Source organism: Pristis pectinata, chromosome 11 (genome assembly GCF_009764475.1).
Source record: "Pristis pectinata isolate sPriPec2 chromosome 11, sPriPec2.1.pri, whole genome shotgun sequence".
NCBI lineage: Eukaryota > Metazoa > Chordata > Chondrichthyes > Rhinopristiformes > Pristidae > Pristis > Pristis pectinata.
In genome coordinates this window covers 66,193,469-66,265,557 of record NC_067415.1, presented here as the reverse complement: position 1 = coordinate 66,265,557, position 72,089 = coordinate 66,193,469, and positions in this window count along the sequence as shown.

The following is a 72,089-nucleotide window of genomic DNA, read 5'->3' as shown; positions in this document are numbered from 1 at the left end:
CAAGTACATAGATTGCCTTCTTGAATCAATCCACTGCTTTTCTTATTACCTGCTTACTACTTGTACGTTTATTAGTTCACACACCCACGTACTTCAAGTGAAGCACATGGTTCTGGGGAAGCCATTCATGATATAAAAGGACAAAAGAGAATATGAAAAGATGAAACCTCTGTTAGGTTCAGGATGTTCATTTTCATTTTCTTCTCTCCTATTGTCATGTTTACAACTTTACAAAACATCAGATATAAAACAACATGTTGCAGATCGCCTGAAGGTATGTTTTGATACAACATTTAGATTCTGCTGTTTAATGCTCTGAAAGAAATAAGTGACAGATTCCAAACAGGTCAATATCATGGCAAATTTCAGGATGAAGCATTGAATGTTAGGGAACAAATAGCAGAGGCAACTGAACAATTAGCTTTGCCAAGAATGAAGACATGACCCCTACATCCCCTACCAACTCTTGCCTCCCCTTCCAACTTCTCAACAATCTAATCTCACTGAATGTGTCAGGGAAGAAGACCACCATCTGAGCAAAATTATCCACAGATAACACATAAATCTATGTGAAATATGTTGCAATATTTATTGAGGAATATGTAAAATGGTCAGATGAACCATTTTCTCCATTATGATCTACCCTGGAATATCTGACATGCTTTCTTCTGAAAATGTAGAGATTCAAAATGTAATGCTTTTATCGATCAGGAACACTCTGAATGCTGACATAGAAACAATACATAAATCCAAAAGAAACAATGCCAGCTCTGGGAATCAATGGGAATCGATACCAGCTCAGGCATTGTTCCCCAGAGTTAACATTGGTTCCCAGAACAGAAGTTGATTCTGTGTTGGCATTGTATCTCAGAAATGACACTGTTCATCCACATTAACATAAAAATTAAACAAAAATAAATATCAAAAAACTGGATCTTTGTTCCAATGGTGCAAAAAATGACATGACATGACCGTACTCTTATTTCTCATGCAATGTTAAGACATTATTTGTGCTGACAGTGTTTAATATTTCCTCAGGATATTTCTTTCATAGTAACATATTAATGCAGAAATCATACAGATTTTAGTTTTTTTGGAGTTTATGTTCTCTGTTGCTCTTTGTTTCACTTCATTTATCCATTTTTGCTTCAGGAGGATTGTTTCAAGTCACTTCCATGCAATCTCAAGTGACCTATGAACTACATACCTGTTTCCTCAAAGGACGGACACCAAAAATCAATGAAATGAAAACAAAACTCAAAGCTAAGGAGATCTACACTCTCCAGGTCATCCAGATAACTCTTTCAATAACATTATTCATGTTAGAAATGTTATAGTTGGCTTCAATTAATTATTTCATACTAACTGCCTGCTATATGGACTCTGCATTGGGATGTTGTATGCTGCTGCAGTAGACATATAAACTGCGGTAATAGTGCTGAGTTTTTAATGCTTCTCTCCTGCTCTACCACCACCTCATCCACAATGCTACAAGGATAACACAATTTTTTGAAGTACAAAGATTAAACTTGAGAACATAGCCTGTTTTTTTATATATTAAAGTGCAACTTCAGTAGATGATAGAACTGCAGCTGCTATTATGTTTCAGGACTGCAATATCAATAATCTGTTGATTCAAGGGAGAAGTACTGAGAGTTACTGTGATATATTTTTATTACAGGGATGAGATTAGCACAAAAGTGAATTCACATATCATTTGTCATAACAGCCTGACAAACAAGTAACTGCAGAGGAGAGGGAATAATCTTCACTATTATGTAAAAAAATGACAGATGGGGAAATTGAAGCTAACTTAACTACATGAATGAATACCTAATCACAAAAATGTGAACATTTCAGTCAACATATTTTCCTAAGTCTTTGAAGTAATTCCTGTACCTAATTGGATACAATCAAAACACTTGGATATCTAAGCTCCAACCTCAATGTCAGGAAGTCCATGGACTGCATGTGGGCATTTCCTGAGGATTTAGCAGACATGGGAATTCATAGACCCAGACAGCACCATTACAGTCCTCAGGTCAATCATGAGAAGGGGTGCAATCAGAAGTGAAGCCTAGTGGTGATTAATATTGAAGTGGGGGTGGCAAGTAATGATTAGCGGTAACTTGGAGACAGGTCGACAGATTTTGATAATAATTTACTCTATGGGGTAAAAGCGTAATTGAGTATAGAGGAGAGTTGCTTAGGAGACTGTAGTCAGATAGGAATGGATTTCTGTTTCTCCCAGCAACTCACATTCAAATTTTATTTTTCACTTACTCAGTTTATGGGGCGCTGGAGCCACTTGTTGGAGATGGCCATTTCCTGACACTTTTTGTGGTATGAGTGTTACTTGCCACAATTTAGTCCATGCCTGAATATTGTCTAGGTCTTGTTGCATGTTTCATTTTCTGAGGAGTTTCAAATGGAATAGACATCACTGCATCTGGGAAGATCAACCATCCATTTTTCTTTGTGTGAGCTCTCACTCTAACTACCAGAGTGCCCTTGATGCTGATTGACTATGGCTTTATCACAACTTCTTGTTTCCAAAGAATATGTATCTAATTTCTTTAATTACTCCTGATAGGACAACCCTCTCATTCCATGATTTAGTCCAGTGAATCCTCTGGATTGTCACCAATGCCAGTATATCCTTTCTTAAATAAGGGACTAAAACTGTCCATAGAACTCCAGGTGTGGCTTCATCAATACCCTGTATAATTGTAACAATACTTCTCTATTTTTAAACTCCAAACCTCTTGTAATAAAGGCCAATATGCTGCTATTTGACTTCTAACCATTTGCTATACCTGCTTGCTAACTTCTTTGTGATTTGTGCATAAGAACACCAAAATCAATGTGTACTTTGATCATCTGCAACCTTTCCCCATTTAGATAAAAGTCTGCCTTTGGATTCTCTTACTGAAATGCATGACTTCACACTTACTTTCATTAAACTCTATTTGTCAAATTTTTGCCCACTCACTCAATCTACCAATATCCAGTTGCAAAGCCCTAATGTCCTCATCACAAAATGCCCTCCCAACTCTGTTCATGTCATCAGCAAACTTGGAAACCTTACACTCTGCCTCCTCCTCTAGAGGTTAATATAAATCATGAATTATTGAGGACCAATAACTGATCCTTGGGGCACTCCACCACTTTACTTTATTTACTTTATTTATACAGCATAGTAACAGGCCCTTCTGGCCCAACAAGCCCACGGTGCCCAATTACACCCCATGTTTAACCTACTAATCCATACGTCTTTGGAATGTGGAAGGAAACATGAGCACATGGAGGAAACTCACATAGTCACGGGGAGAACGTACAAACTCCTTACAGACAGCGGCAGGAATTGAACTCCGATCACTGGGGCTGTAATAGTGTTACACTAACCGCTACACTACCGTGCCACTGGTTACATCCTTCCAGCCTGATAAAGACCTGTTCATTCTAACTCACTGTCTTCTGTGCAATGGCTAATCTTCAATCAATGCGAACACACTTCCTCTAATACCTTATTGCACCACCCATTTATGTGGCACCTTGTCAAATGCCTTCTGAAAATCCATGTATACTACATCTACAGGATCTCCTTCATAGACTCTGCTTGTTACAATCCCTTGAAGAACTTTAACAAATTTGTCAAACCTTTCATAAAAACCATGTTGACTTGATTTGATTACATTCAGCTTCTCTAAGTATCTAGTTAGGTGTTTACTCTTAAAATTGGGAATTCTGTCCCCCAGAGGGCTGTAGAGGTTCGGTCATTGTGTTTGAAACAGATGGTGAATTTGATTCGAGTGGCGAACTATGCTCAAAAGGGCTGACTAGCTTACTCCTACTCCTGTTTCTTATGTCTTATGTCTACTCATTGATAATTTCTGAACTGGAATATGCTCCCCCAATGTCATTGTGGCTAATGGTAGCAGCTTTAGAATTAGAAACATTAGGAATGGACTTAACAAGTTTATGTACAATCTTTGAATGGTCCTTTGAATCATCCTGCTTTACAGAATGCCTGAATTCAGCACTATGAAAACATACTGTTCTTGGGAGGAATCAATGATTGGTTGAAGTGCAAAAGATTATGATTCAATTTCTCCTGGCAGAGCTTGAGGATTGACGTCATCCATGTTGTGTTCCATATAACAAGTGGGTGATGTGTGCAAATGCAACTTGCGATCAAAATTGTTCATTCTAATTTTCTATCTCATGTGATTCTCATTGATAAACTGTTTTAGCATGCCTCTCAAAACAAAAAAAGAACTCGTTTTCCATTGTATAGCCTTGAAAAAGCCCTTGCAATTTCAAGGCTGACGTAGAAGGTCAATGAAGTTGGGGATGACGGAAGTTAAAATTAGAAATTTAGGTTCAGTAAAAGGGAGACAAAAAAGTCATTACATGGAGTGCTTCGGGCTGAAGAGCTGAAAAGCAGAGCAGAAGATTTAGTACAATGACTGACGGGATAAGCTAGACTATACTTCAGAGCCACTTATAGATGACAGTGCACAAAGTGACACTATGGGAATTCTGGCTGTAAATAATTCATTGCAGCTCTCCATTTTAAAAGCTGAACTGCCTTGTAGCTCTCCCTTTTCAAGAAGCTTCCATTTCTCTTATTATCTCAGATCTGTTCACAGACTGACAAGGATCAAAACCTTTCTAATGCAGTGGGTGTGAGGTGCTTTTTGATTACTTACACAGCCAAAAAATTGTTTATCGTTCAGTGTTTGAAGAAATAAATTCCATTTAAAGTATTACCCACTTGTAACCTAAAAGTGTTTTATTTAAATTTCTGGGAAAGCATTTTGATCAAATGGTTAAAATCTAATGTTTTATCAATAAAACTGTTTTAGAATGCAAGCTATGAATTATTCTGTTAGAATTTAGGCTAAATTTTAAATAATAAAACAATAATCAAATTAAATATTCAGAATATACACGTGCACAATGTCTAGTGGCAGGCAAAGCTTGGGCATATTGGTCTCCTTATTTAAGGGAGAGTGTAAGTGCATCAGAAACTGCTCAGAGGAGCTTTACTTGATTAATAACTGGAATGAGCCAGTTGTCTTAAGAGGAAAGGTCAGACAGGCTAAGCTTATATCTGCCGAAGTTTAGAATGAGAAGTAATTTGATTAAAACAGATAATATCCTCAGGAATCTTGACAGTGAATGTTGAGAGAGGACATTTCCTCTTAAAGGAGAATATAGAACTAAGGTTCACTGTTTCAAAATGAGGAATCACTCAATTAAGGCAAAAAATATCTTTTTCTATCAGAAGGTCATAAGTCTTTGGAATTCTCTTCTTCAAAGGAGGGCAGAAGCAGATTCTTTGAATATTTTTGAATAGATTTTGATAGATTCTTAATAAGCAGTTTGGAGCAGGAGTGTGCCACTCAGCCTTTCAGCCTCTCCTCCATTCAATACAACCCTGGTTGATCGGACTGTAATTTCAACTGCATAATCCTGTCTACTTCCAGTAACCTTTCAACCCGAGTAAGCTTCAGGGTCCAAGTGGCCTTCTGCTGCTCCTAATTTGCATATATACTTGTTTGTAAAGGGAAAGTTAAGAAACGTTAAGTCAGACACCTTGCATGGTTACAGATTTAAAAACCCACCTTGCTCTTGTGAAATCTTTGTCATTAATCAAACATATTCTTGAGGAAGAGACTAATGCCTAAAAATTGGCCCCATGCAAAAAGCACAACAAAGCAATTTTCCTGATGTTATAATGTAATTGCATATATTTCCATGAAGTTTTGCCCACTGGGAAAATGGACCAAGCACTTCGAGGTGTGATTCACCATGTCATTTGCTTGGTGTCATTCATACATTAGATGGTATCATCAACATGCATGACACTCATTTCCTCAATAATGACTGAATAGTTTTCATTCATGGTCCAGCAGGTTGCCAATCACGCATGAATTAAATTGTTGCCACCAAGACATCATTGTCCTGCCCTCCCAAATGTGTCTGTGAATAATAACTGTATCAGCAGCAAATCAGTTCTGTGTGTCAGTATGATTGCAGCAGCTTCTAATTGCAGATATCAGTACCCGACAGGATGTGGAACACAATTATATGGGGGTTAAGGGGAAGTGGTGATGTGGCCAGACACATTGCATATGCAAGTATTCACCAACCACCATACCTCTGACCTCACTTCCCCATCTGCCTTATTCTGCTGAATAAGAATTGCCATGGAAACGAGTCGGACAGGTTATGATGCACAAGTCCCTAGAGAATGGGGCAACAGTGTATCCAGTATTGCCCTTATCCTGATGGCCATCTTTGTGGGTGGCTGCATTCTTCATGCTGAAATTCTACCTGTCCCTGGTGTTGCAGATGATAGGTCTGGCCCTATTGCCACTCAATGTTCCTGTCAGCTGGATGTTACCGCACCACCTGTCCTTTGTGGAGAAGTTTTTCCAAGCAAACACCTTTGACCACAAGTCCATTAGGCAGCAGTCAGCATGGAACACCCTGCAGCTACTGCAGGACAGGGACTCTCCATGGATACTGTGGAGTGGTTCCCTGAGCAAACTGTTCAACTCAAATGGCAGGATGCCACATCTTCAGAACTCACCAACAAGCACCAAGACCTTGCTTGGCCAGCGGTGAGATGAGCCCTCCCAGTCAGATCTTTCCTGTACCGTTGGAATATCATCCCCAACGCTTGCTGCCCTTGGGACAGTTACGATGAGGAGGAGACAGTCAGCCCCTCTTTGCAGACTGTGTATTTGATAACAGGGTGTGGAGAAAAATGCAAGGGTCCTTGTCTCTGTTCATCCCAAGCAGCTGCATTACAGAGGGCCTGATCTACATGCTGTTCCCAGGAACACACACACAGATAGACATCAAGTACTGCTGGAAGATCATCAACTCAGTGAATGACACTCTATGGTCTGCCCACAGCTTGTGATCTTCCAGCACAGTGAGATGTCCATAAGGGAATGCTGCCAACTGGCACATTCCAGGTTGCAGGAGTATGTCCTGAGGGATGAACCGAAGCTTGGCACAGTCAATGCAAAGGCTCTGTGAGGAAGGACCACAATCCAGGGTCCTTCTGCTACCAGACATGGAGGGGCAGATTTGGGTGGGGAGCCCCTCAAACATTGAAAGGGTGTGGCAATGGTGCTATGGTTCAAAAGAAGCGTTAACAATACTGAATGTATTGACTAAATGACACTAAGAATGTAAAAAAAATGCATTTTTTGTGTAGATATTTTATTATAAATAAAGTTTATCTTTAACATAAAAAATCAATTGCCATGGAAAGAGGTCTTTAAGGCACTGACTCACAGCAGTCAACATGGGAAAGATCTGGCAGCTGCAAGCTCTGGAACAAACTACTTTGACCATTTTTAAAGGTAAATTTCACCAATTTTGTAATTTTTATAGGTCCCATGATTGGGTAATACAACTAGTCACTAAGAGCACCAGAAGAGGGTGAAATCCAATTTCTAGATACAAAGCTCGTAGCTCATTCACCAAATTTTGAAGAAAGTGTGTCTGTCCAGTTAAAAATGGGTTAACCTGGAGGAGAACAATGTTGCAAACATTTCTAGGAGTCTTGGTGACCAGCAGGTAATTCATTTCTTTTATTGGTGGATTTTCATTCTCTCTAGCACTTGTTTTCCAATATAAAACTTCTACAAATGATATCACAGCAGTAGAACATGCAACGTTTGAGATTTTCATTGGTCAGTCCAGGTCTGTATGACTCCCTTAGGGCAATCTCAAGCCTGTTCTCCAATATTACAATATCATTTATTCAGTGCTGCAAGAGTATTGCTTGCATTGTCGTCTGTCCTTTTCGGAGTTGAATGTAAAAGATTTCACTTGTTGGTCTAAATACTGACAACTGCAAGAATTACTCCACCTCAATAGAGAACAGCAAGCTGGTCATTAATATGAATTTCAGAATTGTGCTACACCAGGAAATCCAACAATGCTGTTCTGTGAACTTTGCAATTTAAGTTCTTGCTCTGTTGCAGAAAGAGATTATCAGATGGACAGAAGTAATGATAAAATAGGATCCATTATGTGCATCTTCTAATGTGAATTTGCAGTGCACTCTAACAATTGGAAATAAGAACTGGGAAGCTCCTCAGAAACCGAACACAGCTTTGCCTCCAAGTGAGTCTGATCTGTTGCAATGGTACAACTGACTGATCTTCTAGTGAGAGGCCAGGGCATATCTGTAGCAGACCGACCTGTATACAATGGATATAGTCAGTAGGACAGGGCACAGAAGAAATGTAAATATTTATATATTAAATTGTATCTTAACATAATATACCTGCTCATAATTGATGCAGAAAGTTATGGGACAAAAATATATATTGCCATTCATGTAGAACTATTTACCATACTTCTGGCAATCTAGCTGAAGTATAAAATATTAACCTAAGTATCTGGTGCTTTCATGATCATCACCACTGGGATTGTCTTTATATTCCAGATTCACTTAATTAACTGAATTTAAATTTACCAGTTACAGTCATGGAGTTTGAATCCTTTCATGGGATTATTAGTTCAGTCATAAAGAGTATAATAATGATATCATGGAAAAGGAAAAATTTTCTCCTTGGGGATGGAAAGTAAAGAAAGACACCTTTGCATCACATCAGGTGCAAGCTAAGTGGTAGGAAGAGGAAGGTCCACAGAGAAACCTGATTCTAGTTGTTAAAGTACAATAATATTCACTTGTTTAAATTGGAAATTAATCCACAGCTTTCATATTATATTATGATACATGAGAGAACTATGTCCACCTCTTCCGATCATCCTTTTTTGAGCAATAATATTTTGTCATTGGCCCTACCAAAACTAAGCCACTATCTCATCATAATCATTCTAAGTGAACTTTAAATCATCCAATTGTGCAAGATATGTGGTAGCAAATTATACATTTCTTAATTGAATTATGATTTTTACTGTTAAAATGCATGTTATGAGATCATCCATGAGAAACTTCATTTCCCTTGTCACTTAAAGCAAACTTTAGTTTTTCCATTTAAGTGGTTAAAAAACAATGCAAAATGAGCTGTTCCTGCAAAAGAATATGAGCATACAAATTAGAAGTGAGAGTAAGCCACTCAGCCCTCAAGCCTGCTCTACTATTTAATGAGATCAGGGCTGATCAGGTTGTAAGCTCAATTCTGCATTCCCGTAAACTGTGGTATTCTTTCACCACATTATTAACCTTCTGTTTACCTCTGTCCAAAAAATATATTCAAAGACTATGCTTCCACCTCCCTGTTAGGGAATAAGTGTCACCTCATCTCTGTCTTAAATGAGTAACACCTTATTTTGAAACAGTAACCTGCATTTCTAAGTCTTCCCACAAAAGGAAATATCCTTTTCACCTCTACACAAGACCCTAAGATATACTGTATGTTTCAATCAAGTCCCCTCTCACTCTTCTAAACTCAAGTGGATACAAATGTAGCCTGTCCAGCCTTTCTATTTACAACAACTGCACCAGCAGCAGGGCATTCATTAATAAATCCTATTATGTTGTTGGGCCAGAATAAGACAAAACATTTGCAGATGACACAATGGTTTGTGACATTGTGGATAGGGTAGAAGATTGCCAAAGGATACAGTGGGATTATAGTTCAGTTGCAAACATGGGCGAAGGAATGGGAGATGGAGTTTAATGCAGGCAGGTGTGTGGTGCTGCACTTTGGAAGATCAAAGGTAAAGGAAAAGTACACAGTTAATGGCAGGACCCTTAACAGTGTTAATGTACAGAGGGATCTTGGGGCCCAAGTCCAAGTTGATCGTATGGTAAAGAAGGCATATGGCATGCTTGCCTTTATTAGTCGAGACACTGAGTTCAAGAGTCAAGAAGTTATGTTGCAGCTTTATAAAACTCTTGTTCAGCCGCAGCTGGAGTATTGCATTCAATTCTTGTCATCCCATTACAGGAAGGAAGTGGAGGCTTTGGGGAGGGTGCAGAAGGATGCTGCCTGGATTAGAGGGCATGTTCTATACGGAGAGGCTGGAAAAACTTGGGTTATTTTCTCTGGAGTGGCAGAAACTGAGAGGAGACTTGATAGAATAGACTACTGGTATCTTTTTCCTGGGATCAATATGTTTAATACTGGAGGGAATGCATTTAAGGTGAGGGGGCAAAGTTCAAAGGAGGTGTGTGGGGCAATTTTTTTCACAGAGAATGGTGGGAGCCTGGAATGCGCTGCCAGGGATTGTGGTGGAGGCAGATACAATAGAAACTTTTAAGATGCTTTTAGACAGGCAAATTAATATGCGAGAAATGGAGCGATATGGACCATGTGCAGGCAGAAGGGATTGGTTTAATTGGGTGTCATTAGCTTAATTAGTTCAGCACAACATCGTGGACCAAAGGGCCTGTTCCTGTGCTGTGCTGGTCTATGTTCTATGCCCTGTTACGGACTCAGTGAAAGTCCCTTTAAGATAGAGAGTGTGTGTGTATGTGTGTGTGGGGCGTGCTTACGTCAATAGAAGATAAAGGATGTAATGACGTTGTTGAAGAAGTCAGAAGAAGAAGGAGAGAAGAGAGAGAGAGAGAAGGGAGAGAGACACCAGCCTGCTAGTGTTCTCTATCGATGGATGAGAAACAATAACTGTGTCTGCCACTGAAATCCATGTATGGAAGTTGGAAGTAATCCAGTGGAGTTCACTTTGTTGCTGACCTGTAGAAGGAAACAGGTATTTGTGTGGACGACCACGATTTGGATGCTTTTCGGGGTGAGGAAGTCACTACCGAGTAAACACTGGAGTGTTGTTTGGGTTCCATCGTGGAACATTTGGATTTCGTATGTACTCTCTCTCTGTTTTTCTACATCTACGTCTTATCTTCAGACAACGGTGGTTGTTGAAGAAGCCCTTGCTCATGTTTCACCTTATGACTTGCGGAACTGAACTTTAAGAACCATTCCGGAACTTGGAGTTTGGGACTTTGTCACACACACACACGACGAGTTTAGTTTTGGGGTTAACGTTCGAGGTTTAACATTTTTGAATTCTAACATACTAACATTTTTACTTTTATTTTACGTATTATCATAAGTAGTAATTAATAAAATAGTCTTTAACACTGAATCATGCTCAGTGTGTTTCTTTTGTTGCTGGTTCGTGACAGCCCATTGAATATTTCTTAATGTCTCTTCAAAAGAATGAAGAAGAAAACATTTAAATGAACTTAGATCAAATACGTCAATTACTCAATACTTCTCTCAGTTCCTCACAGTTACTCCCTCCATTAAAATAAATGTTCTTGTACAGTACTAATCTGGCACAGGTTCTTCAAGTGGATTCCCCAGTGTAAGTGCTAGGAAATTGCTGCAACTTTATGGTCTGCAGCAGCAACAGAGTCCAATCAGGAAAAATGCACAGTGGGTTCAGGACTACTGAGTTCATGCAGATATAGAAGGGAATCCCAACAACGATGTGTGGACTTTCCTGCAAAATCTGGGCCACTATAATTCAAAAATCCAAATTATTCCAGGTCATATTTCAATTTACGTGATTTCAGCATTAGTCATATGTATTTTAATTTAAGTTTAACATTGTCTCATAATCTCTTTTTGAATTTAGTATAATAAAATTAATTTTCTTTATTTAACCACACTGAATGAATTCATGAACTTGTACTTCATATGTAGTGATGTCATATATTTAAGAATATAGAAAAGATTAATGTCTCTGTGAATGCTACCAAAACATATAAAACAATCAAAATAATGTTAATTTCCATTATTTTACAGAATATTTTCAAGACATTATTGAACCTTATGGGGATTTATTGCTCATGTAAATATGGGTTCAATTAAGATTAGGGCAATGGTGATCAATTGGATTGTGCCATTATCTTCCGAAAATGATCAAAAATATTATTTTTGGAAGGGAAATTATTTGCAATAAGTTGAATCTTGAACTGAGCTCCATCTACAAATCACACAATGTTGTGAAGTGGTCCCAGCATCAAACTCCTAACCTTATCATTACACAGCTTCAAGCTCTTTCCTTTCACTGTCAATTTCTTTCCTTTCATGTGATCCATTGAATTTAAAATTGATAGTGAAGTCTTCATGCATAGATCTCGTTTTCTTTGATGCTCGCAATGTTGTCAATACCCATGAAGACTTGAAATTACTGCTGGCATGCTTCTGATTGGTGTTGTTATTCTTGTATTATTGCACATGATGCCCTTGAAATAATAGTTAGCAGTTATTGACAGGAAACTCAACAGAACTTGGCATCCTGTGGACTTCATATGATAATGTTCAAGGAAGTCTAATGATAAACTCATGAATTGATTTGATGATATCAGAAAAACTGGCTGCAGACAGCTGAAACATTTATGAAATTGAATTTTGAGAGAACAAGGGTAAAATATTTAATATTTAATTCATTGACATCCAATTGGTACCAATAACAAAATTAATATAATTGCTCAATAATAATCTAACCCTTTTAGGTCTTGGAATACATTCAGACAAATTTACAGGTGATAATTTGTACAGTCATTATATAGGAATTTAAAAATAATCTTTAAATCTAAAGATTATGGTCTGACAATTGCAAAAAATCAGTTGTCATCCAATAAAATAGTATAAACCACAATGACCACTGAATTATACTGAGCAAAAAAGTATGATACTGCCCTACTCATTGGAGGTCAATTATCAAAGGATGCCTGGGAAAAAAAAATTAGATCATTATTTGTCTATTTTGAAATGGTCAATTAGCTTGAAAATATCACTGGATTACCACTGAAGCACTTTGAATACCATAATTGATATCTCAACTTCATAGAGCCAAAGTATATGCTCCAAAGACATGACTGAAATAGGCAGGAAAGAGGGTGAGTGGTGGTGTTCGATACACCCTCAAGTGTCCTCTACCAGACTGATTTCTGTTGAGTACCATGATGGTGGACCTCAAAACTAGGCCTTATTTGTGAGCACTTTGCACATGTAAAACCATGCACAATGTACTCTAATCCCTGCTCCATAACTTTTCCTCACTTGATTTATGACAAAATGGCACAAGAGGAAACATGAAGAGTAACAACCAGTTCAGAGTTGCTTCAGTGCTAATTCCGAAAAAGGTGTTGAATTTTCAGGTTTGTTAATTGTTAAGAATCCTTCACTGTAGATACAGTAAAATTGTAAGCAAGCTGACCATGACTTTTATCAAAAGTGGTTCCCAATGTACTTAGTATATTTTGATATTATACTTAAGTATATAAAATATATATTACTGATATATAGGTCAGATGAATGCATGACTGAAGGGATGGTACAGGAGGATGAGCTATAAGTTCATGGATCTTTGGGACTGTTTCTGGGGAAGGCAGGACCTGTACAAGAGGTACGGGTTGCAGCTGAACTAGAATAGGACCAATATCCTAGCAGGGAGGTTTGCTGGAGATACTGGGGGAGCTTGGAACTGATCTGGCAGGCAAATAGCACTCAGGGTAGATGTTCAGATGGGGCAGCACAGTCACTTAAAGGTGAAAAAGTTGGTAAGTCCAGTGGACAGAGCAGGTTGGTAAATGTGCATGAGGAAGACAAAACAAATTTGTGTCTATTTTAATGCAAGGAGACTAACTTGTAAGATAAATGAACTCAAAGCTTTAATTAACAAGTGGGAATATGATATTATTGCCATCACTGAGACAAGGTTGAAAAACAGACAGGACTGGTAACTTAGTATCCTGGGGAAACAGACTTTTCATGTGAAAAAAAGGGAACGTAAAAGAGGATGTAGCATTGCTCTGTTGGTCAAGGAATGCGTTACTTCAGTGCTGAGGGATGATATCCTAGAAGGCTCCTCAAATGAGCCCATAAGGACAGAGATTCAGAACAAAAAGAGTGTCATTGCTTTGGTAGAAATGTATTACAGTTGACCTAACAGACAATAGGAGATGGAAGAACAGATATGTATTGAAATAGAAGAGACGTGTGATCAATTTCCCAAATACTATCTGGGATTGCCTTAGCGTAAAAGGCTCAAAGGGGACAGAAATGTTGAGGTGTGTCCAGGAGAGCTTCTTGACATTGCATGTGGGCAGACCTATGAGGAAAGGAGGATAACTGGACCTTGTCCTAATAAATGTAGCCAGTCAGACGGAAGGAGTTTCAGTGGAGGAGCATGTTGGAGATAGTGACGAAAACTCCACATATTTCAAGCTGGATAGACCAGGAACAAAGATCTTACATTGAAGGAAAGCCAATTACATTAAAATAAATTTGGTCACCACACTATAGGAAGGAAGTGATATCAATGGAAAGAGTGCAGAGGAGATTCACAGGGATGGTACCTGGGATGGAACATTTCAGTTATGAGGAGAGGCTGAAAAGGTGAGAGTTGTTTTCCCTAGAGTGGAGGTGGTTAAGAAGGGACTTGGTATTGGTACTGGTTTATTATTGTCACTTGTACCGAGGTACAGTGAAAAGCTTGTCTTACAAAACAATCGTACAGGTTAATTCATTACACAGTGTTGTTACATTGAGTTAGTACAGAGTGCATTGATGTAGTACAGGTAAAAACAATAACAGTACAGAGTAAAGTGTCACAGCTACAGAGAAAGTGCAATGGAATAAGGTGCAAAGTCACAACAAGGTAGATCGTGAGGTCATAGTCCATCTCATTGTATAAGGGAACTGTTCAATAGTCTTATCACAGTGGGGTAGAAGCTGTCCTTAAGTCTGGTGGTACGTGCCCTCAGGTTCCTGTATCTTCTACACAATGGAAGAGGAGAGAAGAGAGAATGTCCTGGGTGGGTGAGGTCTTTGATTATGCTGGCTGCTACACCAAGACAATGAGAGGTAAAGACAGAGTCCAAGGAGGGGAGGCTGGTGTCCGTGATGCGCTGAGCTGTGTCCACAACTCTCTGCAGCTCTTTGCGGTCTTGGACAGAGCAGTTTCCGTGCCAAGCCGTGATACAGCCAGATAGGATGCTTTCTATGGTGCATCGTAAAAGTTGGTGAGGGTCAAAGGGGACAAACCAAATTTCTTTAGGCTCCTGAGGAAGTAGAGGCACTGGTGAGCTTTCTTGACTGTGGCATCTGCGTGATTTGACCAGGACAGGCTGTTTCTGATGTTCACTAGCAGGAACTTGAAGCTCTCAACCCTCTCGACCTCAGCATCTTTGATGTAGACAAGTGCATGTACACCACCCCCTTTCCTGAAGTCAATGACCAGCTCTTTAGTTTTGTTGACATTGAGGGAAAGGTTGTTGTCATGACACCATTCCACTAAGCTCTCTATCTCCTTCCTGTACTCTGACTTATTGTTGTTTGAGATACGGCCTACAACGGTGGTATCATCTGCAAACTTGTAGATGGAGTTAGAGCAGAATCTGGCCACACAGTCGTGAGTGTATAGGGAGTAGAGTAGAGGGCTGAGGACGCAGCCTTGTGGGGCACCAGTGTTGAAAGTAATCGTGCCGGAGGTATTGCTGCCTATCCTCACTGATAGCGGTCTGTTTGTTAGAAAGTCAAGGATCCAGTTACAGAGGGAGGTGTTGAGTCCTAGGTCTCAGAGTTTTGTGACAAGCTTGCTTGGAATTATTGTATTGAAGGCAGAGCTGTAGTCAATAAACAATAATCTAACGTAGGTGTTTTTATTGTCCAGATGCTCCAGAGCTGAGTGTAAGGTCAGGGAGATGGCATCCGCTGTAGACCAGTTTCGCCGGTAGGCGAAATGCAATGGGTCCAGGTTGTCTGGGAGGCTGAAGTTGATGCGTGCCATGACCAACCTCTCAAAGCACCTCATGGTGGTGGATGTCAGAGCCACTGGTCGGTAGTCATTGAGGCATGATACCTTGCTTTTCTTTGGTACCGGGATGATAATGGTCTTCTTAAAACAGGAGGGAACCTGAGATTGAAGCAGGGAGAGTTTGAAAATGTCCGCAAATACTTCTGCCAGCTGATCAGCACAAGATCTGAGCATGCGGCCCGGGACACCATCTGGGCCAGGTGTCTTCCTTGTGTTCACTCTCTGGAAGACTGATCTTACGTCCTCCACTGTGATCACAGGTTCAGCTGCATTGGTGGCTGTCAGGGTGGATGGTGACAATCCACTTTCCTTTTGTTCAAAACGCACATAGAATGCGTTAAGTTCATCAGTAAGGGATGCGCTGTTGTTGGTTATGCAGCCCGACTTCGTCTTGTAGCCTGTTATGGCATGTAAGCCCTGCCATAACTGGCAGCTGGTTAAGGATTCTATTTTGAGTTGGTATTGTCTCTTGGCATCCCTGATAGCTTTCTGAAGGTCATACCTTGATGTCACCAGATTTGTGTGCAGCAGACCTCTCCTTTAGTAGGGAGTGGATCTCCTGGTTCATCCATGGTTTCCTGTTTGGGAACACCCATATTGTCTTCCTTGGTACACAGTCCTCCACATACTTGCTGATAAAGTCTGTGATGGTGGTGACATACTCATCAAGGCTGGCAGCTGAGTCTTTGAACATGGACCAGTCCACTGTCTCAAAGCAGTCACGTAGGAGCTCATCTGCTTCCTCAGACCAGCACTGCATGACTCTCCACATCGGATCCTCCTGTTTCAGTTTCTGTTTGTATGCAGGGAGAATGAGCACAGCCTGGTGGTCTGATTTCCCAAAGTGAGGATGAAGGGTGGCTCGGAAGGCATCTTTGATGGTTATATAGCAGTGGTCAAGGGTGTTGGTGTGCCTGGTGAAGCAAGAGATGTGCTGATAGTATTTTGGTAACACACTCTTGAGGTTGGCCTGATTGAAGTCCTCTGCAATGATGAAGAGGGCCTCAGGGTATCCTGTCTCAAGGTTGTTGACCACGGAGTAAAACTCATTGAGTGCAGGCTTCATGTCCGTCTATGGTGGGATGTAGACTGCCATCAGGATAGCTGAAGCGAACTCCCTTGGCAGATAGAATTGTCGACACTTCACTGTTAGATATTCCAGGCTGGGTGAGCAGGAGCTTGCCAGGACTGTCACGTCCAAGAACCACAAGTGCTTGATTGAGGTATATAAAATTATGAGGGGTATGAGTAGAGAAGACTGCAGGTAACCTTTCCCCTTATCTGAGGTGAACAAAACTAGGGGGTGTAGACTTAGGATAAGGGGCAAGAACTTTAGAAGGGATCTTAAGGAGACCTTTTCCACCAAGAGAGGGGTGAGTACCTGGAATGCATGGCCTGAGAGAGTGTGGGAACAGAATCACTGACAGCATTTAAAAAATGACTGGATGAACATTTGAATTGCTTTAATGTAGAAGGCTATGGGCCAAGTGCTGGAAGGTCAGATTAATAAGGATGGAAGCCCACTGGTTAATGTGGATATGGTGGGTTAAATGGTCTGTTCCCATGCTGTGTATACCGATAGATAAGTTGGCTATCTATCTCATTCAATTCCTATTCCTTTAGTCATAGAACTCTTGATTTAATTCCAAATGTCCAAACTTTCTCCCAAGGAATAGGATACTATTTTTTCAAATATATGAACCAGGAGATCTTTGAGAAGCTTACAGTTGAGAGAAACAGTGGTTGATAGTGTAATGAAAATATTATTTGTTCACATCACTAATCAGCCCATGAGAAAATCTACATTCCAAAAAGGATAGCTAATGACATTCAGCTGGTGCTGCAGATTGAACAGGAAAGTTGAAACCGTGATGATGCCTGACATCACCTGGTAAATGCCTGTGCAGCAGTTCTATTATTGGTTAATGTGGAATTAATTACGGCTTTAATTAACATGTTCTTTGTCTATTCATTTCCATTTGCAATAAGAATTCACTTAAAATATTTCAGCTTGTCTGCTTTCCTTACTCATCCCACTGAATAAAACAGTTTTTCTTCTTCTTTGCTGGAAGCCAATTTGGACTTTTCACACACCTAGAGTTTCCTGACCACAGTTATTCAAAGCAGCCAAACATAATCTCATCAATTATGCATCTTTATCTTCATGGTGCCTCTTATTACATTCACAGAGGGATGCTCAAAATATGTAATTGTATATTCCAGAGCACTGACTCAATTCTCACCATTCAAATAATCTAACTTTGTTATATTCCCAAAAGAGATGTAAGCAAGAGGAAAAAATATCAACAAAGCAATTAGTATTTCAAGTTCAGCTTTAGCTATACGCAAGGAGACACAATCAGCATGTAACAAACTATATCGTGAATTATACTGTATTTCCATTTGGTCCACTTTGCATTGCCTTTCTTCAGTCTTTTCTTTCATTTCAAATTCATTTCATTTTATCTCATGTTAATACATTTTAGTCTCACCATAAACATTAAAACTGTAATACAGTTGCATGGATACGTGATTTTCCCATTCTACTGGCAGAAAGGTTAATCTGGGTTTAAAATGGGCGGCGTAGACTCGTTGGGCCAGAAGGGCCTGTTACTACGCTGTAAATAAAATTTTAAAAAAATAACCATAATCTATATGAGCTGCATTAAAGATAGGAACACACTGCACCATTTAGCTCATTGATTCTGTTTCATCATTCAAAGTATTCAAGGCTGATAGACTATCGTCACAGAGTTAGATCATATCCCTTAACAGTTTTGTGAACCAGAAATCTCAGGTTTAAAGTTAACCAGTAATCCAGCATTACCACCACAGCTGAAAGGGAATTCTGAATTTCTACCACTCTTTAACTTCAGTGGAACCAAATTTCAAAACTGGAGTACCATGTCTAGCTTTTATCAAATCACAATCAACCATAAACAAGTTTCTCTACATTGATCCTATCAGTTCTTCCTAATAGTTTGAAGACATTCCACCAATCTAAACTTAATTTACTAAATTCCATGGATCACAATTCTAACTTTCATTGTAATTTAACTTTTGGAGTCCAGCTCAATGTGTACTACCTGAGGATTGATTCCTAGGACTGCTCATTTTACTGCACTTTCTGATGGTTTCTATTTTTATGTTTTCGTAGACTTGTTGATATGTCGATATTGTAGCTTACCTTCAATGGCACTTCTTTCTCCATCATTTTCTCTTCCTTCTTTCTCATGTTCAAATTCCTCAGTGGTTTATCTATTTGGCTTGTTCCTTCTGAATGCTGAGGTTGTGACCATGCAGCAAAACACCACAGATATTAACAGCTGCTCTATCAAATACAGCAGGATCCTCCAGAGCAGCCTAAGCAGAATCATAACTTCAGCACAACAATGGTATGCAATTCATATCAAACACATATGGGTCAGGAAGTTGTGGGCATGCTATGTTGGTGCTGGAAGCGTGGCAACACTTGTGGGCTGCCCCCAGAACACTCTACTCAAAAGATGCATTTCACTGTGTGTTTCGATGTACATGCACAATATGCATGATACTCACAAATAGTTATAAGTCATATCATTAACAATTCTGTTGCTTTATAGCCCCACTCTTGCACTTTAAATGGTAGTTCTAAAGAAGATTGCATAGCAGACCACTCCAGAATAAAGGCATCATGACTGTTTCCAGGATACTGGATAATGTTACCAAAATAAAAAAAAATCTGCAGCTTACTGGAAGCCTAAAATAAAAAATGGAAAATGGTAGAAACATTTAGCAGGTCAGCCAGCACCTGTGGGAGGGGAAACATTGCTAACATTTCAAGTTGAAGACCCTTCATCAGAATGGTCTGACAAAATGCTGACTTTGTTTTGCTTCCCACAAATGTTGCCTGACTTTCAGGTCGCTTTGCTTATGATAACACACTAGGCAAACCTTGAAGATGTGGACATTCTTTTACTTGCAGTAGATCTCAGAGTTTACATATGGCACCCTGAAAGCAATATGCTTTAACAATGGCACTCTGCCACAGGGGAAGTCTGCAGTCCTCACATGACCAAGTGCTTTCTCCATCTTCTGGGTGAGAAAAGGAAATGCATTTGGCTATCCTGCAGTGAAGGGGATTTGTATCCAAGCTGTGAGATGTTAAAGTTTTCCAGCCTGGAAGACACTTGAAACAAAACAGTTCATGGTCACTGTTAACGATTGTTAGACATGAGGCATCATTCAAGAGTTATAGGATAGGGGTAGCAGCCAGTTGATACCAATGGGGAGCAGTCTTCAAAACAAAATCTGTTCACATTGTAACAGGCTGGAGCAGATAGAAGTTTTTGGTGAGGACTTCTTAATAAAGCATAGACATCATAGACACATTCCTCAGAATGGTCCAGGGAGAAATGACATGGCTGGAGAAATGCAGCTCCCTGCTTCTTCTATCACTTCTCATCCTCCTCACTCTTCCAGCAGATTCTTCTGTTTTCTTGAGCATCAACTACTGTTGCTGGGATATGGGAATCACCAGCAAGGCCAGCATTTGTTGCACATCTCTAAATATCCTTCAGAAGGTAGTGGTGAGCCATTACTTTGAACCACTATGATGCTGGTGAAATACTCTGGCAATGACGTTCAATGAGAGTTCCAGGATTGGGAGCCAGCAATGACGAAGCTTTGATATATTTTCCAGTCGGGATGGTGCAGGGCCTGGAGGAGAGCTTATATGCGGAGATGTTCTTGTCCTGTTTCCCTTGTCATTTTCTTTGGTAGAGGTTAAAGATTTAGGAGCTGCTGAAAGAGTAGCTAAGGATGGTGGATGACATGCCAATCAAGTAAGTAATTTCTTCCTGGCTGATACCAAGCTTCTTGCATGTTGTTGAACTGTGGAGAGTATTCCATTATGCTTCTGACTTGTTCCTTATAAATGGAAAGGCTTTGTGATGTCAGGACCTGTGTCACTCACAACAGGATACCAAGACACTGACTTTTTCTTTTCGTCACATTGTTTATGTTTTGGTCCAGATGAGTTTCTGACTAATGGTGACCTTCAGGATATTAATGGTGGGGAACACAGTGATGGCAAAACCATTTGATATGAAGAGAAGTTGATTAGACTTTTATCTGCTGCAGACAGACACTAACTTTCACAGTGGTGGCATAAATGACTGTATGTTGTCCAGGTCTTGCCCTTGCAGACATGAGCTGCTTCATTCGCTGAACAGTGAATGTCAAATTATTTTCCTCATCGTGTCCTAATGATCCAGCATCTGCCACACCAATCCCTGTGAGTTTAGAAGCTTTAAAGAATCCTGAAAGCACCAAACAATTATAGAATCTAAGTGACAATTACTAGAAATCAATCAGCAACAATCCAAAGTTGTTATTCATTCCTGCTGATGATAGTGCGGTAAATTGTGCAAGAACAGGAGAGGAAGTTTGATGGGAGTCTTGAGCTCCAAAAGAACAATACTTCCATGTGGTTTCAGTTATTTTCTTCACCCATGATATTCAGTGCTACTCAAGTCACAAGTCTGAGCATGTACAACAGACCCAAAATACTGGAGCAACTCAGCAAGTCAGGCAGTGTCTATGGTGGGAAATAAACAGTGGATATTTCGAGTCATGAGGTCCTGATGAAGGGTCTCAACCCGAAACATTGACTGTTTATTGCCCACCATAGATGCTGCCTGATCTGCTAAGTTCTTCCAGCATTTTGTGTGTGTTGCTCCAGATTTCAGCATCTGCAAAATCTCTAGAATCTGAGCACATGGTGTGGATGCTGTTTGGAACAAAATTGGTACCCCTGATATCCAAATTTGCACAAAATGAAATTAAGTTTGCAGCCAATTATTATGTTTACAAATAAAGCATCAACTATATGTCATTTCTGATTGATGATCCATTGAGCCAAGTCTTGGTGATCCCAGCCATGGTAGCTGCACAGCTCCCAAAGCATTGGCAGCATTAGTGCCATCGTCTTTCCACAGTGTGCAATAGATTGTGTAAATAAATAACCTACAACCAGCTGGTGTGAACTAAGTCCCTGCCTGCAAACCACCTTGATGGCCTACTGACAGCTTGTGCTCAATGTTGAGTCCTGCAACAGAACAGGAGGCCAGATATACACACATCTAAATCTCAGCATATTCCCAATTTCTGCTCTGCAGTATATAGGCACAGAAGTTTGGATCATCTGCCAAATAACTGGACCTATCCAGAAGTTCTGTGCAGAATTAATATCTAGTCATCAGTCATTCCAGCCTATTATCTTGCTGAAAAAAAAGTGTAAAGCGTGATATTTGCATCCTCACATTAGTGCTACACCATCCAGTTCTGCTGCAATTTATTACTATGGAATACTTGAATTTAAAGACAGTTTTAAAAATATACAAACTACAATTTGACTTCAGTGTAGAATTTTCAGTAATGACTTAGTAATACATAACTGAGGTAAAATCAAGAATTACATAGAAGAATGATATATTGAGTAACATCTACTTATCATTCGTGCAAAACTAACTTGTCACCAATGCTACAAATGTTTGCTGCAATTTGTTTCATCATTGAAAAACCCAATGTCTGAATCTTCACAAAATCTGAATACAAATCCATGTAACTACACACAATATTAACTTTTCAGTTTCCATTATGCTGCCAGGAATTATATTTTCTTCCATTTTCTACCTACAGAAACAAAAGAAAATCATGCCCCTTTTTAGTTGCCTATGATCCATAAATTCTAGTGCCAAGTGCAAAACATTTTAGCAGAATATGTCAGTTTTTCATAGGAAAATCAATGACTGAAGGTGATCTGATGCTCTGAGCACATATAGCATGCTTTGAGAAATTACATTACGACCCATAACATGAATGAGGTTTTACACACAGAGACCATTAGGTGTGCAGTAGTGAGGTCAATTGGAATGCAATGCATGATTAATGATACTGTTGCAATTGTGTATATGTTGTGAATATGTTCTTAAGAAATGACATGCAAGAGCAGGTTTACACTTGAAGTACAAGTGGAATGGTCCCAATGTCTTCCATCCATCAGCTGTCCATCTTTCTTCTATGTAACAGGGTAATCACCATGATCTTCAACCAGGCACTGCCTCCTACAGCATCAGAGACACATGCTTCCTCCTTCCATCTTCCATAGGAATGCAAATCTATCCCAGTGTGACACTATTACTTGAAGTGGCAGTTCCCATTTAGACAACTGTGTTGCTTCAGGACTGCTTCCTATGCATTACAGTCTGTGGTTATCATGCAATCTATAGGAGCACACAGATTCTTTGTGGACCCAAAATTGTTCCACACAACCCGCTATGTAATGACAAGGGGTCCCCTACTCAATTGCTTTTCATCTGCAATTTAAAGCACGAAAGAATTTCTAGGCCTATATTTTTGATAAAATCTGTATTTGATGTATTTTTCACTGGAAAATACAGATCTATTTATACTTCAGCTAAAATTTTATCACCACAGCTACAGTAAACCAGGTACAAAAGTATTAAAATTGAAAACAGGAAGGTTGGTTGACCACCTTGCCAACTACATCTACATAGCTGGTAAAAGGCTTCTTGTTTTGAGGGTTTTGTATCTCAGAAAATTTAGTCAAAGGCATTAAGTTATATTTTTTAACTATGGTGTTTGAACCAAAAGAAGGAAAAATATTAAATGATATTTATCAATCTTCATAACTCTTCATTCATTACATAAACACATTATTTGCTTCTAGTTTTAATTTTAATTCAATTAGTGTTTCTTGAACGTGTTAGATTTGTATTTATCATTTTGGTTGTTTAGTAAATTAGTCATTTCTGAGCTACTGATTTACATTAATTTTGTAGATTAATGATTTTTTAATTTGATTTGTAAATCCTAAGATTATACTTTTTGACACAAAGTGTCATGGATGTTCCTAGACTCACCAGGATTTTTTTTACTTTGAATAAATAATGCCTTTATCTGCCAAAGCATTGTATGAATATGTAACAAAGTTGATTTACATATCTTTGAAAGGAATGCATTGTTTCTGTGGAAATGAAGTGTGAGACTTTCTATTAGCTGCAGAATTTATGCAAAGCCTTTCACTAAATGATGTAGATGTAAAGAAAAGACATGGAAAAGAAATCAGCAAAAGGAGCTTCAATTTATCACAGCCAATTTCTCTCAATGCTGGCAATAGCACCCAACAATATTTTTGGAGATATCATATGCTGATAAATTATTCTGACCATGAAACTACTTTGGGGTAAAGAATCCCTTCATACTGTCAATGGACCAAATTGAGCTATTGTGCGGCTGGCAATTCCTTAGGAAACATGCCACTGTTTGTGATTCAACTCATCTCAGACTTCAGCACCGACTTGGCAAAAAATAAATTGGCAAAACATTCTGGAGGTTGGAAGCTGCTACATCTGTCCTCCTGCTCAGATCCAGCCCAGATTTATTGGCATTCATATTATCCAATATACAAAGGCTAATAAAATTGCAATCCAGCTTTGCAGCTAACAACTTCAAGGTAACGACCCTCTAACAACCTGTCCCTACTTTGCAACACTGCCTCCTGGCAATAATAGTCCACACAAAACTCTGGAAAACATGGACTGCTTCCCATATCTTGAGAGACATATCACTGAATGTAGACACAGATGACTTTTAGTGCACCAGCATAACTTTTGTCCATCTGATGAAAAAATTGAATAGTACAGCCTAAAACTTGGCAAAAAGTGCATGATTTATTGGTCAGCAGTTGTCCCTTTCATCTTGAATGTTTCTGAGACATGAATTACCCACAGGAAGCACTTCGAAGCAATGAAACACCAAATATCCTGAGGGGTCATGAGAGGGTAGTTGTGGAGATATTTCCTCTTGTGGCCCAATCTTGTACAAGAGATCACTGTTTAAAAGTAAGGGGCTACCCACTTATGATACAGTTAAGTCAATTATTTTTTCCACAACCAATGTTATCTCTGCTAAATCCTCCAAATCCAGTGGCAGCATAAGTGAAACAACTCCCTTGTCCCGTCCCAGAACAACCTACCCAGCATCAAGATGCTTCTCATAGTCTCTTAGTTTTGAAGACGAAGCCACATCACAGGCCCAACATCAGAGTCCAGAAACAAACACTCTACTCCAAGCTCTTGTCATGGACAGAGATTGCCAGATACAGGAAAAAATTCAATGGCATTCTCAAAATCTCCTTGAAAAACAGTACAAACCTCACTGACTCATGGGAATCTCTAGCCCATGACCATTCAACATTTACAATAGCTTTGAGAACCTTGAGTGCATTTAGTGCAAGCACACAGAACCCAGCATAAGTGGTGGAAGGAGTGTACCGTCTACCAAACAACCCACCTGCCTGTCCTTTCAAGCAGCTCCTGCAGAGGTATCAATCACCTCCTGTGGCAGAGTCGGTAAATACCATGTTAGCCTCATAAGCTGCCTTAACACCTACAAACCTAGAGTGGAAGCACATCATCCTCAATTCTGAAGGACTGCCCAAGAAGAAGAAGAATCAAGTTCTATTATCTAATTTACAATATATAGAAATATCTACTCTAACTTGTAATAAAATCATGTCCATATTGGACAAATAACTGAACAAATTGACAGCAAATACTAAAAAGAGTGATGATCCTCAAGGAAGTTCAAAGGAAGCTCTGTATGGTTTGCATGTTCAATGTTTGAAAGGAGTTGTCTGCCCTGTCTTGGCTTGCTGTTTAATATACTATGAAACAAACCCAATATTTTAACCCAACATGTTACTAGTCCAATGCCACGCAGACCATCAGATGTGCTCAAACTGCCTACTTGTTCCATTATTCAAAGCAAATGCTTTGATCGTCAGAACTTTCATGATCCATTGCAGCAGGCAATGAATTTTTTTCTGAATCCAGAACATCCACAGAGATGCCTTACAAATGATTTCTCCTATCTATGGACCGATCCCACAGATATCACGATCACTAGAACTCAGGGACTTGTTCAGACAAAGTTACAAAATCAGGGTTATTCCAGCATACTGTATATACTTAACTACAGTAAGGATGATTTATATTCCTCCATTTCACAACCTGCCGTATTGACAGGTGATGCCCAGAAAAAGTCATCCTTTGTTAATCCCTCCTGCTGTTGTGCATTTAATAGATGTTTAATAAGGCAGGTTCCCTTGATAGCTCAGTCATTCAGGCATTTGACTGTTTGAGTTATAAAGATTAAGATTTTCTAAGGTTCAGATATTTGCCATAAAATAGCTGATCTTAACAGCAGAAATCTTAACAAGTGCAGTTGACAAGAGCCTTCTGGGATTACAACCATAAGCCTGTGTTCTTACAAACATATGAATTAGAAGCAGGAATAGGCCCCTCAAGCCAGCTCCATCATTTAATAAGATCATTGCTGATCTGATTACAATGTCAACTTTGCCTTCCTGTCTTCTTGCCTAACTTTGCTCTATTACTATTTAAAAAAACACTCAAGAGCTCTGCCGCCCTTTGAGCAAGAAATATCCAAAGACTCACTACCCTCTGAGAAGAAAAAAAATTGACTTAACTCTGTCATAAGTGGGTAACCCCTTATTTTTAAACAGTGACCCCTTGTACTTGATTGTCCCACAAGAGGAAATATCTCCACAACTACCCTCTCATGACCCCTCAGGATCTTTGATATTTCAGTCAAGTCCCCTTTCACTCTTCTAAACTCAGAAAATATAAGCTAGCCTGTTCAACTTTGCCAACCTGTCCTCATAAGACAATCCACCCATCTAAGTATTAGATGAGCAAACCTTCTCTGCATTGCATTCAATGCATTAATATCCTCCCGTAAATAAGGAGACCAATACTGACAGAGTCGTGAAATCATAGCGTCATACAGCACAGAAACAAGCTCTTTGGTCGACCAAGCCATCCATCAGGTGCACATTTATACAAATCTCTTTTACCAGCACTTGGTCCTGTTATCCCTTAGATAATCAAATGCTTATCTTGATCCTTCTCTACTGTTGTGAGAATACCCACTTTCACCACGCTACTCCGAATGTGGTCTTACCAACGCATTGTCTTTTGAATACTTTTGTATTCAATTCCCTTGGCAATACTGATAACAATCTGTTAGCTTTCATAATTACTTGCTGATTCTGCATTCACCTTTTGTGAATTATGTTCTTGGACACCTATATCCCTCTGCACCTTGGAAATCTGCATTCACCACCATATATGCATATATTATATAGTATATACATGTATAAATGGTTTTTTTTCCTGCAATTTCAAAAAACACATGACAATACAACAGGTTGTGAAATGGAGGAATATAGATCAGTTTTAATCCAGAGAGGTAGAATTAAGGCTCCAAGAATGTGGAAGCATCACCAGGAAGGACGATGTGAAACAGGTGATTGGTTCATAAGTCTGACAGCAGTGGGAAAGAAGGTGTTCTTAAGTCTGGACATCTGGGCTTTCAAGCTCCTGTATCTTCTCCCAGAGGGTAGAAGAGAGAAAAGGGAATGGACAGGTTGGCAGATTTCCTTGCCGATACCATTAGCCTTCCTGAAGCAACGCACCATGAAGGTCAACTGGATGGAAGGAAGAGATGAGCCTGTGATGGACTGGGCAGTGTTTTCTACTCTCTGCAGGTTCCGTTGGTCCAGAGCAGAGCAGTTGCTATACCAGGCTGAGATGTAACCCATCAGGATTCTTTCTATAGCGCATGTGTAGAAAGTCCAGGGAATCCTCATGGACAAACCGAATCTTCTCAGACATCTGTAATCAATTTAGTTAGCTCTCCCTGGATCCCATGCAATCTAACTTTCCATAGCAGCCTACCATGCATATATTTTCATAGCCACCTACAATGCATAAAATCCATACACTATGTGCTTTCTTGATTCAAACTCATTAGCAAAAATTCCAGAAGAGAGATGAGGTGTGACTTTTTCACAGAGTTGATTTGTTGGGAGTCTGAGCACTCAACTCAAATAAGGTGATGGAAGCTAATTCCATGAATAATTATTAAAGGGAGTTAGTAAAGCAATTGATGAGAAAATGTTCAAACAGGGATGTGGGACGAAGCACAGTTGCTGTGTCTATGAGCTAGCTCAGGCTTTAACAGTGTTGTAAATTTCTTCAATTATATTATTCTAAGAATAAATAGTTTCCTAGCAAAATTAGTCTGTGAATATCTGATAGGTCTAATCTTCTTTCAGTATAAATTCAACTAGTTGGAGTTTTCCAACTAGTTAAATTTATACTGAAAGGAGATTAGGCTAGCTAAATTGGGCTTATTTTCCAGATCTTATTTCGTCAGAAACATACCATCTCAATCAGTGCTCCCAGTTCAAGGAACATTACAAGTAAAACGGATTGGAAGAGGCTGCAAAGGAGTAAAAGGAAAAGCCAAATCAGAAGATTCCTATGAAGTCTTGGGGCAGCCTTGTTTGACATTGATCTTCCACTGACAATGGTTCTGTTGTACATCCGTTGGTTAATATCATGGTGAATACATAGCATCATAGATTTATACAGCACAGAAATGGCCCTTTGGCCCAATTTGTCCATGTCAACCAAATTATGCATTTGAACTGGTTCTATTTCCCCTTGTTTGGCACATATCTTTCTAAAACTTGCCTGTGATGAAATTATGATGAAAAGACATCAACCTTCTGTTGAAGGTAGACAAATCTCCAGGACCCGATCAGGTGTATCCTGGAACACTGTGGGAGGCTAGAGAAGAAATTGCGGGAGCCCTGGCTGAGATACTTGCATCATCCTGGGAGAGCTAGTTAATTGGATACAGAATTGGCATGCTGGTAGGAAGCAGAGGTTGATGGTAGCAGGTTGTTTTTCAGACTGAAGGCCCATGACTGGTGTTCCCCAGGGCTTATTGCTAGGCTCATTGCTATTTGTCATCTATATCAATGATTTGGATGAGAATGTACAAAGCATGGTTAGTACATTTGCAGATGACACTAAAATAGGTGGTGTCATTGACAGTGAAGATGGTTATCAGGATTTACAGAGGGATCTTGATCAGTTGGTCAGTGGCCCGAGGAATGGCAAATGGAGTTTAATTCAGATAAGTACCAGATGTTGCATTTTTGGAAGAATAATGACGGTAGGAGTATCACAGTGAACGGTAGGGCCCCAGGGAGTGGTATAGAGCAGAGAAACCTAGGAGTACAAGTACATGATTTCCTGAAGGTGGCATCACAGGTAGACAGGGTGGTGAAGAGGGTTTTTGGCATGCTGGCCTTCATCAATCAGGGCACTGAGTATAGAAGTTGGGATGTTATGTTGCTGTTGTGCAAGACATTACTGAGACTGCATTTGGAATATTGTGTTCAGTTTCATTCATCCTGCTATAGGAAAAATGCCTTTAAACTGGAAAGAGTGTACAGAAGATTTATGAGGATGTTGCCGGGGCTCAGTCCAGGGACTGAATTATGGAGAGAGGGTGAGCAGGTTGGGACTTTATTCATTGGAGCAGAGGAGAATGAGGGGTGATCTTATAAAGATGTATAAAATTATGAGGGGCATAGATAGGGTGAATGCATACAGTCTTTTTCTCAGGTTTGGAGAATCAAGAACTAGAGGGCATAGGTTTAATGTGAGAGATTTAGTAGGAAACTGAGGAGCAACATTTTCACCCAGAGGGTGTTCAGTATATGGAATGAGCTGCCAGAGGAAATAGTTGAGGCAGGTACATTAATAACACTTAAAACGAACTTGGACAGAAACATGGGTAGCAAAGGTTTAGAAGGATATGGGCCAAACACAGGTACATGGGACTAGTTTAGATAAGAATTTTGGTCGGCATAGACTAGTTGGGCTGAAGGGCCTGTTTCCGTGCTGTATGACTCTATGACTCTATGAATTTAATTGAGTGTTTTGAAGTAACCAAAAAGGTCAATGAGGGCAGGGCAGCAAACATACCCATATGGGCTTCAGTAAGGCCTTTGATAAGGTTCCTGATTGGTCGGCTCCTCTGGAAAGTTAGATCACATGGGATCCAGGGAGAACTTGCTAATTGGATACACAATTGGCTTGATGATAGAAAGTAGAAGGTAATGGTGGAAGGTTGTTTTTTAGGCTCCAGGCACGTGACTAGTTGTGTGCCTCAGGGTTGGTGCTAGGTCTTTTGTTATTTGTCATCTATATCGATAATTTGAATGAAAATGTAAAAGGCATGGTTCGTAAATTTGCAGATGACACTAAATAGGTGGTATTGTAAACAGTGAAGATGGTTATCAGGATTTACAGGGGCATCTTGATCAGCTGTGCAAGTGGGCCGAGGAATGGCAAATGCAGTTTAATTCAGATTGTGCCAGGTATTGCATTTTGGGAAGATGAATGAGGGTAGAAGTTTTACAGTGAACGGAAGGGCCCTAGTGAGTGTTGTAAAACAGAGGGACCTAGGAGTACAAGTACATGGTTCCCTGCAAGTGGCATCACATGCAGACAGGATGGTGAATAAGGCTTTTGGCACACTGGCCTTCATTAGTCAGGGTACTGAGTACAGAAGTTGGGATGTTATGTTGCAATTGTACAAGACATTGGTGAGGCCATATTTGAAATATTGTGTTCAATCTTGGTCACCCCTCTTTAGGAAGGATGCCATTAAGCCGTAAAGAGTGCAGAGGAGATTTACAAAGATGTTAGCAGAACTCGAGGGACTCATGAGAGGCATATATAGGGTGAATCTTTTTCCCAAGATTGTGGAATCAAGAACTAGAGGATAAGGGTTTAGAGTGAGAGAACCTGCTCACCCTCTCAGGTTTACCAGGAACCTGAGGGGCAACTTTTTCATCCAGAGGGTGTTCAGTATACGGAATGAGCTGCCAGAGGAATTGGTTGAGGCAGGTACATTAACAACACGTAAAACGAACTTGGACAGGTACATGGATAGGAAAAGTTCAGAGGGATATGGGCCACATGCAGGCAAATGGGACTAGCTTAAATGGGAATCTTGGTCAGCATGGACTAGTTGGGCTGAAGGAGGCTGTGTCCATGCTGTATGACTCTATGACTCTATGACTCTTCTCATTCTTCCTACCAAAATGTAGCACTTCATATTCCTCAGCATTAAATTTAACCTGCCACCTATCTGCCCATTTCATCAGCCTGCCTATCTCTCCTTGAATTTTATTGATATATTCTTCACAGTTCACCACACCTCCAACTATGAGAATCATAGATTCATAGAACAATACAGCAGGGAAACAGGCCCTTTGGCCCAACTCATCCATGCCAACCAAGATGCCCATCTAAACTAGTCCCATTTACTTGCATTTGTCCCATATCCCTTCAAACCTTTCCTATCCTTGACCTGCCCAACTGTCTTTTAAGCATTGTCATTGTACCTGCCTCAACCACTTCCTCGGGAAGCTCGTTCAATATATGCAGCACCCTCTGTGTGAAGACGTTGCTTCTCAGGCCCTTTTAAATCTTTCCCCTCTCACCTTAAAGCCGTGCCCTTTAGTTTCTGATTCCCTTTCGTAGAATCATAGAACAGTACAGCACAATGCAGGCCCTTCGGCCCACAATGTTGTGCCAACCTTTAAACCTCACCTAAGACTACCTAAACTCTACCTCCCCCATATCCCTCTATTTTAAATTCCAACATCTGCTTATCTAGCAATCTCTTGAATTTGACCAATGTACCTGCCTCCACCATCGCCCCAGGCAGCGCATTCCATGCCCCAACCGTTGTCTGGGTAAAAAAATTCCCTCTGATATCTCCCTTGAACTTCCCACCCATTACTTTAAAGCCATGCCCTCTTGTATTGAGCATTGGTGCCCTGGGAAAGAGGGGCTGGCTGTCTACTCTAAAATATTAAGAGGAATAGATAGGGTAGACCTGGAAAAAAGACTGTGTGCATTCACCCTATCACTGCTCCTCAGGTTTTTATACACCTCTATGTTGCCTTCCCCCCCCCCCCTCCCCAGTCTCCTACATCCCAAGAAATAAAGTCCTAGCCTACCCAACCTCTCTCTTTAACCCAAGCCCTTGATTCCCGGTGACATTCTCGTAAATCTTCCAGCTTCCCCATAAGAGGGTGACCAAAACTGTACACAATACTCCAAGTGCAGCCTCATCAACGGCTTGTACAACTGCAATATAACGTCCCAATTCCTGTGCTCAATGCCCTGGCTGATGAAGGCCAGCGCGCCAAATGCCTTCTGTCTACCTGTGACCTGGACTTGTGTCATCTGAAAATTCGGAAATTGTGCCTCATACAGCTAAGTCCAAATCATTAATTAAAATGTGACGTTATCAGAAAGGGAGTGTTAATGAAATTAACACTAACATGAGTTACTGTTGCATTATATAGAGAGAGATGTGTTACTGATAGTGCTGCTGTAATGGAACCTGGTACGAATCCAGCAATGAATCATCCCATGGACTCCAAGTTCCTAGCACCCATGTTCCTGGCACAGCAGTGCACAGGGTCTGTGAAAAATGGGAAAGGTACATACCTGTGTGTGTGTTTGGACTAGAACACTATAACAAATCAGTGCTCTGTGAGGTATTGCTATGTGGGATACCAGTGTGTAATATTATGAAGGGGATATATAAAGTAAATAGGAAGAACGCATTTCCTGTAACAGAGGGGTCAAAAACTAGGGGAGTGGATTTAAAGTTATTGGTAGAGGGATTAAAGGGGGCATGAGCAAAAATATTTTCATACAGTCACAGAATCATAGAGAGGCACCACCCAGAAAAAGGCCCTTTGGTCTATCGAGTACCGCTAACTATCAACCACCCATTTACACTAATCCCACATTAATCCCATTCTTCCCACATTCTATCAACTGTCCCAAGATGCTACCATTCATCTACACATTGGAGTCAATTTACAGTGGCCTAATTACCTACTGACCTGCATGTTTTTTGCAATGTAGGTGGAAACTGGAACATTCAGAGGAAACTCTTGCAGTTACAGGAAGAACATGCAAACTGCACACAGACAACATTAGAGGTCAGGGTTGAACCCTGATCTCTGGCACTGTGGGACAGTGGTTCTACTAGCTGTGCCACTGTGCCGCTAGACTAGTTGAGGTCTGGATCTCACTGTGTCAGACATTAGTAGAGGGAGAAACACTCATCACATTTAAGCTTGGATGTGTACTTGAAGAGTTGTGACTGGCAGTACTATAGACCTAGTGCTGGAAGGTAAAATCTTTAACTGATGTAGACACAGTGGAGTGGCACTGTGGATTCTTCGCTTAAATTTGAGGAAGTTTGGAGTCCATTCATTCAATATTTTCATATGATATGGATCCCTTTTCAATAATCTTTGAATTTAAAGAAGCAGAGTTGACGACATAATAATGCTCTTTGTTTATTGAGAAATGTCAGTCCATTTTTTTTCTTCTGAACTTTATTTCTAGTTTGTTTTGTTTTATTACTTAAAACATTTTTTAATTTGGGTTTTTTTAATATAATAAATCTTTTTCTTTCTCGTTTTGATTTTTTTTGTAATATATTTGTTTACTAAGAAACCGTGGGGCTTAGAATATATCTTTTTTTATTCTTTATGACTATATATGTCATGATTGTCCTCCCAATCTCTTTGTATTACGTGTATAATCACCAATATTATATGTATTATTCTGTATTAATTTGAAAATTAATAAAAAGATTGAAAAAGAAAGAAAGACAGTGAGCTGAATGTTCTTCCATGTAAAAGCTATTCTGTGACTCTAACAGAAGACTGCTGAGTACAAAATGTGACCATCACTGAGTGAGCATATACATTAGGAGACTGCGAGGTGTGTGTACAAATGGGGAGCTCACAAGAGTCAGAAAACATGGAAAGTGGAATAAGCTATGAGTATAAAGAGGAGATATCTGAGTATAAAGAGTAGAAGATGTGGAGTGAGTGTGGAAAAAGGGGAGATCACTGAGTACAGAGCGGGAGATTGCTGCATAACTATAAAATATAGGAGAATGCTGATCAAGTCTAAAGAGCAGGGAGTTCCTGAGTAAGTATAAAAATAAATAAGAGATGCTGATATAAAGAGCAAGGGATCACTGAGTGCCCATATACAGAAGGGCATTGATCTCTTAATAAACAGGGCAGTGATTACAGAGTGAGTATACAGAACATGAGATCAATGTGTGAGTATAAATAATAGGACACACTTGACTATAAGCAACGAGAGATCACTGAATCTGTACATAGGTCAGAAGATCACTAAGTGAGAATGTGAGACTGCTGAGGAGTATAAAGAACAAGAAATCACTGAGGAAAAGGTGCGGAAGAATACTGAAGGTACAAAAATGTGGCATCATTAAGTGAATACGAAGAATGATAATACTTGATTGACTATGATTGGTCATTGTTCAGTACAAAGAAATAGAGATCACAGTGAGTGTGCAAAGTGAGAGATTGCTGAATGAATTTAAAGAATGGGAGAATATTGATTTTGTATACAGACTGGAGATCACAGAGTGGATCAGAAATATGAGACAGGAGTGTAAAGAGCAGAATATTGCCAAGTGAATATAAACAAGAGGAAGTCATAAAAAGGAACAGGAGATCACTGAGAGAGCATGACGAATGTGTGATTGCTCATTGACGATGAAAAATAGGAGATTATTAGGTATAAGAATGAGACATCGCTGATTGAGTATAAAATAAATGGGAGGTTACTGACTAAATAGAAAGAATAGGTACTTGGTGATTATAAAAAATGAAAGAATATTGGGCAAGTATGAAGAACAGGAGAATGTTGAGTGAGTATAAGAAAAGATTCCTGAGAATAAAGTCCAGCAGGTCACTACGTGGGTATTCTGATAAACTGATTGCTGTGTTTACAACTAAGAGAATGCAAATTATGTATAAAGAGTGGGAAAATCTTATGTGGTTATAATGAAAGCCAGAAAACCGAGTGAGTATGAAGAACAAGGGATCACCAAGGACAAAGACCCGGTGACAATAATTGAAAACTCTGAGCGGAAGATCAGAGACAAAGAATAAAGACATGGAGTTCATTGAGTGAATAAATAAAACAAGAGAGCGCTGAACTTGGAGAATAAATTGCGTACAAAGAGCTGAAGATCACTTGGTGAGTATAGAAAGCATGAGATGTGTGAGCATAAGTAACAGTATTTTCCTGACTATTAAATGCAAGAAATTGCTGAGTGCATGTAAAGATTGGGAAATACTTTAAGGACAGGAATGTGTAAAAAAAACTGGATGCTCACTGACTGAGTCTAAATGTGCAGAATTGCTGGATATAAAGAGCTGGAAATTGCTGACTGAGTGTATGGACCAGGAGATTGCTTTGTGTTTGTACAGCAGGAGATCAAAGAATGAGTATAAAGAAGGACTGAGTAATGTGTGAGTATAACTAACAGGACATTCCTACATATCAACAGTGGGTGATGGTTGAGTTTGTATAAAATATAAGGATCACTGAGTTTATAGAACAGAGTGTTGTTGTGTGAATATAAAGATCAGGAGGTCCCTGACTATAAAGAATGGAAGTTTGCTGAATGAGTATACAGAGCAGGAGATCACTGAGTGAGTGTAAAAAACATGACTTTACTGAATAAATATACAGAACAAAGCATCCTTGACTACAATGAAAGGAACATAGATAAGGGAATATAAAGAAAATGAAATTGTCGCATATAAAGAGCAGAGCATTGCTGAATGGATACAAGGAGACCACTGAGAGAATATCAAAATTGTGAGATTGCTGGGAGAACATTAAGAACATGACACTGCTGAATGACTATAAAATACACCGAGTACAAAAGATGTGGAGATTGCTGAAAGTGTTTTGAAAGTAGGAGAGCACTAAGTACAAAGAGTGAGAGATTGGTAAGCAAAAAGAGCTGAAGATCATTGTATGGGCATATGGGACAATAATCACTGGGTGACTTTAAAGAATATGCGATCGCTGAGTACAAATTGATGGGAATCTCCGAGTGAGCACAGAGATGGGAGATTGCTGAGCGAGTACAGGAACCTAGAGATTATAAAGAATGGGAGATGGATAAGTAGTAGGTCACACAATTTAATGTGAGGGAGATAAGATAAGTGATTGAGAGTTTTGGTGAGTGATTATAGAAGAATAGAAATCCATGAGTACAAGAGTGGGAGGTCACAATGAGTGTAACAAGGATGAGTGAGTATACAGAGTTGGAAATCATTTCCTCAGTATGCAAAGCAGTGATTACTGAGAATCAGAGGTCAATGTCTGAGTATAAATAACTGGACATACCTGACAATAAAAAGATGGAATGTTCATTATATGAGGATAATAAACAGGAGATAATTGATGGTAAGGTGAGGACAAATGCTGACTGATAATAAAGAACATGAGATTACTGAGCATAAAGAGTGGGGGATCACTTAGTGAACACAAAAAATGGGAGATCTGTGACATATTGATCCTATTACCTCTAATGGCATCAACTGACTTGTCAAACAAAGACACTCTAAACCTAGGTTTAGTACAACTTAATCTTTATTGGAACTAGAAGGTGGATGCTTAAGCATGGATGTGTATCACTGACTTCTAATAACTTCATATTTGATTTACTGTTCCAACTTATCACTTCTTAAACTAAATCACAAGACTCATGGCTTGGACTGAAATCCTACCTGTGTGAGATGAACTGACCAGACCCACTCCAGGGGTGGTAGTTTTCTATGAGTTTCGAACTCAGAGCCGTCCTTCCTGTGATGGTTGTCCCCGGGTTATCGCTACCGATGTCTCAGACAGTCCTTTTTTTGTACGATTTTTCCTCCAATCTTCTAAAGGCTTTCTTTGTTCTTACCCCAGCCATGAATCACATGACTCTGAAGTCAATCATTTCAAGTTGTCACTCGTCAAAGGACTGGGTAAGCAAAACACATCTACTTCCCTTATCAGGCTCGAGAGTTCTTTAATTATAAGGGTGGCTGTTCATAATTTACAATAAATCAGACTGTCTCTTTACAGAATGGCCTTTCTCAGACACTCTTATCTTGTTCATAGTGTTTTGCAGGGTCAGATCACAGAGCTGTACAGCTACAGCTCAGCTATATTGTCAAGCTGATACTGACCAGATGTTGATCATGTGACCTTCCTTCACTGTGCTTCTTTGATCTGTATCCCAGCATCTCTCTCTCTCTCCCTCCCTAGCTAGCAGAACATCCTCCTGGTGCCTTGACATCTTGTCTCTGGCCACAGACATAAAGGGTCAGAGATTATGCACAAGCTGGGAATATACACAAAGCATTTATAATCGAATATAAGGAACAGGGTTTTGCTCGATATAAACCACCTCAGAACCCACAAAATCAGAGTGGAAGTAAATCTTCCTCGATTCCAACAGACTGCTTAAGAAGAGAAGACAACGACTTTCATGTTCTTATAACACAGAAGGCCATTTGTCCCATCAAATCTATACTGGCTCAAAGAGCAATCCAATTTCCTACTAATTTTCCCTGTAACCAATTCTCCCCAAATTCAACCAATACCCTATACATTTGGGATAATTTAAAGTGACCAATTAATTATCAATCTGCATGCCTTTGACATGTGGCAGGAAACCAGAGTATCCAGAGATGGTCACGTGAAAAATGTGCAAACTCCATACAGCCAGCATTGGAGGTCAGAATTGAACCCAGGTCCCTGGAGCTGTGAGGCAGTACCTCTACCAGCTGTGCCATTGTGCGTAGTTGTAGATCTCAGGGATGCTGAGGAATGGGAGGTTGCTGTGTAAGTATAAAGAATGGCAGAACACTGTGAGATTGTTGAAAGTGTATCAAGCACCAGAAATAGATCAGCAAAAGAATGGGAGCACGCTGAGTGAATATGATGATTGGGAGATTGTTGAGAACAAAAAGCTGGAGATCATTGAGTGTATGTACTCAATCAACAAGCTATCAGTTTTACAATTAGCTGGAGATTGTTGGGTGAGCATGCAGAGAAGCTGTTTATATGTTCCATGTGGGAGATCACAGAATAAATATAAACTGGGATGTCCTTCAAAATCTTATAATTTTCAATAAGATCATACCTCTTTCCTCTATTGTCCAATGAGTATAGACCCAATCTGCTCAATCTCCTAACATGTTTACTCCTTCATCCCAGGAATCAACTTGGTGAACTTGTTTGGCACAATGACATGCATTACAATAGGCATGAGGTTTAAAAATAAAGAAGTCTTGCTGTAACTGGGTGTTTGTGTAACCACACCTAGAGTCCTGTGTACAGTTTTAGTTTTGGTTTTGATATTGGTATTGGTTTATTATTGTCACCTGTGCCAAGTGAAAAACACGTCTGACATACCGTTCATACAGATCAATTCATTACACAGTGCTCTGAGGTAGTACAGGGTAAAAACAATAACAGAACATAGAGTAAAATGTCACAGCTACAGGGAAGTGCATTGCAGGTAGACAATAAGGTGCAAGGTCAAACAAGGTAGATTGTCCATCTCACCGTATAAGGGACCGTTTAATAGTCTTATCACCATGGGATAGAAGTTGTCCATGAGCCTAGTGATATGTGCCCTCAGGCTCCTGTATTTTCTGCCTGATAGGAGAGGAGAAAAGACAGAATGACCCAGGTGGGTGGGGTCTTTGATTATACTGGCTGCTTCACCAAGGCAACGAGAGGTATAGACAGAGTCCATGCAGGGGAGGCTGGTTTCCATGATGCACTGGGCTGTGTCCACAACTCTCTGCAGTTTCTTGCAGTCCTGGTCAGAGCAGTTACCATACCAAGCCGAGATGCATCCAGATAGGATGCTTTCTATGGTGCATCAATAAAAGTTGGTGAGTGTCAAAGGCAACATGGCAAATTTCTTTAGCCTCCTGAGGAAGTAGAGGCACTGGTGAGATTTTTTGGCTGTGGCATCTACGTGGTTGGACCAGGACAGGCTTTCTCCTATAAACGAGGAATATGCATGTACTGGAGGTGCTTCAGAACATGTTTGTTATATTGATTCTTTGGACAATAGATTTGTCTGATGAGATAATGTTGACATGGCAGGTTCTGCATTCATTGGAGTTTAGAAAAATAAGAGGTGAACATTGAAACACATGAGATTCTGAGAAGACTTGACAGGGCAGTTGCTAAGAGGAAATGTCTCCTTGTGGGATAAATTATAACTAGGAAACAAAGTTTCAGAATAAGTTGCCCTGTAAGACAGAAATGAGAAGGGATTTCTTTGCTGTCAGTCTTCAGAATTCTCTGCCCCAGAGAACTGTAGGCACCCGAATCACAAGAACAGAAGAAAATAGGAGCAGGGATAGGCCACTCGGTCCCTCAAGCCTGTCCCGCCATTCAATGTGATCATGGTAATTTGCCCCAGGCCTCATCTCCTCTTCTGTGCCAGTTCCCCATCGTCTGGAATTCCCCAACTTTTCAAAGATTTATTTCCTTCCTCTTTGAATACCTCCAATGACAAGCCTCTGAGTTTTCCTGAGATTCACTGTTGTCTGCCAGAAAAATATTCCCAGGCATCTCAGTCCTAAATGACCAACCCCCTTGTCTTGTAGTTTGAATCACTGAATCTATTGAAGGTTTATTTTTGGATACTAGGTGAGTCAAATTTTGTGGGAACAGGAGCGTGGAATTAAAACCAAGATCTGACCAACCATGATCTTATTAGAACATAGAACAGTACATCACAGGAACAGGCCCTTCGGCCCACGATGTCTGTGCCAAAACTCTGCCAAATTAAACTAAATCTCTTCTGATAGCATATGATCCATATCCCTTCATTTTCTGCATATCATGTGTCCACCTAAATATCCCTTAATTGCCACCACTATTGAATGACAGACTAAGCTCAAGGTGCCTCATAGCCTACTGGAGCTCCAGTTTCCTATCTCTTTGTGTGCCCACTCCATCAATAAGGCCACAGTGCACAACATATGCCCATGGGAAATGGTTATACGGCCCACCAGCACTTGCTTCCTGGAGCCACAAAAATGTGTTTCTGTATCATCCCGTGATGCATTGGGTTTGACCCCATTCTTCAAAGCAATTGCATACTTGTAGTCATGATGTAATCTTCTACAGTCTCCCATGAGGTTTCCTCCTGTCCCAAGAGATTGCATGGGGCCTGTGCTCCACATGGTCCCAATGGCATGGTATTCCAGTTGTGACTGGTTAAAGAATGAGCTTCATTCACATGGTCCAATCTGGAATTGGCTCCTGTACAGTGAAATTGTGGTGCATAGCACATAGCTTGCCTTGGGACTTCACAGGTTCCAAGCGGCCAGAGAGTTTTGGTTGGACAATTCAATTAAAACCCCTTTCTTCTTCACCAATCACAGAGAGGCTAAAGTGCCAGTAAAAGGAGTATGAGAAGTTTTGATGCTTTGCCAAAGAAATGAGTGCAGGAGATGCAGTGAGTGAAGCAGGGAGGAGGAAGGAGAACATCAGGGAATACAGCATGGAAGAAGTGATATGAGAGCTGTAATAAAGTAGGGAATGGAGGACCAAAGAGATTGTGAGAGAGCAACAAGGAGATGGCAATTGGAGCAACAAAAGACAGCAAGAAAGCATTAAGGAGGCAGTTAAGTGGAACAATGAAGATTTATCAAGAGTGTAGCAAGAAGATGGCAAGGGAGCATTGAGGCAGGGAATGGTGGGGTGAAGAAATGACAAAGAAGCAACAAGGTGGTGAGGACGTGCAATTGGAGCAGCAAAGACACAGCAAGGAAACAGAAAGGAGGTGGTGAATGGAACAATGAAGATAACAGAGCTGGAAAATGTCAGAGCGTTAGTAGCAGGGAGGCACCGAGTAGAATGGAGAGGAGGCGGTAGATCATTAATATGTGGAGCAGTGGGGAGGAGGAAGAGAAAAAACAAAGGGCTGAAAGGAGATTGAGATCAGAAAACAACAAGGCTAAAGAAACATTGACAATGAGCATCAAAAGCTTCAAGAAGTTTAGATACAAAAATATGAACACAGAGGCTTGAATTTATGTTTAATTTGAAAGAAGAAAATTGCAGCACAAATGAATTGAAACTTCAAAAAGGCATTACTGTACCAAACATTCAAGATTTAAATTGTTTACACGACAATTACACAAACACAAAAAAAAGCAGATCTTACACCGGAGTGTTCCCAGCTAAACATCTTTGATAAGGCAAAAAGAATTTAGAAGTATCATGTAGAAAGCTACAAAATTCCCTCATTAGTTGGCATGACATTTTGAGCTTTCACAATGGAGATTTTATGAAAGACTGTGTCATGTTGAAACTCCAAACTAAAAAAAATAATCTGAATCACATTCAACTCCATGTCAGATCTGGGTCATGGCATTTCATACCAGCTGAAAGATGCAACAAAAATCTCTATGCATTTCTCACTGGCAGCAGATTGTAACTAATGCAGATGGTGTGGTGTGCTCGATTAATTGGCGCCTGCAATTTGAACCAAGGGGAAAGCTACAGAGTCACAGGGAGAACAAGTTTGAAGTTTAAAAATAACTTGTAGGACTGGTATCACTTCAAGAGTGAACAACTTCACATATAAAATTGATACTTTGGATTTGAAATTCAGTAACCTGGTTGGTATTTTAACAGATGGAGCACCTTCAGTGAGTGGTGAACATAGCTGAATACCTGATCATCCTGAGCAGTATCTGGGTGATCAAAAGGGTCAGCTCATACAGGATCACTGTATTATCTGCCAGTAAAATCTGTGTGGCAAAGATTTTTGTTCTGTACATGTCAATTGTCAATTTCACAAAATCACATGGACTCAACCACTGTCAATTAGAAGAAATTGATGTTTACCGGGTATGGTAACTCAGCAGGGATATTGAAGAGGTGTGTGTTTCTTTTGCAAGAGATCAAAGCTTGTTTGATGGTGAAAGAAAGCTTGTCACACACTTGAGGTGCTAACCAGCTTTACAATCATGCTTTCCTTACTGACCTTATGGTCCATCTTAATGATCTGAATGTTCAGGGAAATGAACATATTGTGACTAACAGCTCCAGGCAAATTGCAATTTTCAGTGAACTGGAAGTATTCCATACACAAGTCAACAAGATGATCTCCCTCACTTTCCTACCTGCCAGCAGGTGTTTTCCGAACACCTGACTCGAACCCTTGTTTTGAAGTTGTGAGGAAGTTTTAATGTTTATTTGAGAAGTAGTTCTCAGACTTCTATGAAGATGAAGACAATCTGAGATTACTTGCTGAGCCATTTTCAGCTGAGCCAGAAGCATTCAGCTTGAATTCATTGATGTACAATGCTTTGACTCGTTTCACAGCAAATATTGGGAAGGAAATTTATTCCGTTTCTATAGTTGTCTTCACCTGAAACAGAGTCCAAAGTTATGGAAGAAAGCCTTGAAATATACTTATCAATTTAGCACTGCATTCATTCTCTGCTAAATCTCAATAAATTCAAAATGTGTAATCGGATTACATGTAATAACCTTGAAGCAGTAATGTGTCTGCAAACATCAAAACCAAAGTCTCTCATTCCCAGATTTGTCTCCCAGAAACAGTGTATTATGTTTTATGTTAAACCTAAGAAAGCATCTTTCGGCATATTTGTATTGTGTTAAGAATTGAAATTCAGATTCATTTGCAAAGCTGTGAATATTTTTACATTATGAGATTGACAAACTCAGTCTGTGAGGGCAGCACTGTGGCAGAGCTAGTAGGGCTGCTACTTCATATCTGTAACAACTGGGTTTCAATCCTGACCTCCTGCATGCTTGTGTGGTGTTAACATGTTCTCCCTGTGACTCTGTGGCTTTCCCCTACATTCAAATTACAGCCCCCAGTTAATCCACCAACACAGAGTATGCTGGCTGGCAGATTAATGGGCAACCGTAATGAGTGAGTATGAGTGAACTTGGGAGGAGTTGATGGAAATGTGGTGAGAATCAGTTACAGGGAAAATTATGGGAGGAAAGGGATTGTTCTGTGAGCCAGCACAGGCTTGACAGGCTGAAATGGTCTCCTCTGTGTTCTATCAAAATAGGAAATTATGTGTGACTGAAAGTATCAGTATCTGGTTATGTAGGGATAAAATAAAACATGTTTCCAATAATTGGCCCTCAGAAATGCCTTGAACTGTAGATTTGCCTCTCCCCATAGAACAGTTGTGCACTAATGGTACAAAAGACTTTCAAAGAAGTCCTGATCATTAAAGAGCAACATACAAAAAGCTGGAAGAACTTAGCGGGTCAGGCAGCATCTATGGAGGGAAATGGACAGTCATCCAGAATGCCATCCTTAAGCAGATTGCTCTTGTCCATGGACAATGAGATGCCACCCATGTGCAGCTGGTGTTTCTCCAGAAACTGACAAATGTTACTCATGAGCACATCACTCTCTTGCAGGGCTGAGGGGATGGTACTTGTGATCTCATCTCCCTTCTCCAGAAGCAGAGAGATGCCCCTGGCTTCAGACTCGTTTCCATTATGAGCACAATCTTCTCAGATTGAGTAGAGAGATGACTCAAGGCAGAAAACTGAAGAGACCAGGGACCAGGCTGCAGTGCTTTAAGCTGCCTTTGCTATGTATCCGGAGGTTGAAGCAGTAATTAACATCTTTCATGGACAGAGACATGTCATTTAATATACAGACATGGACTGAATTTGTTGCACTACTATGATTTGGACGTTGATCATGTATTAGCAGAACACCATTTGCAAATGATCGGCTGTTTCAATTGTGACGTATGGGAAGATAAACATCGTGGTAAACACTGCCTCGTTGAATCCATGCAGAATCAAACATAATCAACACATAATTTAAACCTGGAATCTGAGTCTGCAGTGCTATTTATTTTCATGAAAACATCATTTAGTTTCTAATGTCAAATTAAGCTTTTAACTTTCAGCTCTTAGTTCACTATCTAATGTGATGCCATTGTTCAATATATTTTGTATCTTTCAGAGACTAACATCACATCTGCCAGTAGTAGACAAGGAATTATGCTGAACTTTGGAAGTGCTTTTAAAAATGCAGGAAATGTGCTACACAGAAGTTTCCTTAAGTTAACAGTTTCCATACCTAAAATGGAATTGTGTCAATGCAAAAGAAAGACTGGAGATTTCCTGTTGCTTCATCTGCTGCCCTTCATGTTGTGTTCCACATAACCTTGATACAGCAATGTCTAACTGAAGTCCTCCTTTGAGGCTGAAGATTGTGTAAAAGGCTCCAGCAGTTGGTGTTGAATCACCCTCACTGCTGTGATGTATGTGCTCAGCTTCATCTTTATGTGGTCTTCAATGCTAAATGAGTTGATCTGTTTCTGAATGTCAACAGTGATTCCCTCTCTCGGGGATGACTACTTAGTGTCAGGATTTGATTTGTGCGAGGAGAGTGAGAACTGATAATCCTGGTTCAGAGCTTAGATCATTAGTACTGCGTTTCTGAGAGAGTTCAATTGGGTCAAAGAGTTCAATTTAACCTCATGACTGAATATGAGCTCAGACCATAAATGACCTCTTTAAAATACTGTGGTGAGCAACAAGCTACAATAAGTGACATTGATCAGTAGCAGGCAGCTAGCATTCTTCCTGAGTCTACAATATTTAAAGCAATTAGGACCTTGGCCTCTCCTGTCAGAACAGAACAGGCCGATGTACATAGTTAGGGATCATCTCACAGAAAGTGACATATCTCAATAAAGACTGCCTGCAGCAGTATTACAACCCAAAAAACCACAGGTAGGATTTTGTGTCACCAAAAGCTCTCTGGAGATAGAGTCTCCATATGTGTGCATTTCTGTACCTCTTCATTGGGAATCCTGACCTTATATTTCGTCACCTGTTACACCTACTCTGAAGCATTCACTCAAAAAACAGTATGACTATGGAAGCACATATTATATTAGTTCATCAAGAGGTTAGTTAGCAAAAGAAGATGTGAGATGATACCTGGAACAAGCCCTTTAGGAGGTATGCAGCCAGTCTCAATGAGCTACTCTCTGAAGTCTCCCAATCTTTTTGTAGTGGATCTCTGGGTATTTTCAACCTGAATGAATTTCTGTAAATGCCTCTACTCCAGCACAGTGGGAAATGAATTAGGGCACCCTACTTGTACAAAAGTAAAAATGAAAAGGCAAAGTTTTACACAAAAAATGCATTTTAAAATATAAAGGAAAGAAATATAGGCAGAGAAATGTTAAAAATAGGCTCAGGAAAGATCAGAATCTTCCCCAAGTGATTCCAAATAGCTGAAGACGTGTAGATCAACCCTTGAAATTTTAATCAAGGAAGCCACCATCAGTTTCCACATTTTATTAGATAGAAAGTAAGTCATGGAAGAATTACTTCATATTCACCATTTTACAATTTATCCAGGCATGTACATCATATGCAATGCTTCAACTATTCATGCAATCGCAAACACACCAAGGTGCATTACACAGACAAAATTACCCTTACTTTAAATAAGTTATTGAGCAGTGCATTCAAGACTAACCTATTGAAGGTGTAGTGACTGGAGAGGCTAATAAAACTGCACCACTAATATCATCTGACAAATCAAAAACAAATATCGAGGAGAATAGAGGATTATGTTCATCACCAAAGCAATTTTGTTTTCCTTGTAGCACTCCCTTGCTGCTGCAAAGGAGGGAAAGACAAATTATTAGTCAATTTATTTTTGTGACTGGCTGTGTTCTTCCATTTTCATTACTCTGAATATCTCTACTTATTATTGTCTCCAAAATCAGTTATTGAATTGGATGGCTGTCTGTAAGGAATTTGTACGTTCTCCCGTGTCTGCGTGGGTTTCCTCCGGGTGCTCCGGTTTCCTCCCACATTCTGAAGATGTGCAGGTAGGTTAATATGGGGGTTTAAAATGAGCGGTGCGGACTCGTTGGGCCGGAAGGGCCTGTTACCACACTGTAAATAAAATTTAAATTTAAATTTAACTTAATTTAAATTCAGACAATTGGGCTAAAAAGAAATCATTGAGTCCTACAGTATGGAAACAGATACTTCAGACCACTGTGTCTGTGCTGACCATCAAGCACCCACTAATCCCATTTTATTCTCCTCTCATTCCCTTCAACTCCTGCCAGATCTACCATTTACCTACAACTACCATGGCTAATTAACCTACCAACCCACACATATTGGGGATGTAGGAGGAAACCAAAGCACCTGGAGGAAACTCATGAAGTCACAGGGAGAATGTGGAAACTTGCAGGTCAAGGTTAAACCTGATCACTGGAGCTATGAGCAGCAGTCCTGCTATGCCACTATACTGCCCGACGTGGTTAAAAGGCAAATAGCCATCTTTCAGAGGCTCCATTGATTGAAAATCCCACTCCATAATCTGATCCTGACTGCTGTACTCAGAAAAATATCCTGGGAGTAATCATTAAATAATAAAATGGTAGACATGCAACTGTGCATAACATATTATTGCCGTTCCCCATAGTCTACTAATGCACATTGTCATGAAGATCATCTAGTTCATATTTTTAGTGACAAGGTCACAGTTTGCAATTGATGATTACCTTTCTGCTTTGTCTGCAACAGCTGCAATTCTTTAATGTTTATCCTGCACTGTAGGTAAATTTTATCTTGATGCACCATAGAAAGCATCCTATCTGGATGTATCACGGCTTGGTATGGCAACTGCTCTGCCCAGGACCACAAGAAACTGCAGAGAGTTTTGGTCACAGCCCAGCCGTCATGGAAACCAGCCTCCCCTCCCTGGACTCTGCCTTTACCTCTTGCTGCCTTGGCGAAGCAGCCAGCATAATCAAAGATCCCACCCACCCAGGTCATTCTCTCTCCTCTCCTCTCCCATCAGGTAGAAGATATAGGAGCCTGAGGGCACGTACCACCAGGCTTAAGGATAGCTTCTACCCCACTGTGATAAGACTATTGAATGGTTCCCTTACACAATGAGATGGACTCTGACCTCACGATCTACCTTGTTGTGAACTTGCACCTTATTGCACTGCACTTTCTCTGTAGCTGTGACACTTTACTCTGTACTGTTATTGTTTTTACCTGTACTACCTCAATGCACTCTGTACTAACTCAATGTAACTGCACTGTGTAATGAATTGACCTGTATGATCGGTATGCAAGACAAGTTTTTCACTCTACCTCGGTACAAGTGACAATAATAAACTAACACCAGGTAAGAGCTTACTTTCTACTTTCTAGGGAAAGTTCTATGGAGAACAACCAATTTGCAACCAACTTATAATGAGGAAAGTACAAAAGTCGGGACTTCATAAAAGAGATTTTGAAGTTGTTGCTGCAGGAAACAAAGTAAAAGATCTTGCTAAAGACTGGTCACCTATAAAGGCTGTGAAGAGTGCTGAAAGTATTTCGTCATTGACTGAGTGAATGCTGTCTCCTTGGTACCACAACTGGGAACAAACCAGGAAAACATCCAGTGGTATTGGAGAATAGCTAACATAAAAGTAAACATCATTGTTCAAAATTTCAATTGTTCATCATTTCCTTCAAAAAGACTGGAAGCAAGCTAATGCAAAGGCCTTAACCAATCACACATTCTGTGGTTACCTGATTCTGCAAAATGCCTCTATTCCACAGAAATTGTATGGTATACCTGCAAAGTGAGTGCGGTCATTTGCAATATTCACATTTGTAAAACATCAGCAGCAGGAAGACAATAACCAGGGACACAGAACTTTCTGCTGTACAGGGTGTTCATATATTTGCCAAATATTCATAAATATGCAATGGATTTGCAAAGAAGATTACTGTGGTTAAAAACCTTATGATCTTACGTATCTTGAATTCATTCTATTAACATTAAAACAGAATAAGATACTCGCTAGGACAGTTGCAATGTCGTTGTAAAGTTAATGACATTTGAACACCTATTTGAGACATAATGTATTAATTTTCAACTCAGGAAGGCTCACTGAAAAACATTTCGCTGTTAAGTTCCCTATTCATTCAGAAATTTAAATTTCATGTTAGTGTTAAGTGACTTTTGTATGTTTAATATTCTGAATTTAGTGACTAGTGATTGTCCTTTAAGAATTCCAACTGTTCATTCCTAGATTCCTCAATATCTTTGGAAGTATTTTCTCTGCCACTGTTACTAGGAATGTCACACAGTAGATAAAGCATGATTAAGTCTTACTTTTCAACTGGATTGTATCAAACAAGATGTTAATTCTTAGATAGAATCCTAGAGCTAACTTGTGTACACCATCCTCTGAAGCAATGGAGTTGAAAACTGTAACTTAAACAGCATCTGGACTTATTTATTTCATTGCCAAGGTTTTTGACTTTGGGTTCAGTCAGTGATCCAGAACTAAACTGTGCCCAAAACTGAGCTAGTTTTGCAAAGGGAATCTTTTGCTTGAATGACGGCTCAAACTTATTTGTATATTGATAAAATCCATGAATAGTTGTAATTAGTTTGAATTTTAGAAAATAATTTGAATAAAAATACATTAAAATGCCTTTCTTTCGATGTTTAAGAGTAGTAATCTGGAGTCATTTTATCTGGGTGGCACACAGCTCCATCAACCCAGGTTCATTTCCGACCTTTGGTGTTACCTGTGTGGATTCGCCTGTTCTCCCTGTGATCATCTTGGTTTCTCCCAGGTACTCCGGTGTCCTCCCACAAACTGAAGACATGCGGGTTGGTAGTTTACTGGGTTATCATAACTTGTCCTTAGTGTGCAGGTGAGTGGTAGAACCTGCAGGAAGTTAATGGGAATGTGAGGAAAAAAAGGTTAAAGAATAAATTAGTGGGTTGGGGGGAAGGAATGGGATTGCACTGTGAGCCGGCATAGACTCGATGGGGCAAAATGGCCTCCTTTTGTATAATTTGGAAATAAAACAAATTATTACGGTTGAAAATAAATTTATTATGAAAACATAAGAATCTTCATCAAAGGTCCTGTTCATCAACTGTGAATTACCCAATTTTAATTAACTGAAAATTAGTAATGCATTATACAAAACCATTCACTAATTTTATTTGCCTGATTCAGAAAATTCTAGTATTTCCTGAAAGATTTTAAAGGTGCCTATTAGAGCCCTTGCAAAGCCAACTTGACAGTCATCAAGTTTTTACTGAGAAGTGCAATTAACAGAAAAACGCAATCTGATCTAAGGAATAGTATGACCAGTTTTGTGGGTATGACTACCTTCTAATTGAATGTTATTTAAACTATGCCATTATTGCGATTTGTATTGTGATTATCCCTAATGCAAAGCCATGTCATATTAAACTATGTAATTGCCCTCCAATTAAAATTCATGTTCCAGTGTTAATGTTGACTCTGAATAATTTGCTCATTGGTATTCAACTCAGGCAGAAGAAGTTTGATTTTGGAGCAGAGGTCATTTTCTGGCCCAATCAACTTCACTGCAATTATATTTTACTTTAATTAGGTACTCCTCGGCCATAAAATAGGACAGTCAGTCATTATTTTTGGTGCTACAGTTGCTAATTTGCTTTCAATCTCAATAACAGATTGCAAGAACTAAATTTTAGTGGAAACTCCTGGTCTTGACAATTTGGATTGCTTGCAATGCTATTTTGCAGATCACGCTGGAAGCAATTAGTACGAATGACCCCCGTATCATGGGGGGGGGGGGGGGGTTGCAGTCCAAGAAAATGTTCTGTATTGCGATTATCCCTAACGCAAAGTCATGTCTTCTGTGCAGACATCAGGTAACGCAAGATGAAAAATAAATTGTTTATTTCTTTACTTTTTGCACATAAATTTCATAAGAGCAAATTTGTATTCCATATTCCAGATTTTTTGGTAGTGATTTGTGAATTCCATTAGGGTGAATTTCATTTACCCAAACTGCTGTAACCACAGGGGGTCACCCGTACTTGTACGATACTGATCTCACAGCAGCCCGACCAAACTGAGCCCCAACAACCTAGTTAACACTATGTGCTAACCAGGCATGCAAAACAGCTATTTAGCAGCAGGAAGACCATCCACCTGCAGCATTTAAGGGGATGAGCTGCGGGTTTGTTAGTGATTGAGCCAGGAAAGTGTGCTGAATAAGTGTTTTACAGAGAGAAGGTACCTTTGCCAAATGATGGAGTGTAAGGGAAAACATTTGGTGAAATTGATGGATGCTTTGGTGGAAATCTCAATGGGAGTCAAACATGACAAGAGTCATGGACCAAGGAAAAGAAAGATAATGAGAAGAGACCTGGCCAAGAGGACCTATTCTCTAAGAACACTCAGAGAGCTTTAGAGTGATGTGCATCTTCCAGAGGAGCAATAAAACATTTGCATTTATATTGACTTTCATGTTTCTGACAGAGCACACCTGAAGTTGCTTCCAATAAGCATTCTCCTTCTCAGAGCACCTATCCTTTAATCCGAGGAAATGCAAAACCTGTCTTTTCCACTTTCTCCCTTCTCACCTTCCAAACATTCTTTCCAGGTAAAACAATGAATTTGATTGTATTTCTTTCAATTTAGTGTAAAGTATTTGCTGTTTATGATGTGGTTTCCTGTATTGGGAAACTACCTTGTGGAACTTCAGTCGGACTGCTAGTTCACCCTAATATTCCAGCCACGTGAGATGTTAATTTTCAATCGCACTCCCTCTCTGACCTCTCTGTCCTTGGTCTTCTGCACTCACCCTTCGAAGCTTAATGTGAGCTCAAGGAACAGACTCTCATCTTTCACCCAAGCATATTATAACCTTTTGCATTTAACAAGGAATTCAACAATATTAGATATTCAGCACTTGCCACATTTTCATTTCAGATTTCAACCAATCATAGTATTTTCTTTGAAAATATCTGATAAAGGTTCTACTTCACCCATTTGTTCCACTCCAGACTGACCTTTCTTTTATTTACTTGTTTTATTCCCACCTTCTTACCTTCATTTGCATTGCAATGTCAAATCTTTTTGTCATTTAATTTCTCCTTATTTCCACCCATCTTGGATGTTGTGTCTCCCCCAACTCTGCCCCCCCCCCCCCCACACACACACCCCACCATCATTTCCTTACAGGTAGGAGGTAAGTGCAAGGGATGGACATGATCCAGTTTGTTAACTTGGGTTTCCTTTCCACTGATACTGCCTGAACTATTGACTATTTTCTGCATTTTCTGATTTTTCCCCTAGATTTCCATCACTTACAGTGCTTTTGTAATGTCAGATAACAATGTTATTTCTTTCACATGAATACAGAAATGTTTAGATCTGTCTGTGATTATGTAACTCCTTTAACAATAGCTATTGTAATGTCATAATAAAACTCCGGCCAAGATCAGGTTCTATTCAAGGGGGATTTGAAACTCTGAGACAATGTTCTCTTCAATTTGAAATTTGCTTTGAATAACCTTGGCTCTTCAGTTTTTATTTGCTAATCATTTCAATTAATATTTTTCAGTAATAGCCCTGAACTTATGTTTAGTTCTGATGATGAATGAAACAAGCCAGCTATTACATCAAAATTATTAAACACAAACTCTGCTCATAGATGTGATATTACTTGCTGTGCCCATTGCAAGCTCTTTTTCACAGATATTAGCACTTCAACCCACAGATTAGTTTGTCTGCTAATAGTAAGAAATAAACAACTTTCCCCTCAAGACTGGAGCTTGTCAGTTTTCACTATTCAGATTGCTTGAAAAGAAAAAAAAAGTCTGTTGGAATCAATTAGATTGATTCAAGCAGAGAATTTCAACTTGTCAGAATCAATCAGATGAGTCAGAAAGTGAAGGAATTTGATTCAATTTATCAATCAATTTTTCTTCCCATTCTTAGTTGTTTGAGCCAAAATATGGTTTAGACAAACTGATGGTTTCTGAGAATTGCATTGAAATATCTGTTTCTTTTTCATTCCCCGATAGTGGAATGAACTTTCAAATGCAACTCACCTAAATGTTTTAATTAGTCTCAAAGCAATTTCTTGAGGTCTACCATGCTATATGTGTGAAGATTTATTTTTTCAATATTATCTACAGTGCTTTTTTATAATATGGAAGTTATTCTTTATGCTAATGTATTTATTTGAGTCTGAACACCGTTATCTTTACACTTGTAGAATTATCAGTACTTGGAAATTTAAATTTAGGAAAGTGTTTGCACTTTGACTCAGCTTAAATAAATTTAATTTATGTTTTTGTATTGAAGACTGCAAAATGTTGTTTCCATGATGTGATGCAGGTAGTTGTTGATGGGAACATTGCAACATTTGGTTTTATTCTCATAGTTGAAAAGTATTTTCAATATACTTACATCCTGTTTAGACTACACCTATCTAAAAGAAGGCCTACATTTATCCATGTTGAAACAGTTAACATCCATGGAATAATGTGAAGACTTACAATAAGAGTGAATAAAATTATAGTTTCAAACCCTAGACAGAAGGCAATTTGTCAAATCCATTTTTATGGAAATTCAGCTTCCCGTTCCTGCACATTACTTCTTTGTGTGCTTGATTTTTTTGTTAATGTCATTCCAATATGTACAATATTTAAAGAATGTAGAAGCTAGAAACAACAAATACTGGAAGTATTCTGATTGCATGTCTCTGTCTCGACTTTTCATGGAAGTGTCAGTTAATTGACCCTAAATAGGTGAATGTCAATGGTAAAATATCATGAATGTATTAACTGTTCATCTATTATTATCACTAACAGTAATTCATTCTTTAATATTTTAGAATCAGAAAATGTTTGAAATGCAAAGCAGGCTGATCTGCATTTAAATGAGGAAAAAGTAGATTAATCTCTCACTGTGACCCTTTGTCAGAACTTCATACTGAAGTTTTGTTTCAATAAATTCATTCACCCGAATTCTTCCTGAAGCCACATAAAATTACAAGTTGTTTATTTAAAATAGTTAAGTTGGGTGACCTGAATCCAAATTAGTTCCACTTATTTCTGGGCTCTCATGGTCCCACGGAAAGAGAGGACAGGTTTTGTATTATGAATTTACAATGGTTGGTGGGGATGCAAGTTGTAAAATGTTTCAGTTCACACCTTAATATGACTCACTGCTGTAAACAACTCATCTTTCCCTATAATGATAGCAAACGAGAGTTAATTGTTGGGTACTCACTGGATGTTTCCCCAGCTCCAGTGAGCTTTCCAATGACTGGACGCTACTTTGCATTTCAAAGACTACAAACTTTCCAGTATTATTTGCCTAGAAGTTAAATTGCCTCCAAATGGGAGTGCAAATCCTGCAGAGCAAGATTAACCAATGTCTATTCATGCCAGTGCAATTTGTACACAAGATTCGTCTGCAATCCCTGTCCAAACAGAGCGTCTAATGCTGATTTAAATGGCCCTGGTCTTGGCAAGTAGCACTGTGGTTCAATGCAGCTGCCAACCTATTTCTGCATCAATTGATGTCAGAGCTTCAGACTCAAAGTGCAATCTCCACTCACCCAGAACATAACTGGAAATCTGTGTGCTGTAGTTGTCGGCTGAGATGGTTGATAAAGAGACACTGGATGGAAGGGAGCATCCCCCCACCCCAGCCCCATTTCAATGACAGCAACTTCTGTATCTTTGTGGCTGAGTTGGAGTGCAGGGACTTTATCTCTGCTTCCTTGGTTCCAAAAAGCCACTCTGGTCTGAACTGAAGAGGTAGTGGCAGGAGACAGCAGCTGAATTGTCCAATCTGAATTAACTATCCTGCAGTTGGGAGCAATGCTGCAAGTAAAGTCCATGAGCCAACAAAATATGTCAAGGCAGTATTCTGACATTTTGAACCTCACTTATGCTGCCTTCAAACACAACTCAGACCTCAACACTCGCCTGTCTCACAAATACAGCTATTGCTCCACTTGTCCTCTAACACCCATGCATAGCCTTTCACTAGCTCACATTTCTCTCTTTCATGCACACACATGCATGAATGTTTACACATGCACACGCATGCACATGCACATGCACATGCACAAATGAATTAGGACAAATATGTCATTACAACACTTTGAAAATAATTTTATCCTTCTGTCTTTCCAGTCAAACTTGTTTGTAACAAACATTTTGTGCAATAAACAACCGGCTCTCCAGGCTTATCTTCCTCCTAGTAGGCATTGGTGTCACTCGACCTCAGGATGAATAGAGACAACCATGAGCTGAATATCTCATGTATGCAAGTGTCTATTGGACCTTCACCATGCATCTTTCCTCATTGATCTATCCATCCATCCAGATGCACCACTTATGTGCCTGCCACCCACCAACTAGTACATGCAGTTATTGTGACCACAATCATATTTTGTTTTTATCATTGCAATCTCTTTGAGGAGATACCACCACAATAGTCCTAATGTGCTACCTACTCCCTCCCTCTACCATTGATAAAAACCTTAACTAGAACAGTCACATGAATGTGGCAAGTGACTCACCTGATTACCCAAAGTCTTTCCAGCATTTATACGGCAGAAATGAGATGAAATATTTTTCATTTGCCTGGCTAAGTGCAACCTCAACAATATTTAAAAACCTCAGTTCATATTAACATTGGTTGTGAATGTTAATAGTTGCATTGAGACAGTTATTTCTTTAAGGATTATGTCAATGAGCTGCTAGAGTATTTATAGACAGTAACAAAGAGGGAGTCCCTAAGGATCCCTTGAATAAAAAGGGTATTTGTCGACACACTCTGCAAATGGACTTTATTACATGTTTAGAATCCACAGAAAACATATATCACACAATCATCATTGAAAACAAAGCAACCTGTTTGACTGGCAAACAACATTTCTCTCCCTCCACCACTGATGCATTGTTGCTCCAGCATGATCATCCACAAAATGTTCTGTAGCATCTCATCAAGGCTTCTTTGACACCAACTGTCAATCCTATGAGCTGACAGCCTTGAACTTCAAGAATAGCAGGCACATATGAACACTACCATCATGTCACGTGCCATCTTGACTTGGAAATATATCATTGTTCTTTCAATACTACTGTGTAAAATCCTGGAAATCCCTACCTAACTGCTCAGTGGGATTAACTTTTCCACAAAGACTACAGGTGAATATTCACCTGTAAAAAATTGTTCTTCTGCAGTCTTGAAGATTAAAATGTTCTCTTTGTAAAATAACACAGCAGCCTGCTTAATCACACACTAGATGTTCATTTATGGAAACCAAAGAAAAATGTCTCCTCTAGCATTTGCAGAATTACAAAGGGTAATAAATGCAGAATTACAAAGGGTGATAAATGTCAATGAGCACATTTCATGAGAGAATTAAAAAGAACATGGGGGGAAAATGGTAACACATACTATTAGGACTAAAGTTAGTGTCTTAACTTAAACATATTGCATTGTGAATAGTTCATTAAAAGGGTGAACTATATATTCATTTTCAGAATCTGGGCATCACTGACAAGGCTGGCAGTTATTGTACACCCCTACATGCTCTTGGGGAGATGGTGGTGAGAGACATCCTTGAATCACTGCATGTCTTCTCGTAAATATGCTCCCACACTGCTGCTGGGTAGGGTGTTCCAGGATTCCACAACATGTGTTTGGTGCGCTGAGGCTTTCCAAGATAGGCTCTTTAGTTACTTCCATTGTTTCTATTTTCCTTTTAGACTTGTAGATTATTTGGATGAGATGCATGGAATTTATTGAAACATTTGCACCGTATTCTATAACTCTATTACATTTGTTGGTCTGAGGCTCACCACACTGAAGAATGGTTATTGCAGAATGGTTATTGCATTTGATTGCCTCAATCTAAAGAAATAATAAAAAACCTATAATAATTTCAATATACATTTTTAAAGAAAAGAAGAAATGCATCATAGCATCACTGGACACAGGAAAAAAATAATGCAATTTTATGTTGGCAGATTTTGTAATTGTGACTAAGTAATTGAAAACTTTGACACATAATTTCTCACGAGATCAATACCGTTAAGTATTCATAATCTGAATTAAGTAATATCACAAGATACTTAGCACTATTTTTAGTTGTTGCACATTCTAAAGCTGCTGCATAATTCTGTACTTAAATTATTTGCTGTATCAAGCATTGAAATTAGTTTCTTCCCATCATCTTACATTTAAAATTGAGATAAATTTGGAGTTCATATTTCCAGAGAAATTCCAAGGATGCATGCAACAGAAATATCAGATCCTAAATCACAACCTGTGAAGTTGCCAAGTGATGTTTAAGATGGCTGCAAGTTTATGTGAATTATTTTATGCGATAATCATAAAAATAAAATTATCCCACACACAAGATGTTTCCATAACCTCTATGCAATTAAACCATTATATTATTTGCTTAATTTAGTAAGTAAATTTTGATGGAAATTGGTTGGAAGTTGATCTATGGGATAGAAATGGCTGAACAGCCTATCTTGTTAGCCTCAGCATACCAAACACATGTTGTGGAATCTGGGAATGCCCCACCCTACAGTAGTGGAGGGACAACTTTTCCAGAAGGACTACAGTGATTCAAGAAGCTGTCTCACCACCTCCTCCACAAGAACAACATGAACTTCAGCCTTTCAGTGATAACCAGATCCTGAATAAATAATATATCTGGAGACACAGGAGAATGCAGATGTTGGAAAGCAGGTGGGGGAAAGTGATGGAGCAAGAGGTGGTGGGTGATAGGTGGATCCAGGTGAGGGAGTGATAAGCAGCTGAGGGAGGGAGGAGAGTCGAAATGATATAAGAAGCTGGGAGGTGATTGGTGGAAGTGACAAAGGGCTGAAGAAGAAGGAATCTGATAAGAGAGGACAGTGGACCATGGAATAAAGGGAAGGAGGTGGGGAGGGGAACCACTGGGAGGAATGTGCAGGTGATGGGCAGACGGAGAGGGTGGGGGAGGGGAAAGAGATTGGGTGATGGCTGCCAGTCAGATCAGGGAAATAAAGGGACAGAAGGAAGTGGTTACCAGAAGTTAGAGAAATTGATGTTAATACCATTAGGTTGAAGACTACTATGGTGGAATATGAGGTGCTGTTCCTCCAGTCTGCATCTAGCCTCAACTCAGCAGTGAAGGAGGCTGTGGACAGACATGTCAATGTGGGAATGGGAAGTGGAATTAAAATGGCTGTTACAACGGACAGAGCAAAGGTGCTCGATGAAGTAGTCCCCCAATCTGCGTCAGGTCTCACTGATGTAGAGGAGGCCACACTGGGAGCACTGGATGCGATAAGTAACACCGATGGATTCACATGTGAAGGACTACCTCACCTGGAAGGACTGTTTACGGTCCTGGATGGTGATGAGGAAAGAGGTGTAGGGGCAGGTGTAACACTTAGCATGGTTGCAGGGATAAGCACCTGGAGGAGTTCGGTGGGGAATAATGTTAACAAGACAAATGTAGATACAAGATTAGTTGTGCGGCACTCATAGTCCATCTAGGCATTTGGTATTCCTGATTCATTCATTCAAGGACATTCAGTTATCTGTCAGTACAAAAATTGTAATACAATTCAGATATAGAATTTGGAGTGGCAGTGTATTTAATTAAAAATTAATAGTTAAACAGGTGATTATTTTTTATCAGGTCAAGTTCAGTACCTGGAAGAATATAAATGTTTATTTATTATATTGACAGAAATAAGACTTACACCATTTAAAGGCCATTATATGCACAGTGTTTTTCTAGCTATTGGAATTGAGAGCATGTTGCTAGGATGTTGATTCCATGCATTTTTTTTCCATTAAATTACCTTCAAGTTACTTAGGCCAAGTAGAGAGATTTGGTAGTTTTTAACACAATGGAATTTTATTCCCAACAATCTCCTTGATCTTGATTTTATTCACAACAAACTCCTATACATACCTTTAAAATTCATTTAAATATTCAACTCATACCCTGCTTCTTGCATATGGCCAAATTGCAATTTTGTATCATTTCTCAGGAAACTATTTTCTGATGATTATTTCTGTTTTATTTGTTACACACGATCTTTCATAACAAAATATCACATTGATCTGTATTCTTAAAGTTATTCTTAAGATAATACAATTCACTAGTTCTGGAGAAAGACAAAATGCTAATGTTTGCATATGATTTTAGCTCCATGTAACTTATTTAAAAACATTATTAGACAATTTTCAACCAAGTTTAATCTGGAACAAGATTAACGGGGTCAAAATATCTTGGTGCAGAATGATAGACTTAGGGGAAATGAAACATTACATTTGCTCTTATGTATTGATATATGAATGATTCACAGTCTCACATAGATGTTGAGACAGGCGAGGGAGAATGGAAGTTTAATGATAAAGAAATGACAGTACTCACCACTTGCTCAATTGAAAGTTCCCATGGTAAGATGATCACAACTCCAAGACATTTAAGTCATTTGGGAAACTGCCTGTCTGTTTGGTTTCTGCTCAGCAATTAAGATTATATTCACTTTTCCCATGTTTATACTATTTTTAACCATAATGTGTACTGAGTCCCAGTGGCATAAACTAATAGCAAGGTTCAAATGTATTGCTGCAAGCTTATTGAGTTAACATGATTCTAAAACTGGAACAATGAAAATCATTCTCTTTTATTATAATTTACTATGAAATCTCTCCTAATTTACAGTTTCAAATATTATGGTGATCTATTAAAAGAAGACCCATTTACTATTAAACTCCTATTCTCACTCAACCAAAGGAAGTAGGGTCTTTTTTTATCCAAGCATATTGGGCCCCATAGGCAATTATAATGACAATGATGTGCCAAATGCCAAGGATATCCAGCTTTGTTCTTTCCTTATAGTCATTGACTTTGTTATAAATCATGGGGAGAGATCCAATGTTTCAATTGCTAGAGAATGATTATCAAGGTTGTAAATACTTCCAACATCAGCAAATTTCTGAATTTAATGTTTTCATTTCATAATCTTATTACTTCCGTAATCCTTGCCAGTTCTTGGATTTGATGACACAATTCCCATTCTAAGCAAAATGAAATCCATCTCTGAATGAGATCTGTAGGAATTGCGGCAAACATGGCATTCCATTTAAGATTAATCATGCAATTATATGTATTTATGCAGTAGTTATGAAAAATAAGACGTTTTTTAATGCATTTTTGGAAATGAACTCAATCATTCACTCACTCCAGCATTTGAAACATTAATTTCTTGTGCTCTTAATATTTACAATTAGATCCAATTTGGCAAAGGTTATGCAGGTGTGAAGAGCTCAGAATTTCTCTAAATATTCAACTTGGTTACATGTCCGCAGTCAAAGGATTTCTCATTGTCCACAGCATTGAGTGTATAATTTTACTTGCCCTAGTTTCCTGGTACATGTTAGAAGAGGCAAAAAGTTGAACAGGAAACTCTTTGCACTGTTCAAAAATGTATTGGAACATATTGCATACCATGTTACTACTGTTCAAAACATTGGTGAGACCACATATGGACCATTTGGCCTGGAAGGTTAGGCCCCATGGAATCCAGGAAGACCTAGTTAGGTGGATTCAAAATTGGCTCGGAGGTAGGAAGCAGAGGGTGGTGGTTGAAGGTTATTTCTCAGAGTGGAGGCTGGTGACTAGTGGTGTGCCGCAGGGGTCGGTGTTGGGACCCTTGTTACTCGGTTTTATATAAATGACTTGGATGCGAATGCACAAGGCTTGATCAGTAAGTTTGTGGATGACATGAAATTAGGAGGTGTTGCAGACAGTGAAGAAGGTTATCGTAGCCTACAGGGGGATCTTGATCAGTTCAGGAATTTGGCCAAGGAATGGCAAATGGATTTCAATACAGTTAAGTGTGAGGTGATGTATTTTGGAAAGTCAAACCAGTGTAGGACATATACTATGAATGGTAGGGCAGTAGGGAGTGTAATGGAACAGAGGGACCTAGGAGTACAAGTGCATTGTTCGTTGAAAGCGACGTCACAGGTAAAGAGGATGGTGAAAAAGGCATTTATTGCACTGGTCTTCATCAGTCAGGGCATTGAGTATAGGAGTTGGGACATTATGTTGCATTTGTATAAGTTGTTGGTGAGGCCGCACTTGGTGTACTGTGTAAAGTTTTGGTCACCTGTTATCGGAAAGACATGGTTAAACTGGAAAAAGTGCAGATAAGATATACAAGGATGTTGTCAGAACTAAAGGGACTGAGTTACAGGGAAAGGTTGGCCAGGCTGGGTCTTTATTCCTTGGAACATAGGAGAATGAGGGGTGACCTTATAGAAATTTAGATTATAGACCTTATAGATTTAAAAGGGACTCAAGGGGAAACTTTTTCACACTGAGGGTGATGAGTATATGGAACAAGCTGCCAGAGGAATTGATTGAGGCAGGTACAATAGTATCATTTAAGAAGCACATGGATAGGTATATGGAGAGGCGGGGCTTCGAGGGATATGGGCTGAACACAGGAAATTTGGACTAGCTGGATGGGCATCTGGTTAGCATGGACTCGATGGACTGAAGGGCCTGTACTGGTGCTGTACTGCTCTATGATTTTATTGTGTGCAGTTCTGGTCACCTAGCTAAAGGAAGGATGTCATTCAGCTGGAAATAGTGCCAAAAAGATTCAAAAGGACTGGAGGGCTTGAGTTAAAAGGAGAGGTGATGTAGGCAGGGGCTGTTTTCCTTCAAGCAGAGGAGGTTGAGTGGTGACCTGATAGAGGTTTATAAAATCACGCGGAACATAGATAAAGTGAATGGTCACAGTCTTTCTCCAAGGACAGGTAAGTCTAAAACTAGAGGGCATAGACTTAAGGTGCTAAGGGAGAAATTTATAGGTGCCCTGAGGGGCACATAAAGGGTGATGGTTATGTGGAACAAGCTGCCAAAAGAAGTAATACAATGACGTATAAAGACATTTAGACAGGTACTTGGATAGGAAAAGTTTAGAGGGTTATGGGTCAAACACAGGCTAATGGGACTTGTTCAGGTAAGCAACTTCATTGGCATGGATGAGTTGGGCCGAAGGGCCTGTTTCCATGCTGTGTGACTCCATGACCCTCGGTTCCGATAAACAGATTGAATATACAAACTGTTAGACCAAGATTTAGGGACGAATGAAGTTTCCAGATCTTTTTCGATTGGTCTTTGCAGGATCAGTAGATGAAAGAATTGAAATATTAAAATATGGAGTCCACCTCGCCTAAATAGTAGTTTAATCTGCCCTCGTGCAACAATTGTTAAAAGCTACAGCATATTGGATTGGAAGTTGCTGAAGAAAGTAATAGCCAGTAAAGAAGATTTTCTGTATATGGCTAGGATGCAAGAGAAAAAGTTCATGGAAGTGTTCTGATGGGGTAACATATATATCACAGAGTCAGATAATACAAAGTTGGAAGCAGGAATTACTAATCTCCGTTGTTCTTGGATATAGAGATCTATGTTCTATGTCTTCCTGCAATGATCCAAAATGAGCTTTGGAAAGGGAATAACATTATACTGTGCACATCTGATGTGCAGATTGTATCAACATCACAAGAGTAAGTGATGCTGGGATTAGCCAGCTGAATAGTTCGAGTGACATCTGGACATGGTCATTCTCTTTTTTTTTCTGAAAAGATAATCTGTTTTCAGTTGAGTTGAGTTGAGTTTGAATTAAGTTCAGTTGAGATGAAACATTATGCAATTGAATATCCAGTGACTCAATCTGTATTCTAAACAAAACAAAGTAGAGTAAGTCTTCAATAAACAGCTATCCAACTATTCAGATCTTTCTGCATCTGCCTCACCAGGTAATGTTTGCAATGCTCCCTTTGAACTCATTGCAGCTCTAGCTCCTGCACTCCCTTCCAACCTACCAGGGCTCCACTTCCTGTACTCCCTTTCACATATGGAGGCTCTGGTTCCCATGCTCACTTTCCACTCACCAGGATCCCAGGTCCCTTACGCACACCAAGGCCCTGGTTCACACACTCCCTCCCTCACACCAGGGTCCTGGGCAGAGCACTCACTTCTGATCCATCGTGCCGAGGTTCCCATGATTCCTTCCCATTCTCCAGGCCTTGTTCCCTGCACTTTTTTTAATCATATCAGGTCACCGCAACACTTATTATTCTATTACATAACATTAGAAAAAGTAAATGAAAAGTTTGTTTTTTGAATAGCCTCGAATAGACTAGAAAATCTGCAAATTCGCATCACCAAAATTCAAACCATTTCTCATTAATAGAGTTTCATTGTAGTAAACGAGAAAGATGTATCTGAAGAACTCTTAAGAAAATATTTCTATCTTGGGGTTAATCATTTTGTACTTACTGACATGAGAAACACTGCTCCACATGTTTTATAGTGGATCTCTTCTAACAGGCTTAAATTGAAAAGTTTTCTTCCGAATTGATTCAAAGAAACATCAAGGAATGAACCTTAGAGCATTTTTCTCTTATAATCAACCATATGAGGTCAAAGGCCATGAACTTGTCTAATTAGTTCTGGATGACTGTTATATTGCTCTCACTGAAATTCTTTGCTTAATTTTATTCTCAATTGAGAAAACAATTTTCTTTAACAAAGAAAATATTTTGTGAAGGATTTCATACTACTCACATAAAAAGCAGATTTATTGACAACTTCCCAAGATATGAAGAGTACATTTTAGTTTATCTTTTATCTTTTATCAAAGTTCATTTATTCTAATGCAATTGTGGACTCCCATGCATCATTTTTCCAATTAAATGCAGGTGGGAATAAACCTTTTAATGGACAGATGACTTACAACCCATCCAAACAGATAGTGTGATTTAGAGTCATAGCATAATAAAGCAATACAGCACAGATACAGGCCCTTCGGTCCAACGAGTCCATGCTGACCATAGTGCCCACCCACCTAGTCTCAATTTCCTGCATTTGGCTCATATCCCTCTGTCCCCCACCTCTGTGCTTCTTAGTGCTTCTTAACTGATATCATTGTACCTGTCTTAACCACTTCCTCTGGCAGCTCATTCCATATATTCATCACCCTCTGCATAGAAAAGTTGCCCATCACGTCACTTTTAAATCTCAGCCTCCTTTAAATTTCCCCTCTCAGCCTAAATCTATGCCCCCTAGCTTTGGACTCCCCTACCCTGGGGAAGAGACTGTTACCACCCACCTTATCTATGTCCCTTATGATTTTATAAACCTCTATAAGGTCACCTCTCATTCTTCTATGCTCCAAGGAATAAAGACCTAGCCTGGCCAACCTCTCCCTGTAACTCAGGCCCTCTAATCCTGGCAATGTGCTCGTAAATCTTTTCTGCACCTTTTCCAGTTTAACCATGTCTTTCCGATAACAGAGTGACCAAAACTGCACACAGTACTCCAAGTGTGGCCTCACTAATGACTTATATAACTGCAACATAATGTCCCAACTCCTCTACTCAATGCTCTGACTGATGAAGGCCAGCGTGCTAAATGCCTTTTCACCACCCTGTCTACCTGTGACGCCGCTTTGAACAAACTATGCATTTGTACTCCTAGGTCCCTCTGTTCCATTACACTCCCTTCTTGTGCATTTGCATCCAAGTCATTTATATAAATAATGAATAACAAGGGCCCCAACACTGACCCCAGCAGCACACCACTAGTCACCGGCCTCCATTCTGAGAAACAACCTTAAACCACCACCCCCTGCTTCCTACCTCCGAGCCAATTTTGAATCTACCTAACTAGCTCTCCCTGGATTCCATGGGACCTAACCTTCCAGACCAGCCTACCATGTGGGACCTTGTCGAAGGCCTTGCTAAAATCCATATAGACAATACCCTACCCTCACCTACCTTTTTGGTTACCTCTTCAAAAAACTCTAAAAGGTTCATCAAGCACGACTTTCCATGCACAAAGCTATGCTGACTCCTCCTAATCAGACTCTGTCTATCGAAATGCTGATAGATCCTATCACTCAGAATTCCCTCCAGTATCTTCCCCACTACTGATGTCAGGGCCTATAGTTCCCTGGCTTGTCCTTGTTACCTTTTTTAAACAACAGAACAACATTAGCCGCTTTCCAGTCTTCGGGAACTTCACCAGTGGCTAATGATGAAGCAAGTATCTCCACAAGGACTTCCTCAATTTCTCCTCCAGCCTCCCACAAAGTCCGAGGATGTGCTTGGTTAGGCCCTGGGGATTTATCCACGTTAATATGCTGTAAGGCTGAAAATACCTGCTCCCTGGCAATATGTGTTCTCCAAAACATCACCAGTTGTTTCCCTTATCTCTTGAGCAACAATGATTTTCTCCTCAGTAAACACCGAGGAGAAATACTCATTAAAAATCACACCCATCTCCAGATGCTCAAGACACAGGTGGCCCTGCTGATCTCTAAGGGAACCTACTCTCTCCCTAGTCACCCCTTTACTCTTAATATAGCTATAGAACCTCTTGGGATTTTCCTTAACCTTATCTGCCAGATCCATCTCATATCCTCTCTTTGACCTTCTGATTTCCCTCTTAAGTGTATCCTTAATCTTTTTATTGTCATCAAGGGATTCACTTGTCCCTGACTTACTAAACCCGATGTATCCTTCCTTCTTCTTCTTGGCCAGAGCCTCAATATCTCTCATCAGCCAAAGTTCCCTGAACTTGCCAGGTTTACCCTTCACCCTAACAGGAACATGCTGCTCCTAGAATCTTGATATCACACTCTTAAAAGCCTCTTACTTGCTATTTGTTCCTTTCTCTTCAAACAGGCTCACCCAATTGACCTCTGCTAGATCCTGCCTAATTCCTCCAGTTTAGTACCCTAACCTGTCGGCTTGTCCTATGTTCTCTTAAAATTAATAGAATTATGGTCACTAGAGCCAAAGTGCTCCCTGACTGCCACTTCAATCACCTGCCCTGCCTTGTTCCCTAAGAGGAGGTCCAGCATTGCACCCTCCCAAGTAGGGGCCTCAAAATATTGACTCAGGAAACTTTCTTGGAGATATTTCACTAATTCCACCCTATTCAGGCCCTTAACACTGAGAAGTCCAGTCAATACCAGAGAAATTAATATCTCCCACTAATACAACCCTATTATTCTTACAATTATGAGCAATTTCTCTACACACCTGCTCCTCAAGTTCCCGCTGACTATTGAGGGTCTATAATACAGCCCCACTAGAATGACCCCCCCCCCCCTTCTTGTTTCTAAATTCTACTCATATAGCCTCACTAAACAATCCCCCAAGAATGTCATCCCTAAGTACTGCTGTTAGGTCCTCCCTTATCAAAATGGCAACACTCCCTCCTCGATACCTGTACCTCTGTCACGCCTGTAGCATCTGTATCCTGGAACATTGAGCTGCTAGTCCTGCCCTTGTCTCAGCCATGTTAGATTTGTTTGCTTAGATTATATTTGCTTGTTCAAAAAATATGAAAGATGTGTTGCTGTTCATAGATGCAATTTGTGGTTGAAATCTATTTTCTATGTAGCTTCTGAGGACCAGGTCTGCTTGTCAGTCCTTTGTGGTGTAATCTGTACCTTGCATTTCATTAAGACACATTTATCACTGTGACAGAAATCATGTTTTCTGCTGTCAAATGAGCAAATATTTTTGTCACGGTTATTTTTATGGTGACAGATGTGGCTAGTGAATAAGTAAATAGGTAATGAGTGTGTTAACATTTGTGGATCTAGCTTTTATTAAAAGCTGCGTTTCTGTAGTTGTTATATTTGCACTCAGGTCTTCCAAGAGAGAAGTCTGTGTAAGTATTTATAATAACACATGATTGATTCTTCTTTTTCTTCAGAGTTGATAATCCTTCCATATAAATGAGAATTTTAAAATCATTGGCTTTAAAGCTTGTAATTTTGTGAATAGGTTTTTATTTGAAAAGCAAACTGGGATTTTATATTTCATTTCTCGAAAGAGAAACTTCACCCCTGACATATCAGCAACATCTTTCAGCCTGCAGGCACTGTTACATGGCACAGGTCACAGAGTAAGCAGAAAGTTCCGCAAGGATAGTAGGAATCCCCCTGGTCCAGGGTTTCAAGTTTAAGCTGACTGCACAGATGTCGTTTTACATATGACTTATATAAATGCTGTATCTGAACCATGCACCTGAATCACTCCCTGAACATACAGCTAGTGTGTGACCCCTTCTTTGTGGCAGACCTCATTCTATATCAGTGCAGCTCTCTTTGAACCACAATGTCAAACTAAAACCTGGTTGTGAATGGCAAAGGCTAGACAGTGATGACTGGGCTCTGTAGGTAGTTTCTCCTTTTCCTCTCCTCTGAATTGAGACTGAGCTCATCCAGAGGAGAAAACTAGTCAAGATTTACAAAGCAGCAGAAACCAGAAATCATTATAGAAGTTGATTAACAACAAAGCAGATGCCAGAAATAAAATAATATAAATACAAACACCAGAAATAATATGACATAAGAGAGCAGCACAGTGGCACAGCTGGTAGAGCTGCTGCCTCACTGCTCCAGAGACCTGGGTTTAATCCCAACCTCTAGTGCTGTCTGAGTTTGTACGTTTCTCCCAGTGACTGTGCGGGTTTCCCTTGAGTGCTCCAGTTTTTTCTCAACATCCCAAAAATCAACAGGTTGGTAGATTAATTGGCCACTGTAAAATTGCCCCTAGTGTGGAGATGAGTGGGATAAGGGGAGCAGGGTCCCCAAGATTTGATGAGAATGTGGGAACAATAAAAAGGATTTGGGTAGAATTAGTGTAAAATGGGTACAATGGTCAGTGTGGACTTGGTGGGCTAAAGGGCCTCCTTCCATACTATACATCTCTTTGACTCTATAACTAAGATGTGGCATGAAATTATGAAACAGTAAGATGTAAAATATTGCAAGTCATAATATGCAAATATAACATCCATATACTGATCCATCCACAACTTAAACCCTTAAGTGTAATATCTAGCATCACTTTCTCTTTTCTCGGGGTTCAAATCTGTTTACAGTTCCCTTGCAAACAATTCGCAAACTTTAAAATTACGTGTAACTTATGGATAATTTTAGGCATATCTAACTCTGCTGGCCGCTCAAAACACACACACATTCACGTACGTATAAAGTACTTCATGCTTTCCTTTTCACATTACAGGCTGTTTGAAAACTTCACCACGAACACCAGATTCCCCACAACACATTGGGATCAGATTTTCAGTCAGTTTTTTGTTGATTTCGGTTCTCCATGAGCAATGCGCTCTTGCTGAATGTACAATGATAGCTCATCATCCCAACAGAAAAGACCACTTGAATCTTACAAAAATGGATTCTGCTTCCTTCATCACTCTTTATGAACTGCACATCTGAAGTGGTTGTCTTAGTGGGTCTTACATGTGCAACACAGTTTGATGACAATCCGTTGACTGTGTGGACACTAGTGGGGTGGAAGGTGAGGGCAAGGGGAATTCTATTCTTGCGCTGAATGGGACCAGAGGGGTGGATTTAGATCTGTGGGAAACAGGGAGACTGCAGAGCTGGGTATGTTCTCCTTGGAACAAAGGTTACAAGCAGACCTAATGGAGGAATTTAAAATCATAAAGACACAGTAGATGGAGATAAATGTTTCCTTTTGACAAAGAAGTCAAGGAATAGGGTACAAAAATAAAGGCAAATGGCATTATAAGCAAAATAAGGAAGAAAAAATTTACAGGGGACTGGTTTTGGTCTGGAATGCACAGCTGCAGGTAGTATTGGATATAGATTCAATTGTTGTATTCAAAAGGGAGCCGGATATGTTTCTGAAAGGAAAGCGTTTTTAGTGCCGTTGGGATGGGGGATGAACTGAATTGTTTGTAGCTGCAGCTAGTATAGACTCAAGAGGCCAAATGGCTTCTTTCAATGCCATAACCATTCTGTGATATTGCAAATTCTGCAGAAAGATGATAAAGTAACTAAAAAGAAAAACACAGGATGAACAAAAGAAAACTGAAAATATTTGAATGTATGCAATGCCAATCATACTGAGTTGTGAGTATAATAGAGTTTTTAGACATTGTATTAATCAAAGTTGATTGAATAATCTGCTGTATCTGTGCCACCAAAAAGTAAAGGGGTTAAGTGAGAACCAGTATGGTTAAACTATTGGACAGACCTAAAGAAGATGAAAGAAAAACCTCATTATTCATACATGCTGCTGACACAGTACACTGAACTACATTGCAGACATTCTTTCAAACACTCTGTCAACAGGGTACTTTAAAGTAAACTATGCATAATGCTATTAAACTGTGCTGATGTGTCAAGGCTGAATGAAATATTCAGAGAGTCATTCAATATATATTTGTCTTCTCAGATAAAAGTGCACATTCAAATAAGGAAACAACTGCATGGATGAACTCATTAGGCGAAGCTACTCCAATCCTTTGAAGGTGACAACATTGCCTGTGAAAGAGTGCAAGATGGAAGAAAGGACAGAAATTCTGCAAATACTCAGCAAATACTCAGCATATTCCCCAGGCTGCTCTGTGAAGTGAGGGAGGAGATTGCTGAGCCATTGGATAGGATCTTTTGAGTCCTCGTTGTCCACAGGAATGGTACCAGAGGATTGGAGGGTGGCAAATGTTGTCCCCTTATTCAAAAAAGGAAATAGGGACGGTCCAGGGAATTATATACCAGTGAGCCTTACATCTGTGGTGGGCAAGCTGTTGGGAAAGATTGTTAAAGATAGGATCTATGGGCATTTAGAGAATCATGGTCTGATCAGGGACTGCCAGCATGGCTTTGTGAAGGGCAGATCATGTCTCACAAGACTGATAGGGTTCTTTGAGGAGGTGGCCAGGAAGATTGATGACAGTAGTACAGTAGATGTGGTCGACATGGATTTTAGTAAGACAATTGACAAGGTTCCACATGGTAGGCTTCTTCAGAAGGTCAGAGGGCATGGGATCTAGGTATGCTTGGCCGTGTGGATTCAAAATTGGCTTTCATGTGGAAAACAGAGGGTTGTGGTGGAGGGAGTGCATTCAGATTGGAGGGCTGTGACTAGCGGTGTCCCACAAGGATCGGTTCTGGGACCTCTACTTTTTGTGATTTTTATTAATGACCTGGATGAGGGGGTAGAAGGGTGGGTTAGCAAGTTTGCAGATGACACAAAGGTTGGTGGTGTTGTGGATAGTGTGGAGGACTGTCGAAGATTACAGAAGGACATTGATAGGATGCAGAGCTGGGCTGACAAGTGGCAGATGGAGTTCAATCCGGAGAAGTGTGACGTGGTACACTTTGGAAGGACAAACTCCAAGGCGGAGTACAAAGTTAATGGCAAGATTCTGGGTAGTGTGGAGGAGCAGATGGATCTGGGGGTTCATATCCACAAGTCCCTGAAAGTTGCTTCACAGGTGGATAGGGTAGTTAAGAAAGCTTATGGGATGTTAGCATTCATAAGTTGTGGGATCGAGTTTAACAGCCATGAGGTAATGATGCAGCTCTATAAAACTCTGGTTAGACCACACTTAGAACACTGTGTCCATTTCTGGTCGCCTCATTATAGGAAGGATGTGGAAGTGTTAGAAAGGGTGCAGAGGAGATTTACCAGGATGCTGCCTGGTTTAGAGAGTGTGCATTATGAGGAGAGACTAAGGGAGCTAGGGCTTTACCCTTTAGAGAGAAGGACGATGAGAGGAGACATGATAGAGGTATACAAGATATTGAGAGGAGAGGACAGCCAGCGCCTCTTTCCCAAGGCACCAATGCTCAATACAAGAGGGCATGGCTTTAAAGTAAGGGGGGGGGGGGGGGGAAGTTCAAGGGAGATAACAGAGGAAGGTTTTTTACCCAGAGAGTGGTTGAGGCATGGAATGCGCTGCCTGGGGGCAGTGGTGGAGGCAGATACATTGGTCAAATTCAAGAGATTGTGAGATAAGCATATGGAGGAATTTAAAATAGAGGGATATGTGGGTGGAAGGGTTTAGATAGCTTGTAGGCGAGGTTTAAAGGTCGGCAAAACATTGTGCGCCGAAGGGCCTATATTGTGCTGTACTTTCTATGATTCTATGAATCTATGAAATCAGGCAACATCTATGGTGAGAATATCATTTTGGTTAGTTCCACTGCACAATATACCTGTGGAATAGGTTGAAATTAATTCATGTTTTGCAACAGTACCAGCCCCCACTCCTGCATCATTTTGTTGCCTTTTTCTGTGTGGGCTTACAAAATGTCTTTTCACTCTCCACTATTTTATGCCTAAATATTTGTGCCAGTAACTTATGGATCAGAACTTCCTGGACTCAGCTGATTACCACAACTCTTCACTCATGATCAGCCACTGCTGAGACTCATTGCCCACAATCAGCCTAATAAAAACTTTTCCTACATTAGCTGAACCTTCTCATCTGACAGCTGTCCTGTAAGGCAAATCTGGCTCTGTATGGTTGTAGACCTCAGTTGTCTTACACTGAGACCCTGCTGCTGGAACAAACTGACAGCCTTTGATGGCCCCAGTTGTCAAAGGATTTTTAGCTAATTAAATATCACTGACATTCAGAGACATTTGATAAATATTCAGATAGATGTAAATAATTAAAAAGTTGTGCAAAAGCTATAAAAAATTAAAAGCACATTGAAATAATATTCCATTAATAATTATAAATGTTAAAATATAATAAAGTAATAACAATCAACCACTTAACTACATTTTTCCAGAGTCAACAACCTGAAGCGAATGATAAGAATTAATGTTCTGATGCCAGTGCTCCCTGGTGTATCTGACCTCCAGCTTGTGACAGGTTCCACCATTGAGTTCACAAGAATGCAAGTTCAAATTATTCCAAGCTATAAATGGTTACTTGCCAGCAGTTCCCTTCAGAACTGCTAGCCACCAGATAGCACAATTCACCTCAATACTTTCTGCTATCTGACAGCTTTCCAGTGAGCAGTTGCAGGCCACTCAACTTACCAACTCCATTTTGCATTGTAATTAGCCTATCATTGATTTTTTTTTCTCTCCTTCTCCCAGTTCTTTTTCTTTCCCCTTTTTTTAAAACTTGATGGAATGTTCACTTATCTTCTGGTTTGCAGCTCCAACAAAAAGATATTGCACCCATAGCCGGTGTTTTCTCTCTGTATGAATGCAGCCAGAACTTTTCTTCCTACCCCAATTTGCCCTCTTTCATGAACAGCTACATTTTGTTAGAAATTACTCTGGCATGGTTGTAGGATGACCAAGCTTGGAAATACTGTTCTGGAGTGCTTGAAGGATAAGCAGAAAGAAAAAGGAGGTGGAGTGGCCCTCTTAATAAAGGATGAGACCTGTACCTTAGTGGGAAATGATCATGATTCACAAGATTAAGAAGCAAAATCAGTTTTTGTAGAGATAAGAATAGCATGGGAAAGGAGTCATAGGGATTAGTGACTAATAGCCACACTTTAGGACAAAATACATAAATCAAGAAATAAATGAGGCTTGGAAAAAGCTACTGCAAAGATCATGGGTAATTTTAATTTTTACACAGATCAGACAAATCAAATTGTCAAGGGTAGTGTTCAATGCAAATTATAGAATCATAGAGGCATACAGCACGGAAAGAGGCCCTTTGGCCCAACTAGTCTATGCTAACCAAGATTCTCATCTAAGCTAGTCCCATTTGCCCATATCCCTCTATACCTTTCCTACCCATGTACCTGTCCAAGTAACTTTTAAATATTATGTACCTGCCTCAACCACTTCCTCTGGCAGCTCCTTCCATATATGGATGAAAAAATTGCCCCTCAGATTCCGATTAAATCTTTCTCCTCTCACCTTAAACCTATGCCCTCTAGTTCTTGATTCCCCAACCCTGGGAAAAAGACTGTGCATTAAACCTATCTCTTCCCCCTCATGATTTTATATATCTCTATAAGATCACCCCTTATACTCCAAAGAAAAAGTCCCAACCTGCTCAACTTCTCTCCATAACTCAGTCCCTTGAGACCCAGCAACATCTTTGTAAATCTCCTCTGCACTTTTTCCAGTTTAAGAACATCCTTCCTATAGCAGGGTGATCAAAACTGAATACAATATTCCAAATGCAACCTCAGCAATGCCTTGTACATCTGCAAGTTAACATCCCAACTTCTACACTCAGTACCCTGACTGATGAAGGCCAGCATGCCAAAAGCCCACTTCAACACCTACCTACCTGTGATGCCACTTTCAGGGAATCATGTACATGTACTCCTAGGTCCCTCTGTTCTACAACACTCCCCAGTGCCTTACCACTCACTGTGAAAGTCCTACCCTCAATTGTCTTCCCAAAGTTCAACACCTGGCACTTATCTGAATTAAACACCATTTGCCCCACTTACCCAGATGATCAAGATCCCTCGGTAACCATCTTCTCTGTCAACAACGCCAGTGTCATTTGAGGTTTATTTGAGAAAATGTATACAGTATATTGTAGAACCGTGTAGGAATAGATTATTTTAGATAGGGCTTTGTGTAATGAGGCAGACTTAATTAATGATCTCATAGTAAATAGCATATAGCACTAGCAGAGCGGCCCATGCCATGTGCTAGTGAGACAAGAAATAGGAAGACCATGCAG